Raw genomic sequence first — 72,089 nt, forward strand, 5'->3', positions numbered from 1 at the left:
CAATAAGATTCTCAAAAAAAAAAAAATTCAAAAGGATAATTAAAACTCTAAATTAACTTATTCATGTCTATCACCTGATGAGCATAATTAGCAAATAGTACATAATGACAGCAAATAATTGTTCCCTTTCCTGGGGAAATAATTCCCATTAGGGAATTATAATGACTATATTTTTACATACACAGTTTAAAGCACCATTGCATTTACCAGCTATATTTACCTAGGAAATGGTTGTCTGTCAATATCAAAGTAACAAAATGTTTAACCACAGCACCTAACAGTTCCAGTAGGAGACAAATTTTGAGCAGTAGATTCTAAAGCAATTCTTGGATATTACTAGTTTTGTGACAGAATCCAGGAAAACAAACATCCAATGTTTCATCTCCTTGCTATTTTAATTCATTGCTACAACATTCTGTATTTACAATCTGCTTCTTATATAACAATGAATCTGTCTGTGTGTATATACATGGGCAGGTGTGTATACATGTGTGTGCACAAGTCTGAAAACTCTGAAGACTAGACCTCTGGTCTCTGTGACCAACCCTGATTGGATCTTGCAACTTTATCCTGGGATACATATATTTGCCTTCATTTGTGTGTGAAAGTAAGCCCATTGAGAAACATGGGAACATGTTTCTGTATGAAACTGCAAAGAAAAACAAATAAACAGTGGCAATATTATAGTTTGTTAGTCTATAATTTAAGCCCGTGCTTGCCTAAATGAAAGGTCCAAGATGAGGCTGCTTTGTGAATTCCTTTTTTACACAACTGTAATATGAATGCATGGATCAACCTAGTTATCTTCTTTACTAGATTAATCGTCTATCAATTGTCTCTCACTATGATAGGTAGTAGACACCTTAGTTTTATACACAGAAGTATTTCCAAGTCCTGCCATTCACGGCATCAGCAAGAGAGGACGGAAGAGTCCAACAATGTCAAAATAGCAGGTGCAACCAAACAATCAAATCTCCACACATTGAAAAGGGGCAGGGCTCTAATTGCCTGGTTGCATCCATCATTTTCATGTTGCTGACTTTATCTGCAGACAAGTGAAAGAGGGAAGTGAAAGAGATGAGAAAGGGCATCCCTATGAAGGTCTAAATCAGCAGCACCAGTGGTGGTGCTCAGCCGGCTCTATTCAGTTCGCGTGAACCAGTAGCAGCGGCTGCGGGAGGCTCCACCCACCCGTCCGGATGTCATCACGTCCCATTTTTGATGCTCTGCGCATGCGCAGAAGGCCCTGTGTGCACGCGCTCACATAGAATAGAATAGAATAGAATAGAATAGAATAGAATAGAATAGAATAGAATAGAATAGAATAGAATTTTATTGGCCAAGTGTGATTGGACACACAAGGAATTTGTCTTGGTGCATATGCTCTCAATGTACATAAAAGAAAAGATACGTTCATCAAGAATCATAAGGTACAACACTTATTGATAGTCATAGGGTACAAACATTTGCGAACCGGTAGCGAAGGTAAGTGAATACCACTCCTGAGCAGTACCCAACATGTTCCTTTCTCTCCTGCAGGCAGAATCTTTTCTATGGTATTAGTTGTTCAGAGGTAGCTGGTGTGGTTTTTGTTAATTTTTAATCCTATTACTGTATTGCAGAAAAATGTTGCTCAAAGTCTGACATGATTCCAGGAATACATACGCTCGCTAAACAAACAAATACCATCCAATATTCATTTTCCATTCATTTTATGAAATTTCAAGAGGTTCTCAAGAGGATATTACCATTATTTATTGGCATTATAGCCTTCGTATATAAGCATTCAAAATGGCTAATAACATTTTGAAAGAAAATACGTTTTGAACCTAACATCTAAACATCTAACCACCTATCAGCTAAATCAGTAAATCTAAAAATTACTTAATAATTAAAAGGGTGATGAAAAAGATCAGTCTTAGTCAATTTCCTAAAAAGCTGCACCTTCAAAAAGGAAGCACCCCACAATTTGGGTGCTAGAAAGAAGGACTTCTCCAATGCTAGATAGGGCCATGATTGCTTGGCAATATTTACAAAGATTAGATGGATCATTTTAGGTGGAAAAAAAGAACCTACATGGTGAAATAGTTTTGGAAAGAATTAATTCAGGGGCAGAACAGAAGCTCACTGGTTGGAGATAATCCAGAATAGAATACAGAGTGAAAGAATGTGAAACTGAAAAAGAACAAAATAATCTTGGCCTGCAGTACAGAGTTCTTGGGAAGATCAAAAGGAAAGGGTCAATTAAGATATATCTTAAGAACTTTATTCTAGAAAGACTATCAAAATATATGTTGATATTTTGAAACATAAAATATGCTGGCACTTATTTCAGACCCATAACATTAGCATGAGCATTATTTTAATCATTTTTGCACTGAAGAAAATATGCTGCATGTATAATTAAATGATTGTATTGTATTTTACAAATAACCATGCAATGGCATCATTACAAATTCTTGGTTTTTCATGGTAATACCATACTTAATTGCCATGTAATCTGAAGAAAGCAAGCAAGGTTGTGATTATTCTGTAAGGCAATTTAATTACAGAGAAACAGACTGGCTAGTTGTTTCTTGTACAAAATACACATTCATGAAAAGGGAGTCAATAAAGGAAATATTAATTTACCTTTGGAAGAAAGTGTTGTTTTTTTTAATGATTGAATAACATACACACTTTAACAGGAGCAAACCCAGTTATAAGATTCATGAAGTGACAAATTCTCAGGATAGAAAATAAGGCACCTTTCCTCCAGGAACCAATGAAATAGCAAATATTCACCTGTGCCAGATATATTCATCCTTCCCCAATGGGGTGCCTCAAGAGACCTGTTTTATTTCCTTATTTCAAGTATGGAAATCACATAAAATTTAGATATGTGATTAGGTTTGAATTGTCTTTAAAGACGTGTTAGAGTCCCTATTCTGTGGATATGATTTCTGGAAGCTCTTGAGAAGAAGACCTTGTGATCTTGAGATCTTTTGATATGACATAATTCAGGATTTTTATCTCTCTAACCCAGGGGTGTCAAACTCATGTCATCACGTGACCTATCAGGACTTTTTCCCCTTCGCTAAACCAGATGGGGGCGGGGCACATGACGCATTAGGCCAATGGGCCGCGAGTTTGACACCCCTGGTCTAACCCTATGCAGTAATTCAGCCTACTGACAGAAAGCTTAAAAGTTAATTAAAGCATCTAATCATGTGAAGGAATCTCCACATGTTCAAGAAATATGAGCAGAAGCTCAGTTCAAAGTTCTAGGCTCCACTGAGAAAGTATGAAGGCAGCTGTAATGGATGGGTCATTGCTGTTATCAACTGATTAAATGTGTTAAATATAGTAACTTTTATTATTGCTCAGTTTACCTGGGCTGGTCCCTATGCATTATATGCACATGTTATAATTCTTGCAAACTCGTTGGAGTTATTTCCCCTTAGGTGTTCAGTGAAACAAATAGCAAAACTAGTGCCTTTTATTTGATCCATTCTCCTGCAGTCTTAGTGATATTTATCCGTAATTGTTTTATATAGTTCTTAATTGTTTGTTTTGTTATCTGCTGCCCAGTGTCATGTTTGTATAAATATTTGCTCAAATAATTTTTTAAAAAGATTCATTGGGAAGGGGAGAAAGCATTTAACAGCAACAATAGTAACATATTTCAGCAGGCAAAGAAAAAAGGTGAAAAAGAAAATAGCAAGATGGCTAATTTTATTGGGAAGAATAATGTGTTTGATACAGCCACAGATTATTGGATATTATCTACAGAGTCCCTTGAACATGGCCATATTCTTTTTTATTGTCAGGTTTATGGGGATATTCATCCCCACCTGATTACCTCTCTCAATAAAAGAAAATATATATAGGGGTGAATTGTGGACTCCTTGCTGCTGTCTGAGATTGGTTATTTGCTTGCAGATGTTTCTTTACCTGACTAGGAAACATCACCAGGTGCACTGATGATGTTACATAGTCAGGTAATGAAATGTCTGCAAGGAAACAACCAAGCTCAGACAGGGATTCCACTGAATTATCTCTTTCGTAAGTGAATTTCCAGTACACTCTTGTAATTTCTATTTACACTACAGATTCAACTCTATCTCTTTATAAGGAGCAAAATGCTACAATATATGTAAATTCTGCCCACAGATGTTCAGTAACAGTTATTAACACTGTAGGAAGTTAGCACCCACCCCTTTCCTGGAAGAATGAAATATTTTAGGAAATATTAAAAAGGCAGAATATTATGTTTCCCTGGATGAGAAATGGAGAAACATGTTTTGAAGAGAAAGCAGCTTCCTGCCTCCCCCACACACACATTTGTTAATGGGCCATAAGCTGCAACACAATAGGACCCATCTAGGACAGAAACTCACTACATGGCACCTGGAAAGATTACATCAGCCAGCAAGGCTAGCTAAGACCCCCACCCCCTGGGAGTCTGACAACCAATCAGGATACTCTTTCGGGGCCCCAGGAAGTTCAAAGCCAGAGAGAGCATAAAAACCGGGGACTCACTGTATCTCGCCCCTTTTCTGTTCAGGAGCTCAAGCCATGTGATCCTATCCACCATTAAACCATCTTTCCAAGCAGTCTCCATGTTTCCAGTGTCTTTTTCCCCACTTGGAGCAGAACCCAAAAGGATATTTCTTCCAACAACACATTTAGGTGTTCATTTTATTTTTATTTTTTAAAAAATCTTATTTTATACAGTATGTTACCACCTGTTTGCCATTCTTAGATGTTGAGCCCATCAGGATGGTGAAAACAATGTCCATTTAGTCTTTAGATTCTCCATCATCTCTTTTATACCCTACCTACATTTCCAAAGTATTACAGTCATACCATTAAAGCAAAATAAATGCACTCCTACATCTCTTTTGAACCGTTGGCTCAGATTTCCAGGTTTGGTAGCATTCCTAAGTAACACAGATGCCAGAAGACTATAATTTCTCCCTTTCAATTTCCCATAGCCGGATCCATTCAGTCTTAGAAAAACCACTGACATCCTTATGTTTATCAGCTTATTTCATACCAAACATTTTCCTTGCTCTTAGGAAGGATTGTTTTTTTTTAAAAAAAACAACAGCACCTTGTTAAAACATGTCACAAAAACAATACTAATCAAACTAAACTGTGGCAGTAGCACGAGCTGTATTTAATAGCTCTGTGATATCTCAGCTTTTGCAGCAGTACTCAATGGAAAGCATTCAGGATTTCAAAGTTTTTTTAAAAAAAAAAAAGCAGAGAGAGAGAAGAATGAAACAAAAATGCGAGATGTAAATTTCTTTTCTGATACAAATATCTGGTGGAAAGGCTATCACCTTATACACAATAAGGAGGCTCTAATGAATCAATTCAATCTGATCATCATAATCATGGTTATCTCCAAAGTAGAAAATTAATTGGCTGAAGTTAAATATCCCCTTTACATGTCAACAAAATTGGTTTTTCTAGGGATTAAAGGATTAATGTGGTGTTAAGTCCCTAAAGAGGTTAAAACACTTTATTATTCATTACAAAGCATATAGATTGGGCTGTTATTATGTCACTGCTTTTCATTATATTAAAAATGAAGGGAGGAGAGACAAAAAAAAAAACCCAACATTTTTAAAGTGATAGGTACAGCTAAAATCCTACTTTTGAATGGTTCATTTTTTAAAAATATGAGTTCATAGGCACTATAACCCTAATATGTTGTGTTTGAAGTGGTTTCAGCACAAGTGCATTACATTTTTATATATCTTACACTATGTTACAATAGCATATGCAAATCTCTTTCAGCAAATGGATGGAATTCCATAATACAATTTTTGTTTCCTTCTCCCATATTAAAAAAAAAAAAACCCAATCAATAGCTAATTGTGGGATCAAACTAATAGTCCATCTTGTCTGAGATCCTGTACTAATTCCTGCCTCTTCTTTGAAGCTCTACAGAATGGTAAACACTCTTAGAACTAAACATCTCCTTTAATAAATATATCAGTCATAAATCCTGATTGAATAATTCACTCAGAACTTGTATTTCTACTGAAATGTTTTGCGTTTGAAATGAAGTTCATTTTTTTTTAAAAAAAAAATCTATCTGTGCAATTTCATTGGTGATTGATGTTCTCAAAGAATATCTTCGGTTCATTTGAACTGGATCCAGCCATTGAACAGTAGGCTAATGCCTATGTTGGTTTTTGGGAAGTTAGGAGATATTCAAGACCCCTGCTACATGTCAGTTTGGATAGGCTGACAGTAAAATTCCAAGCTGTTAGATATCAATGAATTTCATTATTGTTAGGACATTGGAATATCTCAGCATCCAGAAGATCTATTTTAAATACATAAACACGTAACATATGCATACATACCAGTGATGAAATCCAAATTTTTATACTACTGGTTCTGTGGCGTGGCTTGGTGGGCGTGGTGTGGCTTGGTGGGTGTGGCTTGGTGGGCAGGGGAAGGATACTACAAAATCCCCATTCCCTCCCCACTCCGGGGGGAAGGATACTGCAAAATCTCCATTCCCACCCCACTCTGGGGCCAGCCAGAGGTGGTATTTTCCAGTTCTCCGAACTACTCAAAATTTCCGCTACCTGTTCTCTGAACTGCTCAAAATTTCTGCTACCAGTTCTCCAGAACCTGACAGAACCTGCTGGATTTCACCCCTGATACATACCCATTGTCATATTCTGTTTTTCTATAAGCATAGTTAGGCAAACAGGAAAGGATAAGAAATAGTAAGCAAAAAGAAAAAAAAATATTTTTGTGTAAATCCAACACAATTTCCCATTGCCTTTTGTTGTCTAAACTGCACACATCTCTTTTTGAGAATAGCAATAGCACCCAGATTTATATACCACTTTACAGTGCTTTACAGTGCTTAGAGCCCTCTGTAAGCAGTTTACAGAGTCAGCATATCGCCCCCAACAATTTGGCTCTTCATTTTACCCACCTCAGAAGGATGGAAGGCTGAGTCAACCTTGACCCTGGTGAGATTTGAACTACCAAATTGCAGGCAGCTGGCAGGCAGCAGAAGTAGCCTGCAGTACTGCACTCTAACCACTGTGCCACCGTGGCTCCTTGGATATTGCTGAATCTCATCAACAATATCTAAGCACAATCTTTCTGATCTTTCCCTTCTTTTCAACTTCTTCAGTCTTCTTTTATATAGCGGTTTCGCCTTAATGGCCCTTCCACATCAATTGATGAAACCATAAGTACTGACTCCCACTACCCAATATGTGTTCGGTAAGCAGAGGTTTTACATAACATTTTTATTAGCCCAACAAAGAGCAGACCAGGTGGGTAAACTTAAGTTGTGCCATATGCAGTAATCTCTGGAGAAGATTACAGAAATAACCCTGAATAAGATACATGTGACTTTTAGCAAAACGCAAACATAGTCCAGGAAAACAGGAAAGTATGAAGGGGGGAAAAAAAACTTCAAATTGCCCCATCTAGACTGTCAGATTTTCAAGATTCTATTACTGCAGTTTTATATCAATAAAACAGAGCACTGGTGTTTCTTAGTGAAACAAGAAGAAGGGGCAAGCAAAGAACCCACTGGTTTGATAACATCAAAACTGATACAAAGATGAACATCCAACAACTGAAAGAAGCTACGCTTGACAAGGAAGCATGGAGAGCACTTGCCTTTAAAGTTGCCAAGAGTCAAACACAACTGAATGGCCTATAGAGGTGTTTCTTTTAGTATCTGTTTCTAACCTTTGCCTTAAAGAAAGTTACCATCATTTTGGGAAGTGTGTTGAAAATGAAATCAAAGCTTATTTTTTTACACCAAGCATGTTCACATACAGCAGAATCTCTAATTTTGCAAGACAACTAACTGCCTTACAACTGCCTGCATCTCATCAAACAGAAAGTACATGTGGTGAACAGGCCCTTTCTTGATTTTTTGAAATAAATAAATATTGTTAAGAAAAGAGGAGCATAAAGGGAAAGTGTTAGAACACTTCATCAAACTGACAACAGATAAATCATGCTTTTTTAAAAAAGGGAGGGGGGTTTGCTCTGCAGAGGGGCAAACATCAGAACCTTTAATATCTTTAGGGAAGTATCACAAAATATGAAGGATTAATTCATGAACTAATATATTTGAATCAACGTCTTCAGCCACTGTCATTGCTTCTTTGAATTACTTCTGTACATATGTAAAAATAAGAACAAGAACGAGGGAGAGAAGTAGATTCTTTTCAATATGCCCTAAAATACAAGCTTGAGCAGAAAATAAAACAGAAAACAGAAAGAGTTTGTCAGTGAAATGGCAAAAGATGATTTCACTTGAATTCATGAATAAGGTTGCAGTCCTATGCACATTTATGTGAAAGTAAGTGGCATTAGCTCTTTGTAAATAACTTGACAGCTAGAATTACATTGTATATGGAATATTAAGTATATAGGTAGACAATTAAGCCAAGGAATCTCAGTCTTTTTATAGAATTTCCATGCATGTTAATAAGACAGGAACTTCTGGACAGTCATTTCCCACTGAAGCCCAAAGCAAATGTCTGTCAGGGTATATTTTTCATACTTCTGTAATTGATTTTCCATTATAAATGCACTTTGGATGTACAATTTTGAATACGCATGCATTTTATGCGCATGTCCCCTTATATATGTATTTTGTGCATCATTTTTGAAATAGGTACAGAATCAATGACAGCAGTCTTCCCAGACTGTAGCAGGGAAGAGACTATGGATTTGTTTTTCATAGCTCCTATGGGTAGGGTCAGAACCAGTGGTGAAATCCAGCAGGTTCTGACAGATTCTGGAGAACCGGTAGCAGAAATTTTCAGTAGTTCAGAGAACTGGCAAATACCACCACCTCTGTCTGGCCCCAGAGTGGGGTGGGAATGGAGATTTTGCAATATCCTTCCCCCAGGAGTGGGGAGGGAATGGAGATTTTGTTGTATCCTTCCCCTGCCACGCCCACCAAGCCACGCCCACCAAGCCACACCACACTCACCAAGCCACGCCCACAGAACCGATAGTAAAAAAATATGGATTTCACCACTGGTCAGAACCAATTGGTGGATATTTTAAACAAAGACATAGATCCAAACTCAAAATAAGGAACAATTTTCTGACCATGACAATGATTAAACAGTGGAATAACTTGCTACATGGAGTTAGGGGTGCTTCTTCCCTGGAAGTTTTCAAGCAAAGGTTGGGAAGCTATTTGCCTGGGATGGTCTGATGCTTCCTACCTGGGAGTTGGACCAGAAGACCTTCAAGATTCCAACCTGATGATTTATGACATTCTGAAAAAAGTGATTCTGGAGACACATATTTGTTTTTGGTTATCTAATACAAAAGATTTAAAACTGGTACAGTCATACAAAAATGTGACTCACTTCTCATCCCCATAAACCAGAGACATGTGTCTCCTTGAAGGTCAAATTACAGCTTTTGTTTGCAATCTGATAGCATGCTATCATAAAAATGGCTGAATAATTGCAGTCGACCCAAACATAATTAATCCAAAACACAGAGTCCTCCCTGCAAACCCAACTCCTTGAAGTGCTTCAGCTTAAACATTCAAAGCAAAAGGTTTATTGGCAAAATGGGCTTCACAAATTAAGCTTTATAAAAAGCTATAGTCAAATAGACATAATTTCTTGGTTATGCAGAACATAAACATTACTGAATTCTGTATGAAAATAAATATTCCATTCCACTCTCAGGCATGAAATCTCATTACTGGTAGGTAACCTTGGCTCAGTTTCTATTTCTTAGTCCATCCTATCTTGGAGGAGGGTTTTTTTGAAGAAAGGATGCTACATATTCTACTCTTTGCTCCTGAAAGAAAGTCAGGATATAAAAACCTAACAAATATGTGTATTCATACAGAGACACAAACACGCAAATATAAATGTTAGCTTTCATTAAAAAAAATTGGCAACATGTTTAACGGCTCGGTGGCTAAGATGCTGAGCTTGTCAATCAGAAAAGTCAGCAGTTCGGCGGTTCGAATCCCTAATATAGGTCTCCTGTGTGAGCAGGTCTAGATGACCTCCAAGGTCCCTTCCAACTCTGTTACTGTTAACTTCAGACTTGAGTATTCAGAAGCTTCTGGTACTTTCCTAAAATGATAACAGCTGCCCTTTTTGGAAGTATGTGTCATGTCCGTGTGCAAATGAGGCAAGCCATATCATCAGACGAACTGATTTGACCCTCCTGCAGATGCCACTGATTAGCCATATTATTGATTAACTGACAAATGCTAAACTAGAAATTATATTTGTTATGTAGCCATTGTGTCTTATGCGCACAATGTCTTATGTGCAGGAAGTTGGGTGAATTGTCCCATTCTGCAGGTAGTCCTTGTTTAATAACCACAGTTGGGACCAGCAACTCTGTTGCTAAGCAAAGCTATCACTAAACGGATGGTCACAACTGTGCCTTCCAGCTCAAAATTGACAAGATTACTTAGTTTCATACCTTTCGCTTTCATTTGCCTCCTAACCCACCCTTTCCCACCCTTTGGAATGCTTACTCCAGTACTGGGATAATTAGCAAGAAGGGAATTAATGTTTGCATTTACGTTCATTGGAGAGAGAGGGATTACAAGAGAATAAGCAGGCGCACAATGGTGAATACATATTAAAAGCAAGGAGGCATCAGCAGCAGCCACAAGCACACTATGTAATCAGCCGAGCATCTTCCCCATTGTGTTCCCAGTTACTATCTTGGAATCTTTTCCCCTCCAAAGGAGAAAAAGAAAGAAAAAAAGATGTGGCAATATGTGCTGACTATAATACGGAACACATAACTGAGGGACAGCACTGTCGTAATTTCAACTATTGCCAAAAGAGGCAGTTGGTAAGTGAGGACTAATTGGAAATAAAAAAATAAACTTAGTAAGAAAAAAAACTAACATTTTCCAATCCTAATATTGCTTTTGAACAGGGGTGAAATGCTACTGGTTCACACCGATTCAGGCCAACCAGTAGTGATAAAAGCTACTAGTTCAGGCGAATGGGTATTTCCGACGATCAGCTCTGCCACACGATTTATATTCCGTGGTAATCCATGGAGGATTTCACCGCTGCTTTTGAAACGTCTTCATAGATATATATTATTATTATTATTATTAAAAGTTTAAAAACAAAGGTAAAAGCTAATACAACCTATTATAGAATAAGGAAGACAAAAAGAAATAAAAGAAAAATTTAAAAAGTGCAAAAAAAGAAAAAAAGAAAAGATACAAAGAAGTGGCTTCTGGTCTTCTTTACAGAAGTTGTAAGTATAATTATAATTTTACCTCTTTCTCTAATGTTACATGATGACTCTCTTTTTTCTATAGTATCTAATCATCAAAACCATAAATCATGAATTCATTTTTTTCTTTTTTACACAAAAAGTCCATAACGGGTTTCCAGTCAGCAATACATTAGATAGTGTATTGTCGATTTGGCCATCTCAGCAAGCTCCATCAGCTTCACCAATCACTCCTCCGTTATAGATATTGCCAAATCTTTCCATCTTTGTGCATACAATAATTTTGCTGTGGTTATCATATATAAAAACAAGTTCCATTTCCATGACTCTTTTTCCAAATGTTTGTCCATCAGTCCCAAGAGAAAAACTGCTTTGGAAAAATATTGTGCCAATGAAAATATTTATCAAATTGCAAAAACCAGCTTCTGAGAAACAATTTTTGCAAGGAGTTCAGTAGAGGCTAAATGAGAATTGAATAAACCATGTTTCTAGGCTGTTCAGACTTCTTTATGGTTCCATTTTCTATAACCCTAATAATATTTTCAAGTGCATCTACTTAATTCATCTAATCAATGTCATATATACTTTTCATCAGTATACTTGCCAATATTTAAACACTTGCCTCATCTAGTTTGGTTTCAAGGTCAAATTTAAATATACTATTGTGGATTTGGCTAAAAAAAAACCAAGATTAATTTCATTCTCTCTGTCTCTACATGCACAGAGACATGCACACAATGGGAAAATAACTGATTTAAACATTTACAGCAAAGAGGATGCCTTTACAATAAATAGCTCCTTCCTAGACATTTCTGAGAAACTAAATACATCACAATTAAGAACATTCTGTCTGTGCATAAGCTATAATAGTACTGTACACAGCTTGAAAGATGATGTGAAGAAGAAGGGTGCTCAGTCTCCATCCAGGCTTATGGCCAAACAAGACAAGGCTCATTGTGTCAGGATCGACTCATGTAGAGACCAAATCTCCATACAAATTCCCATCACTCTGTGGATATTTCAGTGGCGGGATGAGATTTAATAGGTGAATGTGCTGAAGTTTCCAAAGCACTTTGGACAACTGCTATAAAATTCCTCATGATCTCTTTTAATCTACATTTTACTCCACAAGTCCAAGAGAGAAAGAAACAACCAAGCCATGTGTTAGAGAAAGAAACAAGTAAATTCCAGTGTCTATATTTTAATTTTGTTGTGTGTGAATGCCTTGAAAAATATATAGTGTGATATAAATCAAATAGGATATGCAATATGATACCCACTTCATCCTTCCCGGCTTTACAGTCTATAAATTTAGTTGTTGCCGTTTTGGAGGATTGCAAAGATGGACTAAGCTTTATCATTTAACATATGCAGAATCAGTGCCCAGCCACCTGGATGTTTGCCAATGGATAAGATTACACCCTCTGGTATGCAACAGGGTGTTTAGAGAAGAGGGAATGTGTGTGAACCTCCAAAATGAGACAGCAACTGAAAGACGGGGATTGAGTTATTGAGTGGCATGAAGTCAGGAACACTGTGGATAGGAAATTTAGGAATGAGAGAAAGATTTGCACCCGGCACCATTTTAAATGGAGTAGTTGGCACTTACCCAATAAGTAACAACATACACCATTGGTTTCCTCAGCATGCTGAGATGGGCTTTAGGAAAATATAGCTGTATACTTCTGGCCCTTCCAAGGAATAGACTGCTTGAAGTGTGGGAAATCATCCCCAAATTAGCTTCTGAAAAGAAAGGGAGTAAATGGCTTTGAAAAGAACAGGCAAACTGACTAAATTACAATTCTGTTGTGTTTTGAAACTTTCTAAATAACCTTCTGTATAATCATAGCTTTCTTAGAATGTTAAACATTTAGGTACAATGAGCATTGTGGTTGCTATTAGTTTGAATCCACCATGTTATATAAGTGTTGGACAAGCTATATACATTGTTCAGCTATTTACCTTTTATTTACAGTTTGATTCATTGCTAAGAAGCCAAGAATATTGTCATAATCTATTTAGTCATAATCTACTTATATAATTTATACAATTTCTTGGCCAGTCCAAGAGAACTTTGGAAATATGAGATGGGCAACAAACTTAAGACCCTACTGTCCACATACTGATAAGAAGATGTAAAAGGGACTTAATAAGGTATTGATATTAACAATATTTGTTTTGTACCTTTACCAAGCAGCAGTACAAAATAAAAACATTATAACAATTACAATAAATCCAATAAAATTAACTCGGAACCCTGTAAACCAATATTAGCACTAAAACCATCCCTGTAGGAGAAAGAGCAAGTAGAACTGCGGGGGGGGGGGGGGCGGCAGAGTTAAGCATGTCACCAGTTTAGAATTACTGCATTCCTTCAAATGCTCCAAGTTAAATCCCTGCTGAACTCTCATGACCATTATCTGGCTCCAATTTAGCACTGAAGTTTAATTGATTAGATTCTTGTGTATATGCTTGAATAAATCTTCTATGCTAGAACCTTTTAAGTAATCCTGATTCTTCACACCTGACAATCTCCATCATTTAAACAGTATCCTGAGATGATGATTGATTGGTAGATAGATAGATAGATAGATAGATAGATAGATAGATAGATAGATAGATAGATAGATAGTATAAGCAAGACATAGTACTGATAGTCCCTTACTTACAACCACAATTGGGATGACACTGTCTATTGCTAAGCAAGGCAGTTGTTAAATGAGCCATGCCTGATTTTAGACTTTTTTTTTGCCAGGATTGTTAAGCAAATCATTACAGTTGTTAAGTGAATCTCATGGTTGTTAAGGGAATCTGGTTTCCCCTATTGACTTTGCTTGCTGGAAGCTGACTTGGAAGGTCAGAAATGGTGGTCACATGACCTTGGGATGCTGCAACCATTATAAAAACATGCCAGTTTCCAAGCCCTTGAATTTTGAACAGGTAACTGTGAGCATGCTGTGACAGCCATACGTATGAGGATCAATCATAAGTCACGTTTTTCAGTGATGTAACTTTGAACAGTGGCTAAGCAAATGGTTATAAATTGAAGACTACCTGTACTTGCAGATAACTAATTAAAATTTTGTTTTATGTTCTTCAAAGAAAAATAATAATATATAAGTACCTTTTTATCATGATCGTGTATGGTGTTGTTTTGTGCAGAATGCTTTCTCCATTTCCCATTTATTGCCATCCTATCAGTGGTGGGTTTCAAAAATTTTTACTACCGGTTCTGTGGGTGTGGCTTGGTGGGTGTGGCATGGCTTGGTGGGCAGGGCATGGCTTGGTGGGCGTGGCTTGGTGGGCATGGCAGGGGAAGAATACTGTAAAATCTCCATTTCCTCCTGATCAGCTGGGACTTGGGAGGCAGAGAATAGATGGGGGCGAGGCCAGTCAGAATTTTTACTACTGGTTCTCCAAACTACTCAAAATTTCTGCTACCAGTTCTCCAGAACTGGTCAGAACCTGCTGAAACCCACCTCTGCATCCTATGCAAACCCCCAAGTAAGCCTGAATTGTTTCTCTCTGGTAAGTGGATCTATGGATGTCAGTCGCAAAACATGGTAAGTGAAATTTCTTAGCTGCTCATGTCCATAGAATCAAAGTTGTTTTAGCTTAAGACGCAATTATAAAGACATTAAAGCTTTATTTTTTTAAAAAAAGAAAAGAGTTAGAAGCCCCTGTCAGGGAAATGCTGACAGAATTTGGCTTCGGCAGCAAAAATGATATTAGTTATGAATTAGGAGAAAGAGTGGAAGGATGCTTGCAGTGAACCTGCTAATCAAACTGTGCTCCTACTAAACATTTCTTAGCAAACTCTTTGCAGCTGACAATAAATCTAAACCCTGCACTTTATAATTAAGTGAATTTCCCTTCAGATTTCTGCACATAAAGGCTGCTAATATGAATGTGTTTTATAAAGATGCCAATAATAGCCTCTAATCTAGTTTTAAAACCTCTGGGTCATCTGAAACCCTGATGCAATAAAGAAGTTATTCCAATTCTTGGACATCCTGATTATGCTATAAAATAAATGATGACTCAGCTTACAGTGTTCAGGAATGTTAGTACCAGGGATGAGAAGGACTCAACAAACGCTTTTATTATTGCTCTTTACGACTGCAGGTTTTTAGATTTAGCTCGAGCAGTTAATACAGATACAAATTCTTTTTTTTTTCCTTCTGATTCTTCTTCTTTTTTCACTAGCCTGGCCATGAGCAATGCAAGCTAGATTGGCCAGATCCCATTTGGTGAAATAGTGTCATTCAAGTAGGCAGTAGGAAGTGGGCCTTCTCCATCACGGCATCTGCTTTACTTATTTATTTTATTTATTAGTTTGTCAAACATGTACAAGATAGCAGGTATAAATAGGAACATGGACATGAATGAAGGAAATGAATACAAATAAATGGGGATAGTAGCAATAGTGGATTCTACTTACCTTCGCTACAGTTTTGGAACTGTGAGCGCGCACGGCGCTTCTGTGCATGCGCAGAACCTTCTGTTCATCTGCAGCGCATCCGTGATGACGTCCAAGCAGATGGGCGGAGCCTCCCGCGGTCGCCATTACTGGTTCACTTGAACCAGGGCGAACCGATAGAAACCCACCACTGGACAGTAGGACAGGGACAATAGGCACGCTGGTGCGCTTATGCACGCCCCTTTTACGGACCTCTTAGGAATGGGGTGAGGTCCATGGTAGACAGTTTAAGGTTACATTTTTGTGGGTTTGAGGATGTAACAACAGAGTCAGGTAGAGGATTCCAGGCATTGACCACTCTGTTGCTGAAGTCGTATTTTTTGCAATCAAGTTTGGAGCAATTTACCTTGAGTTTGTATTGATTGTTTGCCCGTGTATTATTGAGGTTGAAACTGAAGAAGTTGTTGACAGATAAGATGTTGTAGCAGACAATTTTGTGTACTATGCTTAGATCAGACCACAGGTGGCACAGTTCCAGATTGTCCAAGCCCAAAATTTCAAGCCTGGTGGCATAAGGGATTCTATTGTGAGTGGAGAAGTGGAGTACACTTCTCGTGAAATACCTCTAGACCAGTGATGGGATTCAAGTAATTTAACAACCGGTTCTCTGCCCTAATGATTTATTCCAATAACCAGTTTGCCAAACTGCTCAGAAAGTTAACAACTGGTTCTCCTGAAGTGGTGCGAACTGGCTGAATTCCACCACTGCTCTAGACCCTCTCAATCATATTAATGTCTGATATACAGTGTGGATTCCAGGCAGACGAGCTGTATTACAAATAACTTCTATATTACAAATAACTTCTCTCCTAGATACTACCCTCCTTGCTTTCTAAAAGGCGACACAGAGTTGTTTTTACTTCTGGGGACTGAAAAGAATTTGGTCTAGCAGTTAAGGCATCAGGCTAGAAAACAAGAGACCGCGAGTTTAAGTTCCCACTTAGCCACGAAAGCCAGTTTGGTGATTTTGAGCCAATCACTCTCTTTTAGCCCAACTCACCTCACAGAATTGCTGTTGTGGGGAAAATAGGAGGAGGAAGGTGTGTTGGATATATTTGCTGCCTTATTTATAAAAATAATAAAGGCAGAATACAAGTGAGGATTTTAATGGAGGTGGGGGCTTAGGTGTCTGCAATATGCTGGCAGTTATCTATTTTAGGGGCTTCAACTTGGATGTTCTTTGATTCGTTTATAACTTTGTTTGATGTTGTTATCTCTGTGTACCATTCCAAGCTCCTTTGGTGAATGGGCACCTATATAATTGTGTTCAACAAATAAAAATGAATAGATTCACCAGAAAAGATGTTTCACACAACCTGGTGTCCAAAAGTAATTTTTCTCATGCTCCGTCCCATTTTATTCATTTCATATGTTTTAATACAATATTTATTTTTCCTTCCTGAGGAAGGAAGAGGATACTTGAGGCAGCTAGAAGCACAAACACACACACACACACACACACAAAAGTCACCCTAAAATCAGATAATGCCGTGATGGCGAACCTATGGCATGCGTGCCACAGGTGGCATGTGAAGCCATATCGGCGGGCACACAAGCATTGCCCTAGCTCAGCTCCAGCACATGCCACCTGATTTTGGGCTTCCGGGCCCACCGGAAGTCAGAAAATGGGCTGTTTCCGGCCTCCAGAGGGCCTCCAGGAGAGTGCGGAAGGCCATTTTTGCCCTCCCCAGGCTCCAAGAAAGGCTCTGAAGCCTGGGTTGATCGAAAAACGGGCCTACTGGGCCCACCAGGCCATCATGTGCCAAAAGCGGGGGAGCGCAGGATGGAACACATGCGCATACACGGGGGGTGGGGCGCATTGAATTATGGGTGTGGGCACGTGCGTGCGTGCGTGACCCCCTCGCTTTTGGCACATGATGACAAAAAGATTAGCCATCACTGAGATAATGCATACATGTTTTAAATCTTTACAAAACAGATGACTATTAAAATTCTTTCAGACTGAAAAAAACTGACAAAAGAAAAGGCTCTTGCCTGCTGCTCCGAAAACAGAAAAAAGAAGGGCTCAAAAGCATTGATATCCCCATGAAGAATGGGCTCCCTCACTTTCTGTGTCCTCTGGGCTTTTAAATGGGGCAGGCGTGCCTGTGCTCTGCCAAGTGTCCATTTCCATCTCATCAAGCTTGAGTGCAGGAAAAAGATAACATTTGGTTTGCTGGAGGAGTTGCTTAGAAGAATTCTTGAAGGGAGTCTCAGACGTCCCTTTAGAAAGAACAGTACAATAATACCTGGGCCAGCGGATTCAGCAGATACAGAAAAATATGAGTACAGGAATGTATATTTGAGAATTTCCACTGGTTTTTGGGAGGGGGGGTGTTTGGATGGAGATACAGTTAAAAAGTGCTAAGCATGTTAAGATTGATTTATCCTTAGACTACTATATTTATATGCCACCTGAAACCAGAAAAAACATGGTGATATAAAAAGTCCATAGAGGAGGGAGAGAAAGAGAGAGGGGGGGGATGGAGGGAGAGAGAGAGAGAGGGAGGGAAGTGTATGTGTGTGTCTGAGTGTCTGTGTAAAACATTGGTTCTTAGGAGTTAATGTGTATAAAACATTGCTTCCTTGATGTGGACAAGTCCCTGCAGTTTTCTTGGGAATATTTCAGAAGTGGTTTGCCCTTCCCTCTTTCTTAGGGTTAAGAGTGGGTAACCAGCCAAACAATTCATCAACTCATGATCTCCTGATTTCTAGTCTGGTTCATTAACCACTACTCCAAAATCTCTCTCTCTCTCTCTCTCTCTCTCTCTCTCTCTCTCTCTCTCTCCCTCTCCCTCTCCCTCTCCCTCTCCCTCTCCCTCTCCCTCTCCTCTCCCCCCCCTCACACCCACACTGTCAAGGAGGTTAGGGACTTATGCTTTGGTTTTTGCAGATTGAATTCTGAGTCAAATGAAACTCAGGTATCAAGGCATTTTGTGTGGTGCTCATATAGTTGGATTTAAAGACCACTAATGAGTTAGAAGGGTGAGAAAGGGCAAATCTCATCTCCAACATATTAACTGGAAGCGGAGACCAAAAAGATTAAAACTCAGAGAGTTCAGAAAGTGTTTGTATTCCATTTCTATTTCCTTTTTTTCTCTACTGATACACACCAATATTCTGACATTTCAGAAGTATTATACAATACTGTACAATACTGTTCCCAAGACTGCTGACGTTCAACCTTGAATGCATGTTTTATTAATAGCTCCAAAACCTAATATTTTAAACAGAGTTTGGATTGTTCTAAACCAATTTTTTTTCAAAAAAAAGGGCTACTGAGTAATAAAACAAACTACCAATATAGCCTTTAACATGCACAAATGTTCAAAGAGATTTTTTTTACTTCCTCTCTACCCTGTTTTCCCCAAAATAAGTCATCCCCTGATAATAAGCCCAATCAGGCTTTTGAGCGCATGGCAATAAGGCTAAGCGCTTATTTCAGGGTTCAAAAAAATATAAAACAGGGTCTTATTTTTGGGGAAACACGGTATAAATATGCAACTTGCCACTGTGCTATGCTTACAATATGAATCCAGCTTCCCATTGCTGAAAATCATTATATCTGTCCACAGAAAAATTACTAAAAGTCCAATCAATAGAAACCATTTATGATCAGTGCCAAGTTGGTCACACTATTATAGTTCTTGGCCCTTAATGGCTCTAATTCGTACTTTCAATTCAACTTGCATACTAGACAGTATAAGAGCCTAGTTTGCTGAATTCTAAAAGATAAAATATCAAGAACAGAGTTAGGCAAGCAATGATGATGAAAAATCAAAAATACAAGTGGTATCCAGAAAGTATTATATTGGCTACACACAGAGATGGGGAAAGGACGCACCATGACTTTGCATTTTAATGTCCCAATGGTGCTTTTTCCAAAAGGCAATTGGACTTTCTTGGTTTTTTTCTTTGACAATGTTTCACTTCTCATTCAAGAATGTCTTCAGTTCCGATGCATCTTGGATGAGAAGCAAAACGTTCTCAAAGAAAAGAAAAAAAAAAAAAGAAAATCCAGTTGCCTTTTGGAACAAGCACCTTTGGGACAACCATGACCTGGATGGTTGAGAATCTCCATAGATATTTTGCATTTTAATATCTCTTTTTTTCCCTTCTTTTCTCTAAAACTTTACTGCAGGTTTAAGCCTACTCCAAGATTTTATGACATACAGTATTTTGCTGTCCCTTCTGCCAAACACAAGTGGTGGAAAACCATCCCATGCTTTTTGGTCTTTGATGCCGCCTAGTTGGAAAGGGTGTTCTGGAAAATTTGAGCCAAGAACACTGGGAGAAATAGATCTACACTAGTCTCCCTTTATTTCTTTATCAGCAAATATAAATTTGGTATAAAATGGTTTGTCGTGAATGCGACTGCTTGAGGGCTCCTGAATTGGAGCTGAAAGGTGAAAGGGAAGCAGTATGCTCCCTCCCATATTGGGGTAGACCAGGTGTTTCGACAGAAAAACATTTAACTCTCCCCTGGCTCAAGCTGATAAAGGGAGGAGAACTTGTGGCTCAGAGGGTAAAACAACTGCCTAACATGCAAGCAGCCCAAGTTCAAATCCGAGTAAGGGTATGGCTAGCTGATGAGAGCTAAAAGGCTTGAAATAGATCTATACTGGTCTCCCTTTATTTCTTTATCAGCAAATATAAATTTGGTATATATATATTGGTGGCTTCCAACTAACAGTTAATCTAATATAACTAACTAACATATATCTATTTAAATGAAAAATAGTAAATATCTGGCACCATAATAAACTTGAACAAGCTTTACAAAAACTCTCACCCTATCCCAGGGTTTATGAGGAAAAAACAGCTCTTAAGTGCTTTTGGGAAGACTGGGAGAGTAAAAGAAGAATGTTCCATGGGACAGAAAAGGCACTTTTCCTAGATTCCATAAGATGGCAATCTTTAAGGGAAGGGATCCTTAAGGAGCATGTCCACCCTATCTATTCTGGTAAGACAGGTAGATGTACTTAAAAACAGCTTGTCTCTAGCCCTGTGCCATATAGCCATGGTAGCACAGTGGTTAGACTGCAATACTGCAAGCTACTTCTGCTGACGGCTGGCTGACTGCAATTTGGCAGTTCAAATCTCACCAGGCTCAAGCTTGACTCAGCCTTCCATCCTTCTGAGGTCGATAAAATGAGGACTCAGTTTATTGCGGGCAATATGCTGAATGTGTAAGCAATTTAGAGAGCACATAGTGTGAAGCACTATGAAGTGGTGTATATAAGTCTAAGTGCTAGTGCTATTGCTATATAGGGCTTCTAAAAGTAATAACAACACCTTGATTTGCATCCAGAAAGAAACCAGGACCCAGTGCAGCTTACCCAATAGAGATGTAGCATGGATAAATCTAGGGACCCCATCACTGTGCACCACTACTTCTTGGACCAGTTGTGGCTTCCAGGTGGTCTTCAAGAGCAGGCTTACATAGAATGCACTGAAGCAGTCCAAACAGTAAATAACCAAGGAATGAGTAATTGTGAGCAACCCTCACACCATAAAAGTATAGAGGAGTATGTTTTATTTCTTTAGTTACAAATGGGAAACTTGGATGTTTACAGCTTTGAAAGATACTTCCGTAGAGCTTTGGAAGAAAACCAACTATCTGGGGCTGGCTGGGGCTAATGAGCTATATACATACCATTATTTAATTATTAAGGAGATCAGAGCATGTATTCTTCATTGTGGCTTAATTAATATAGTGATGGAAGACCATCCTGAAATACCTATGTGTTGTGTATAAAGATTCTATATAAAATTGCTTTTGGGGTAGAATATATTTGATTAATTCTGTATCTCCTCTTCTCTTAAAATTTGTATATTTCAATGTCTGGATTTTTATTAGCCAGTTATACTTGCTTAAATTACCTTCACTGCTTCTTCACTTTTGCTCCTTTCCTCTTATGGAAAAAAAATCCTTTTTGCCTCTCTTTGCTCATTTCTGTTGTATGTTTGTGCATACTGATATGGAAATAAGTCACTGGGATCTACATTCTAAAGAAACATATATAACAATACACTGCAAGGGTGATATCCAATTTTATCTTACATGTCAGAAATGGACAGTGCCCTGGACATGAAATATGATTGTCAGATGCCCATATAAGGTTTTGTTAATTCAAGTCACTAGTTTTGTTGCATATGAAAACTATTCGTTTACTCCCCAAAAGGCTATTAAGTGGTTGTTCATTTGCCAGAGAACAACAGAGACAAAAAAACACCCCAAAATTCTATTATTCAATTCTAAAAAAATCCCAAAGGTACAGGATAATTCCTTTTTGAAGTGTGAACCTGCCAACTGATCCAAACACAACTCTTTGTCTCTTCATATCATGGTTCTGCTAAGACAAAAGATGAAACAAAGCATGAGGAAGAAAACTGGAAAAAAATAAAGGAGCAGAAGGTCATAAAAATATTTTTTTTTCCCTGTCATTCCTAAAATCTGAATGCTAGAATATCTGGCAATGTAATTCAGAAGGCTCCATCATCCAAAGTGAAAAGCTTACTATTTATTGTATTCATCATGTAGTTAGATACACGCTTGGAGAATTTGATCTTTAGGATTTTATTTATTTGTATCTTATTTGTTTTTACACCATTTTTATTTATATAGGCTGAAATGTTAGGAAGATTCCAACTTTCATCTAGCTTAATTATGAGTAGCAATATAATTAATGTGCTTATTTATGACCAACAGAACACAGGATCGTTTATAAGTCCACTCTTTGTCTATCAGTTGAACCTGGCATGTCATTGTTCCATAAATTGTATAATAAAATTGTGCAACAGCAGACTGAAAGTGATCACTAAAATGGCCGCGGTCTATATATTTCCCAGCTATTATGCAATTATTATTGGAGCACAAGAGGCCTGACTTTTATCTATCATTTCAAATCTCTAGTCTGGTATAAAGCAGTTGTTTGCATGATGAAACAACTTGAGGTATGAGGGAAAAGGGAATTTACCTAATTTTAACCACAAGACATACTAGCCAGAAACTAGAAATAAAAGACAGAAAAATTGATCTGGTGGTTAGTGGTAGAACATAGGAAGGTTACAACTTAATATATGTGTTAGGATTCCATGTTGACCTTGATCTTCTGGGCACTTTTTCACATGCTGTAATGAAGTTCTAGGGTGTCCATGCTGCACCAATACAGGACAGCTGGACCATGTACAATGGAATATTATCTCACATTAAAAATTAGGGAGATTCCTTTTATAAGTCACATAAGTAGAACCGTGGCTCTATTGAGTAATCTTAGTCTTGTCTATAGCTGGTGAATTTTCTTAGCAAGGGATTTGGGAAACTTCTAATTCAGTGCATATCTATACAATGCATATCAGACAATAAAAGTAACAAGTCTCGTGTGATACTACCATTCACACTAGATGCATGTTGCTGATGTTTATGGAGATTCTCAATCATACAGGTCACAGTTGTTTCAAACATGTTTTTTTCCGAATAAGAACTAGACTTTCTTGGTTTTTTTCCTTTGGGGGTTGGGGGGGAAACAGTCCAGTTGCCTTTTGGAAAAAATACTTTTGGAACATGTTGCTGATGTCACCCCCATTGAAAAAGTTAAAAGTTAGAAAAGGAAAAGAGAAAATTAGGAATACTTTGCCCACCGTAGTTTAATGCTTAAATGAATTAAATATTCTTTTTGCAATTTCTTAGGCTACCTGAATATAATGGTATAATTCTAATGGAAAGATGTTCAGCTGAATTCAATAAAGCTTACTGCTTGCCACTAGGTATAGTATTGTAACCTTTAAATAACTGTAAAGATTAAAATCAATCTTTAAAGATTAAACTAATTAATGTATATTACAACCTTTTCATCAGATTGATTTAAAAAGTAATAGCAGAAATGCTTCTTTCCTGGACCTAAGGATATCAAATTTCTCTCTTTTTTTAATTAAACACACACATCCCACATGCATATGTTCTTGTAGATTTCTCCTACCAAGCCTTTTTTCTGAATATATGTATTTTTCTGCCTGCTCTTACCTATACAGGACATAGTTTGCACAGTTTTTAAAAAAGCTTTCAACTGCTTTGCAAAATTTAAAAAATTATATATGATTATGTCTAGCATGTTTTAATGCTTCTAAATGTGTATTGAGTTAGCTGCTAAGGATTTGATCTACACTGCTTTCCTGATGATTTTCTGATCTTATATAAAAGTTGTTGGACCTATTTCTTACTCTTTTTACCAAAACAAAACAAAAGCAAATCAAAAAGATCATTCCCAAGTCCAGCCAATTACATGCTCTGGGAAATAATACAGTCTTATGCCAGCAGGATTATAATACTAGGGCAAACTCTTGATACTTTTGCTTTAATAGTGACATTATTTTCCTTTTTTTTCTCAGACTTTCTGATTTGCCTTGGCTTTTGGTAAATAGCCTAACTCAATTGGGAAGTGGGCTGTAGTTTAAGTTGTGTGTGTATACACGTGCACACGTGTATGCATATGTATATGTGTACACATACACACACACACAATCAAGTACACGCACACATCTGTGTGCCTCTGTGTTACAGAATCCTTCTCCTTGTCCTCTAACACATAAAATAGGGGTAAACTAGAAGTGTTAATTAGCATAAATAAATAAATTTATATAGTTGGTTATAAATGAATAAGCTTACATAAGCTCAGTCTCATGTTATTAAAAAGATTGTCTTCGTGTGTGTGTAATGTATCATCCAACATTCAAGTAGCTCATAGTCATAAACAACATTCTAATCACAATCACCCAACCAGATTAGTAATAATAACAATTTTAATTAAAAATTGAACTAGCCTCAACCACCAAATGTCTTTCCAAATCAAAATATTATACAGGCACTCCGAAAGCCATGCAAGATGTATTCTGGCAAACCTCCAAGCATTAGGAGGCTCCTACCCCTCCCCCCTCCCCCCCCCCACAACAGAGAAGTTGAACATTGTGTTTTTTTAGCAACCTCATGTTATAGTGTAAAAAAGAGGGTTCAAAAGTGGCTAGCGTATACGTTTAACCAGTCATTCATTCTGAAGCTTCCTTACTTATTTTCCCATGCTCGATTCTACTTTCCTTCCTTGTTTTTAATCAGCTCTATTTTCCTCCTGTGTATCAGAAATTTACTCAGATCAGCTCATTCTTAACTTCAGTCTGGAGCAAAACATTCTCGTCCCCTTAATCCTCCCCTCCCTCCTCCGATTCATAACAACATCCAGTCGCCCCCCCCCCCCCACCCTTCCTTTATCATGGTAAAATTTTGTTTTGTGTCGAAATTATCTGGTCGTTTTGCTTGAGTCACTTGCCCAGGGTAGAGGCAGCGGATCCTGCCCCTGCTGCCAGATTTCAGAAAGACGAGCAAACTTCGGAATCTGATAGGGTCGGCAGCAGAATACCAAAGAGGGAGCTCCTTTGTTCTCCATAAACAGAGTATTGACTTTGATCTGGTCAAATGAATGAATTAATGAAAGGAAATGACACATTCAGACGTTGTGTGTGTTTGTGTGTGTGTGTGTATGTGTTGGGGGTGCAGGAGACCAAAATCAGTTTATCCTGGCCGGGTGTTTGATTGTGTTTTGTGTTGTTTTGTTTCTTTTTCTCCCCACACACACACAAACACACACACACACACACACCCCTCCTTTCCCCAAATACAGCCTTCTGTGCTACAAGGCAGGTCTTTTCTCTGGTGAGAAAGCCACCTCATAACAGCCAATATTGTCATGGCTATGCGAACGGTGCAGAGTTATTACGAATCTCCGATAGGAAACCATTCACTTGATCTTTGCCTCAATCCTATTAGGACCCCCCGGGGTTTTAAATGGATACCAAGCTGTCACCGCACTGTTGCTGTGACTACCTAGTCTTTATGGAACAAGAAAAAGAAGTGCTGGTGATTGGCAGACCTTCCTTGCCCTCGTCCACCGCACAAAGAGAAACAAAATGAAGAGGAAGTGAGGCTATTATAGGTTTGATGCTTCTTAACCTTACAGAACCCTTACACCCGGTAAATGTCACCCCTGAAACACACAGCTTCCAAGGACTAGACTAGAGTAATGTTTTGACAACAACCACAGGGTGGGGGTAGGGATCGAGCCCCAAACTGACTATTAGTAATTCATTTAGAAGTATTTGGAGTGCACAGAAGTTGACACTCATATATGGCTGAGCAAGAGTAAGTTGAGGGGGGGGGAGATCTTAGGGTTAAACATCTATTTTGTCTTCCCCTCAAGGACTCCTCCTGAAGTTAGGAATGCGAATCTCTGGGTAAGATGAGCAGGTTTGGGGTCCCTGGTGTAAACGAAAGGAGAAGGGAATTGTATGCGGCCCTATTTGCCCTGCATGAGAAAGGAAAGAATTTGATAAATCCCACCATATGGTGCCATACTGTATCTTGATGGCTATAAATAATAGCCTTTCTGTTTTAGATTTGCTTTTGTTTTGCTTGGGAGCAGTGACAGATTTCTTGCTGCAGTGGTTGGAAGGATCAAATGTAGTTGGCTGTCTTGGAGCCGTGTTTTCTCTCTCTCTCTCTCTCTCCCTCTCTCTCTCTCTCTTTCTTGGAGATCCAGTCGCTTAAGCAACTGGTGTGGTCAAAACAAAAGTAACAATTGCATTTTTCCAAATAGCAAAAAAAAATAAAAAAATGATGATGATATATCTAGGTATTATAATAATAAAAGTAATTTGGTCATTTGATCTCCTGATTTGAATTCTTAGTTTCTGCTTATCAATACTTTAACATTGAGGATATTAACATAGTGAACTAAAACTCCTAGAGCAAAGACTTACTCAAAAGTGCACAAATGTAGCTATAGAAGTGCCACAGGGATATTAATAATAATAACAACAACAGCCTTCCATACGGTATCTGCTGAATCCATATTGAGCAGGTTTCAAAGAAGATTATGTTATTTTGGTAAAATGTGAAATTCCAGATTATAGAGACAACTGTTTTCCACACTGGTTTATTAAAAAGTGAAACCTGCTTCTTTTTCACTTTATTATATATTGTATTGCATAGAAGGTAGACATTTCAGGGTCCTCGTTCAAACCACTTTTAAAAGTTAATTCCCATGTACTGTTATTTATTTTGATCAAATATTCATATGGGACCCAGAACTTTTGGATTTGGATATAAAAAGTATATTTGCATTTTAGTGTATTAAAAATAAGTAGAAAGTTACATTGACAAGCGTATAAGAAAGTATTTGAATTTGTGTCTTTAAAAGTAAAATTCAATTGGTATAAGAAACCTAGTTTTGATCAATTGATTTCAATGGAACTAGGATGATAAACCTTTAAAAACAGGAAGGAAATCAGTATTTTCTTAAAACTGTTGCTTATTTGTACCACTTCTTCCCATGGATCTCATTAAGAAACAAATAATGGAACAGATAGTGGGGCATTTGTAAAATATTATTAGTGTTAATAGATGATTCTTGTTTTTATCAAGTTAGTGCTCTGCTCATTTAAGTGTATTATCATTTCTGAAATATATTTCACCTATCCATATTGTTATTTACTAATTCTTAGGTTTTGTATATTTAACTTTTTCTTCTTTGCTCATTCTTCTCAAATAAATATTTTGCATTACCTCTTCAAGAAAGATGCAAAGTAAAATTCCATGTTCACATAGTACAGTGACTTAAATATAGTTCTTTATTATTATGTGTTCTAAGTAGTTCTGTTTTTTATCTTTTCTACATTATGTTCTAAAAAAATAACATGATATGTTTGTCCTAGAAAGCTATATGTTATATCATTTTAAAAAAAAACATTGAACTAAAATATTTGTGAAATATAATAAATGCATTGTAATGAATAAAAAAGAAATACAGAAATATATTGTTCAACATTAAATCTTTGGCAAATTATAAAAGATTTCTTGTTTCTTACTCAGAAATTAAGGATGCAGACTGTGAAATATTATTCAGACAATGTTATTAAAACCACAACCATAAATTTAAAGTACTAAATATTCCTTAATGTTCCATTCACATTTTATAACCATAATCATTTGTTGCATTATCTTTAATCACTGCCTATATTGAAGTAAATTTTCCTTATTTAAAAAGAAAAATTATGTTTTATGAACTTGTAAAAGTTTTAAAAGTAGAACAGCAGCAATCTTAGTTAACAGAATTGGTTGTAACTTCCGTTTCATTTCTGAGATTGATGAAATGTTGCAAATTTAAACCCTAATTGAACAAATATTTGATGGGCTTTTGTAAAAATGTTGTTTTTAGGATATTTCTCAGATATAAAAGAGGTTTCTCATTTTATTGCTGTAGTTGTATCTAGACTTGAGCAAGGAATAGAAGCGTATGCATTTATAAAACAGTTTCGATTTTTTTCAGACAATTCACAGGAATTATTTTATCAACGTGTTCCAATATCCGATTCTGCTAGTAAGACCATATTACTGTAGATTTTAACACTGTTTGCCATATCAGAATCTCAGAAAGTGTGGCTACATTATGATTCCATGTAGGTTTTTTTAAAGCTACCCTTTCCATTGTACATTTTTAAATAAAACAAAATTACTGAGAGAAAGCAGAAAACCGTGTTGGTTAAACCTTGTCATATACAAATAATAAACCCCTTTTTAATCCACAAAACACATTAAGATAATGTCTTCAATTGGTTAATGTCTTCAATTTGTTAATAATGGCCTTTGCACTTATTTTCTCACACTCAAGTGACATCATTCCCACAGAGACATTTCTTCTTCACTGAACACTCTAACTCTTCACTTTTTCTTCTCAGGATATTTGTTCGATTTTTTGAGTTTCCATAAAAGAAAAATGAAAGTTCAAACTTACTATGTTTAGTGTGTCCCCTCCTTCCACCTCACCTCACTTTTCAAGCCTGCCACAGTAAATTCAGAGGCCGCATCATTTCTGTCGCTGAAATGAATGGTGATTTTGCACCACCTTCTGGCACAAAAGGATAGTGCCATTTTCCAATAGAGCACAATCTTTCTACAGTCTGAAGAGTTTTAGCAAGGTACAATTTATACTTTCCATTAACCTTCCTAGAAGTCACCCCTCTTGGTAGTAGTTACAGATTCAGGCCAATGTAAGATTTATATTATTTATTCTTAAATGTGCCCCGAGAAGGGTTTCCTGATTATTATTTCTTTTTTAGCCCATCTTTTGTGATGTGCTGTGATCTAAGCTTGTGGGTGCCAATACTTGGTGTGATTCTATCAAAAGGAAGAGACCACTTCATATTACCTTATGGGGAGGTACGGTCCTTGACCAAGGATAAGTCTGGTACCCTTGGTCTAATGCAAAGGCAATATATATGGTGGTCAGGGTGATAATAAATCCTGCATATGTGCAAGATTAATTCAACATTTTGCTTGGAACATGTGAACTGGTCTTCAAGTGGAGGGGAAAGAAGACATTCCTTTTGTGAGGTTCTTCAAAGGTTGGCAGGCCTGGTGAGTAAGAATATCCTCTTCCAGCTTATAAACTACAGAAAGATATGGCAAGCACACCTAGTGCTTCTGTACCAGAGACAAATTCCTTGTGTGTCTCATCACACTTGACCAACGAAGTTTTCTATTCTGTTCTGTTCTGTTCTGTTCTGTTCTGTTCTGTTCTGTTCTATTCTATTCTATTCTATTCTATTCTATTCTATTCTATTCTATTATTCTTGTAACAAAAAGAGAAACAGCAGGTCACAAGTGTATCAAGAACTCATGCTACCTCTCAGTGATCTAGAAATCCTTCTTTTGTTTTAAGGTTCATGTGGATCAGCTGCAATTAGTGGTCTGGGAAGTAAGAGTGCAGAAGCTGGTCACAAACACAACCCAAAACTAGACATGGCTAAATATTCTAAGGACTTTTCAAGGAAGATAAGGCTCTGACCTTGGAGGGGAAATTCCCTCCCATCTTCTCCCCCCTCATCCGTCAACTTCAAAATCTGCTTCTTTTTATTATCAGAAAGACAGAAAAGGAAGTGTGATGAGGTTGTCTGGGGATTTTCTTAGAAGGGCCATGGATTCATTGCCTTTCTGGTTTCCCAATTCATCTTCAAATTAGGGAGGTAATTCAATAAGAATCAATCTTTCTCTCTCTCTCTCTCTCTCTCTCTCTCTCTCTCTCTCTCTCTCTCTCTCTCTCTCTCTCTCTCTCTCTCTCTCTCTCTTTTAACAAAAAAAATGAGAGGATAGGAGGAGATCAACAGCAAAGACCGCTTCTGACCCATTTGTAGCCTGCTGGAACTGGCTATTTTGAACAATTGACATCAGGTCCTCTGACATAACTGGTGGAATCGCCCTCGGAAAATCTTGCCTTCCTTTTAATAAACTCCATCCCCTAAAATGTTAAGATTCTGTGGCAGCATCAAAGATATAATCACAGATCAAACTCTCAGAAATAAAGTGCTCTTGAGAACAGTTGTCTCTATCTAAAATACAGTGAATCTTTTCAAAGCAATTTTTTTTTAAAAAAATGGAAATGATCCTTTCTACATATGGTGTTATCATGCTCCCAAATAGGGGAGATATTCTTCAAAATAAGAGCCTCTCTATATAAAGAAATACGAAGGGATCCACCTTCAAAAGCCATTTTGAATTTGCATAAGTAAAGGTACTGCTGGAACACTACTAGTACTACTACTGTTACTAATAGAATTTCCTCTCTGTTTATTTCCCAGACCTGATCCACATATTTATTAGTTCTGATCCAGAAATCTACTCTTTTTTCCCCCTGCAATAATCATTTAGCTATCTTTCTTTAATTGCCATTTGAATATTCAAAACCAGATGTTTCCATCTGGATTCATAGCCAAAGGGAACAGGAAAACTCATATTTCATATCAGGTTAATACGTGTTAGGTACAGTAATTTTCATAATCATGAGTATTAGTTCAGGTTTCACTAAAATGGCATCAGGGACAGATCCATAGAAAGCATTTTTAAAAAGTGCAAGAGAGTTATGATACAAATATCACTGAGAAGATCCTGATTCAAATCCTCTTCTGGTCAGTTTATTTAGGCAAATCCTTGTGTCTCAGTCCAACCTACTTCAAAAGATAGTTGTATACATAAAAGACAGCCTGTTGATTTTAAGAAAAGAAGGAGGAAAAAAAATGAATGTATATAGATTAGGGTCTTGCCTTTCCATACATTAAATGTTACAGAAACAGGATGGTGCAAAATAATGCATAAATGTAGGTAATTAAAAACATGGCTGAAGAATCATACCTAATCCCAGCTGTTTTATCTTGTGACAGAAGAGAGAATAATATTATCACACCGTAGCCTGAGATAAAGCGCAGGGAGCTATATAAAACAAGTGACTTGTGTACTTCAGCTCCCTAAATCCCCAGCCAAAGGCCATTCTAGCTGAGGGTTAAGGGTGTTAAGGCCAAAAGCCTATCACATATGGACAGACTGGCTTGGGGAAAGACTGGTAGAAATTAATATCCATAAATAAAGCCATTGCCATTTAGTATTTCTAAATTTTGCTACTGCAAAGAAAAAGAACCTATAAACTCTTCCAGTGCAATGGTGGTTTAAATTCAGCTTTCATTGCTCATGCATGTAAAGAAGCCAGCAAAGATATGCACACAATAGTAGGAAATAATCCAGCAGTCTTAATAAGGATTGTTCTCCAGTAGAAGAGAGAACAAATCTAGGGGGTGTTCATAATCTCTTTGGCTTTGTTTAGTTAAAGCTTTAAAACCAAAACAACAGTCAGTCGTTGGAAGACCCAAGAAACAAATGCTTCTCTTTCTGAGATTCATAAAACACTCATTACCCACAATTAATCATAATGATGCCTGGTATTCAGCGCTTTAGCTAAAATCTGGCTAGGAGTAGAAAGATTTGGCTCTCAAATAGGCTGCAATTCTTCATGCATTGTATTTCGAAGGATGCAAAACTGAATTGTCAGTACACCGTCCTCTGTGTTTACACACATTCTCTCTTTCTCTCTCTGAGCTTTCGATGGAGCTTTTCATATAATGCTCTGCTCCATATTGAATCAGTCACCGGTGTGAAAACTCCTTTGCACAAAACGGGATTAAATATTACAATGCTGTTATAAATGTTAATTACGTAAACTGAAAAGGCCTAAAGCATAATGTAGCCATTGTTCCTGGAATAGTTAGAAGGCCTAAAATCTGTAACAAGTCATTTTTTTTTCCTTGTGGAGCACTCCCATAACAGGCAGAGATATTCAGTTCTAGAATAATAATCAAGAGACAAATAACAGTTTCTAATTATTGCTGGAAATACATCCCATCTCCTCCCACAAGTTTTATTTTACTTCAATTTAAAGTGTATGATCCAGGGTCACCAAAGAGACACAGAGATCCTCAGAAATAACAAGAAGAATAGAAAGACCTCTGAATAACATCATGATACTAACGCTGTGAGTTATGTACTTACGTAAGTATGGAATAATATTTACATGATGACCCCAACACACATCATTAGGGTGCCCTCATGCTTTACTGAGATTACTGCTACCAATATCTTATTCTTGCGATTCAGTCATGTTCTATTCCAGATGATGTTCAATTCCTGATTTACATCTTGATTGAACAAACAGAAGAGGCTGGTTGAAGTGTAACTTAAATTTGGGTTAAATTAGTTGGTATTATGTGACGCAAACAGTTCTTCAGTGCTGCTGGATTTTTGTTTTGTTTTGTTTTTTGGAGCCATTGAGTTGGTCCCGACTCCTGGCAACTGCTTGGACAAGACCCTTGGAAAGACTTCAGAAGTGATTTGCCATTGCATGCTTCCTAAGGTTGAGAAGAGATTGGCCCAAGGTCACCTAGTTTAGGGGTCTCCAACCTTGACAATTTTAAGAGTTGTGGATTTCAACTCCCAGAATAGGAGTTTAAGAGTTTAACTACTAAGAGCCGAGGTGGCGCAGTGGTTAGAGTGCAGTACTGCAGCTACTTCAGCTGACTGCTAGTTCAGCAGATCAGCGGATCGAATTCTCACCGGCTCAAGGTTGACTCAGCCTTCCATCCTTCCGAGGTGGCTAAAATGAGGATCCAGATTGTTGGGGGCAATATGCTATTTAGTATACTGTCTTTGGTGTAAGCCACCCAGAGTCCTCGGAGAGTGGGCGGCATAGAAATATGAATAATAAAATAAAATAAAATAAAATAAAATAAAATAAAATAAAATAAAATAAAATAAAATAAAATAAAATAAAATAAAATAAAATAAAATAAAATAAAATAAAATAAAATAAATAATACTAGAGTTCGTCAGTTGAGGAACTCTGGGAGTTGAAATCCACAAGTCTTAAAGTTGCCAAGGTTGGATACCCCTGAAGCTGGTTTTGTGCCTAAAGCAGGACTAGAACTTACCATTTCCTGGTTTTCTAACCTGGTGCCTTCACCAGTACACCAAACCGGCTCCTGTTAGCACCTTTTAAATCTACATTATTTCTTTTCCTTATTACTATTTTAATAATGTAGTACTGCTATTTCTAATACCATGCCAAAATTTTTCCTCTAATTCCTTGAAAGCTTTTTTTTTTCTCTGTATAAAAGTGTCTTCTATGCTGTTTGGCTTTAGCTTTATTCTTAGGATGCTTCAGAATTGTTTAAAAATCTATTTTGCTGGTGGTTTGGATCTTTCCTTTTTTGTGTGTTACAAGGCTGAGCCTTCTGTTATTTCTATGGTTGTTTCTTCTTTTCTACCTCCCCACTGTGCCTCTCCCAGTTGCATGTGCTTCCTGGTCCCATAGGAGGAAATCCGTAACACCACCACCACCCCATTCATTTTCGCTTGGAATTTAATTGAAACCAGGAAGCTGAAAACAGGTAGAGAGGCCCTTGCAGAGCAACAGAACATTGATGGATCTCGGTTTCCCACTAAGGCAGGGGTGTCAAACTCGCAGTCCGCGGGCTGGATGCATCACACACTGGCCACACCCACCTCCGGGTTAGCGAAGGGGGGGAAATCATGATACTTCGCGTGATGCTGCGAGTTTGACACACACACACACCCCGCACTATGTTAAATTCCATTAGTCTACTTTCAACCCATGGAAATGTCACTGAATTTTTTTCCCTTTAAGCCTCATCATCAAATTCTTTACAACAGTAAATAAAGAAATAAATGAAGAGCAAATTACTCTGAAATGAAAGTGATTGGTGAAAAATTCCCAAAGATGTTTTCAGCAGAGGTGTTTTTTTTTAAATGCACTGTGAAATTCTGAAGTGTTTTTGACTTGGTAAACCATATTCACAAAACAGGCCTACAGCAAAAACCAGTTCTAGTATGACCAGTTCAGTGCTGTTTATGTGAATGGGTACTGGATCAGAGGGATTCAGAGATGTGATAGGATTACAAATTAAAAGCCAGTGAATGTGATTCCATAGCAACTTCATCCAAATTAATCCCACTGTAGTAGCTGGAGCTACTCTAGAACTAATTATTTACGCTAATCCCACGTTAAAAAGAAAATGGCTACGCTTTAGCACTTAAGAATATCCACTATGAATTCATTTTTTAAAATCAATGGCTTAATGAAAATGCATTAGTTCCTGTCTAGCCAGCTATATTCAATATAATATTGTGCCAAAACTGGTAGGCTGTATTTCTCTTTCAAACATAAAAAGGAAAGGAAAGAAAGTGCTTTGTAGCATCTTTTTAACGCAAAGTTGCATTTTTTTTTCCCCCATGAAACAACAAAACAAGATAAGGGAAGCTCTTTCTATCTGATCAATATTATCGACAAATATTAGAAAGCATTTCTGTTGGTGCACCAAAGAATAGAACAGAAATGCATAAATATGAAATCCTTTGTTCTTTTGTTGTTTTATAAATATAATCATTGTGTCTCATTGTAGATTTTGATGTTAGCACTTTACATTATTGTAACATTTCAGGTTTGAAGGATTGTCCCTCCAATAATTTATACTTCTTTGAGGGAGAGTTGTATAATGGAAGTGTCTTCCAACAACGCTGATTCCCTTGGTTAGGGGACTGGAGAATAAAACCCATGAGGAATGGTTGCAGGAATAGGGTATGTCCAGTTTAATGAAAAGAAGGGCTAGGAGTGACGTGATAGAAGTGTTCCAATATTTAAGGGGCTGCCACAAAGAAGAGGGGGGTCAACTTATTCTACAAAGCACCTGAAAGCAGGACAAGAAGCAATACCTGGTGTAGATCTCAGCACAAATGCTATCTTGCCCTGTTGCTTTTTTTGAGTTCTTGTGCTTGAGTTTTGTGGTTTTCGTCAAAACCAGTCTTGATGCACCCAGGTTTTCAGTTCATGTATAGTTATTGCAATCGGTGTGATGACATCTTTAAACTGCATCCACCTTTTTAAACAGGTTGCTACAAGCAATGAATTACCCGTGAGTTTTTCATTAGGTACATCTTGGAAGTGCTGGATTTTGCTGCGTCTGATAGTCTGCTGGTGTTGAATGACTTTCTGGTAGTCCTCTTGCTTATGATGTAAATGGTCTATATGTAGGCTCAAGACTGACCAGACCAGCTTGCGATCCGTCTAGTGCTCAGCACTTCATATGGCGCAAATGATGGTGATGTCTTTAAGTTCACATTGACATATTGTAACATAGTCAGGTAGGTGCCAGTGATGGTAAATGAGATGCATCCAGGTTGTTTTGTACTGGTTTGCAAGTCTGATCATTGTATTAGTGATGAACAGGTTGTGCTTGGCAGATTGGCAGGCTGTTGCTATTTAGTTTTCCCATCAGGAATTCCATTCCAGTTGTCACTATACCTGCCTTAGCACTGAAGTCACTCAGAATGGCAAGCTTGTTGCTGATGGAGGTTGTTCAAATGATTTGGTCCAGGTCGTCATAGAAAGCTCTGTTGTCTTCATCTCATGAGAGTTGAAGCATAGGCGTTGACTATAGTGATATACCAGGCAGTGGTGAAATCCAATTTTTTTTTACTACCGGTTCTGTGGGCGTGGCTTGGTAGGCATGATGTGGCTTGGTGGGCATGGCTTGGTGGGCGTGGCAGGGGAAGGATACTGCAAAATCTCCATTCCCACCCCAATCCAGGGGAAGGATACTGCTAAATCGCCAGTCCCACCCCACTCCTGGGGGAAGGATATTACAAAATCTCCATTCCCACCCCACCCTGGGGCCAGCTAGAGGTGGTATTTGCCGGTTCTCTGAACTGCTCAAAATTTCCGATACTGGTTCTCCAGAACCTGCTGGATTTCACCCCTGATACCAGGACTTGCTGAGATAATGCATTCATTTATTCCAGTGGGCAGAGTAGAGATATTCTACAGCAGTGCTGTTTTGATTGCAAAGCCTACTTTATGAGTTTTCTTATCAGTTTGTGGTTTCCCTTTCCAAAACTACCCATATATCCACTTACTACTTTCTGTAATGAACTATGTCAAACCATGTGAGACCCTTGCCTGGTCTCACATGGTTTCACATAGACTTGTCCAAGTAGTTACCAGAAATGAAGCTCTGCATAAAGGTATAGTTACCTTTAATTTTTGGTTTTATTAGGTAGGTTTGTGGAATGATTTGTGCATGATGCCTTATTTGTACAACCTTATTTAATGCTGGTAAATGCATCTGGAAGAATTTTACAATTGGATGCAGAAGTGCCTAAGAGGCTTATGGGTATAAAATTGTGGCCATCAGAAACCAAACCAGATCAAATGGTGGTGGGTGCTGTCACTTTACTTCCAGAAAAGTAACAGCTGGAGCCAAATAAATATATTTTGGATGGATTTGGAGTTGGACTATACTTCATTTAAAATCAGGACACTCTCCACCAAGCAGGATCTGTTGTCCCATTTCCATTAAAAGATTACTGGGGTAGCAATTCAGAAGCAGATTTGTCTGGTCACAGGTGTGGCCAAACTAAACTCTAGCATGAACTTCTCACTGAGGTCCAGATGGCATTCATACTAGCTGTATTCCGAAAGCAGTGAAGAAACGGTTTTTCCAACAATTATTTGGAACCCAAAGATCATTTGCTTTGTGGATTTTTTTAAAAATTCTACTGTCCTTTGCATGGATTTGGTTTTACTTAAAAGTTCAACAATTGGATTTGATATATGGCCTTATATTGATGATTTATTGCAAATTATCCAGAATTTGATCCATAGGTAATATTCACATGTTTAAAACCAACCAACTCTCTCAACTCTAAGGATACTTACTGCTTAAGGGTTCAGACATTGTTCAATAATTATGTCATTATTTTTAAGCAAGAAGGAAAGAGAGAAAAAATGATCTGACAATTTTTCATTGGTAAATGTATCAGCCATTTATGCCAGTAATTTTGCTCTGAATGCACAAATCTTTTGCGTCTTTGTCAGACAGTCAATCCCAATAAATCACAACAAAATACACTGTTGGATTCTAAACTAGTATTAAATCTATTTATGAGTAGTTGTCCCAGACCTTTCTAATTAAATTATAGACAGTTTTTACTTTAACAAGAACAACAAAACTAAAAAACATTGTCATCATTTTAAAAAGTTACGTAAGGCACCTGGCATGTTTATAACAAGTTGCTTACATTTCAGTTGTTTAAACTATTCTCAATCCGGCCCTTAAATCTGGTGGAGCATAAGAGAGAATTTTTTAAAAAAACCAAGCTCACAAAAATCCAAATTGAAAGACAGTAGATGGAAAGGAAATGGAGAGGGAGAGGGAGAGAGAAAGAGAAAGAGAAAAGGAGGAGGAGGAGGAGGAGGAGGAGGAGGAGGAGGAGGAGGAGGAGGAGGAGGAGGAGGAGGAGGAGGAGGAGGAGGACACAACTGATGATCATATCCAGGTTATAACTTGAGGTCTACATGCATTTATTTCCTATAGTTACACTTAGATTCATCTGCTCCACTTTAATATCCAGTCAAAGAAGCTTTAAGTGACTTTTCTTCAAAGAACATAGAACCCAGCCAAATATATTTACTAGGGGTTTAAAAAAAAAAAGGGATGGCTCTACATGGCATGAAAATCTTTCTTGCAACATTCTTCTGATCTCTCGGGAATATATATATATATATATTTCCAAACTCAGTGTTGAAACACGAGCAGCACACATTCCTGATTATGCGTGACTCCTATAATCTCCACCTTCCAAATTCTGACCAGATGACATTTTAATCAAAGCCTGCCTAGAACATATTTCACTGTCGGTTTGTTTTAATCCTGCTCTCCTTCTATGGGAAGAATATTTTTATGAGGATGAATCGGACCAACCCAACTCCTGGATTCAGATGTCCCAGAGAAACAGTTGAATTCAAGTAAGCCACATACTAAGATGAGAGAGTCTGGCAGCCTTGAAGGTGGCAGGACAGGTCCAAGGTCATTTCTGACACCTGAATTCCTGACACCTTCCAGCTCAGAGAGGATGGGTATGTAAAATGCTTGAGAGCTTCAAGCATAGCAGTTCTCTACTTCAAGGAAGGTTTACTTCGTAATATCAGGAACAAGTAGTAACCAAGCGATTGGTAAACAAACTTAACAACATGAATACTTTTAACAGTACAAGGAGAAGCAAGAACACTCAGAGAATAAGTACAACTGCCAGAGCTCAACAGACCAGCCCAAACCAACATAAAAGCATTGCATTTTTAAATGAAGCCTGAAGTTCCATATTAGAGAATTAATATGTACCAAAGCTTAATGAACAAGTCAAACCTCATTATGCTAGTAATATATGTTTATACAAATTCAGTAATGTTAGCAATGCTTGTGCATGAAACATTGCTGCACACACACATATTTCCATTACTCACTTGCAAAATAAATATAGTGCACAGCATATAGGCATCCATCTATCAAACCCTCCCCCATGTTAGAGATTGCATAATCTCTTTACACCTATAGTATAAACTTTTTTGATGCCTTAATGGCAAATGATAGAAGCTCCCAGTATTTGTTTCAAACCTGGAAATTGAATTAATTGAGTCTTTATATTTAAGTGACAAAAAGACCCTGCCTCTCTTACACCTGTATATTTCCATATTTTCAATATCAATTTAGACCAGTGGTTCTCAACTTGTGGTCCATAGACTCTGGGCGGTTGCGAAGTCATCACAGGGGTCTGTGAAGGCCTGAAGAAACATTAGGATTTAAACCTTGAGTTAAGACTTGAGAGTCTGTGGCCATGGTCCGTGGACACAAAATGTATTTAAAGGTGGTCTGTGATAAAGAAAAGGTTGAGAACCACTGGTTTAAACAGAAGGGAGGGTTTTTTTTTAATCTTAATAAGTCTATCTTTTAGTTCAAATGTTCTATAATGAATGACCACCACCATTCATTGAGAACTAAGTTAAGCCTATATTCTGCATTGAAATAATAGAAAATACTTGCAGCTCAGGTTTTAGATGTTGGTAGTGGTTTGCTCTCTAAGCTTGTTTCAATTGAGTTTCTGAACATTTCGTTACCAGACTAGGTAACATCTTCAGCAGGATTTTCTTGTCCTATTCTCCTTAGCTTATAAATGTCTATATTCTCCATCCATACTCCGCATCCAAAATAACTGTAAGCATTTTTCATGAGATGATCTGCTTCTTAATTCATCTGTGTTCATTTAGCACCCTGCTTATGTTCAAGCGAATATAAAAATATCTCATAGTTTCTCACAAAAGTTCCAGATGAATTCAAGTCTTGAAGACCATAGTAAAGATCCTTTAAATAAACAGCAATAACTTGTTGCAATTTACAGCAATAATTTATTTATAGACAGTCAGAGATGACCAATCTTAGGTGCTTACCTATGGCTTTCTTCTCAACACCGCTCTAACTTCACCGCATCCAGACCAATATCTGCTACTATACGGGCAAGCATACCAAAAAGTGTTTTAAAGGTGACACCATTGCAAACTGAATAACAGAATCAAAACAATCAGAACATCTGATATACTTCAATGCCACTTAAAACAGCAGGGATTTTTGGATGCTAAGAATAAAGCAGCAAGTTCTATTCCAAACTCAATAACATATTTTCTGAAATGTGTGTTTTGTTTTACACTTGGAATCTACAAAATGGCCTTTTCAAAGCCGGAATGTTACACATTCAAAATGTTTAGTGCATCCCTGTTTGCTCCTGCCTGCGTGAGAGGGCTAACAGACTATTTCATGCTGTGGGGCTGCTATGTTTCTGGCCTTAAAGATTCTAGAAGAGGACAAATCCTTAACGGTGTATTCCACAGGTATCTTTATAACTGTTAAGATTATAGCCTTGTCTAATGGCTATGCATGCTTCAATAGACCATAAAGCCCTTTCATAAGAGAGTTTTCGTAAAAATTGTTCAGATTGTAAGTGCTGTCAATGACTACATTTCACTCCCTTGATTTACACTGAGTGAAGAACTATAAGCTGATCTGAATGAAAGGAGAAAAAGCACAGTTCATATTCAATAGCAAATAAAGAAAGGCCGTTTTAACAGTGAATTGATGCATAATTTGTTGTCTAAGTTAATATTCCATACAAGAATGTACAAGATTCTATGGTCCTATTATGTTAACTTATCCCTTTCCCTATCACCAGGGAAAGGCATCTAAATTTAAGGTCAACTGCTTTCCTTTCCACTTTAAAAATTCAATTTAGGAACAGTGCTTCCTAAACTACTGATTGATCGGAGAGTCTTTCTTTCTGGATTAAAATGTGGACTGCTTCTTTACTTCTTACACGCAAAAAGACACTCTCACACAATCTAGATCTGATTAAAGGTGTAGGTTAGTCTTCTCAGTACAACATCAAAAGAGACAGCCTTGTTAATATTACTTTCTGATATCCACCTTATCTTTGCCCAAACACCTGCAGCTTAGGGATGGACATTGCTTCTAAGCTATGCTTAGATGGTTTGGGGATTTCCCTGCTCCATTCAGCTACTATAGAGACTGCAGCAACCCTTGTGAATTCTGCCCATCATCGGTTCAGTGATGTCACTGCTTGTTTCATGAAGGCGTATGTGCCTGTACATCACAAATGGGAAACCTCTGACCCATAATATCATATGGCACATCAAACTGGTCTATCAACATCACTGTTCATATTTCAGTGCGTATAAAGTTGCCTTCTTAACTCATGATAAATAGGCAAGCAGCAGTATTTTAGTCCCAAAAGAGCTGCAATTATATTTCCAAATTCATTCTAATAGGTCAATTAGTAGAAAGTGTGGCAACTGGTTGACTGTCAACTCCGTTAGTCATGTAGAATAGGCAACTCTGAAATGGAGCCATCAAGCCACCGGAAAAGTAAAAGGGACTCCGTTTTTGAAAAATACTGTAAAAATAAGATGTCTTTTCATTTCTCCATTCCCCAGATTTTCTTGTCCATATATGTGTTCTTTTCACATATCAACGGTTGGTGGGTCCAAAAATATAAATGGGTGAAGGCATCTCTTCTGTTTGCACTTTCCTTTAAACTTTTGTGACTCTCTACCCTTTACAAGGAAAGAACAGATATTTCTTACCTGATCTTTGAACGAATCTCTTGCATGGAGGGCAAGTAATTCACCATGAAATTAGGTTAACAGCTACTACAATTCTAGGATTGCAAATTGTTCACTCCTTCCTTACGTGGAGGTAATTTCTACACTAGTGATTATATCATCCCCAAGCCATTGTTGAAGTATACTATCTTCACTACTATTATTTGGGCATGGTTGGGTGATTCTAAGAGATAGTATATATTGATAGTGTAGAATTAGCAGAGTCAGACAGTAGGCCTGTTTAGCCAATAGTCTTGACATCAAATGTATACATAAGCAGGGTTGTTAAGTGCCAGGGTCCATTACTGAGTGTACACGGTCCACCACATTATCTCCTTTAGAAGTGACAAGAAGCCAAGGTTACAATTGTAGGTTTTTGACATTCAAGATGGCATCTGCTCCAGGGCCATATGACACAATAAATCACAAATGTCAGTTTAAATGTTATTTATCATGGGAAGTGACATGATGATGTATACGTGCTTGTTGAATGAGCTTTACAATTATCGTGTAATTCAAAAACAACTATTGGCTGGCAGCAAATCTCCAGGATCTCAGACAGTTTTTCCCGTAACTCCTGCAAGCAATTGGAATCAATCCTGCAGTCTTCCTGCAAAGCAAGTGAAAAAGTCACCATGAATATCATTCCATAAATACCTCCAAATTCCGCCTGTCATGTATGATTAATTTTTATTAAATTGGAGCAGCTAGGTCACTCAGTGAAACTACCAACAAGTTTTTGCAAGAAGCGGGCTCCCAGATGCTGGAGATCTTAAATCAATTGTCAGCAAATTGGAACAGAACACCATTTGCCATCTGAAGTTTAAATTTAAATGTTGCCAATAACAAGAATGTTAAACTCTCTTTTTACATTGTGCATCCGTTCAGGTGTATTCATTTACCTAAAAGTTTATTTTTCTCAGCTACATGAGTTACCCAATTACAATATGGGAAATAAGATGAAAAATCTCCATAAATCACATTTACTGTAGTAAAGGAGATTAAGATGTAGAAATTTGATAACTATAATCAAAAGATTACAACATAACCACAGTGCATAATAGATTTTTTTTCTTTCTTTCTTTCAAATATGTCCACTTTTCAGAGGCTGAGAATGAGTGACTGGCCCATGTTTAACCTAGCTGGATTCATGACTAAGGTAGGTCTAGAGTTCATGGCCTCCTGGTTTCTGGTGCCCTGATGCCTTAACCAATGCACCAAACTAGTTCTCAACTAGAATATATCTTCTTGTAAAAATAATTTGCTTTCTTGCCTTGTACTTTTGTTACAGGTAAAAAGGATAGTGACTTCAGAACAGTGGTGGGTTGCTCCCGGTTTACACCGATTCGCAAGAACTGGTAGTAAAAATTTGTAGTAGTTCAGAGAACTGTTACTAACATTGGCTGGCCACACCTCTGAACCATCCCCAGCCTGGTCGCTGCTCACTTACCCCGCCCACCTCATCAGAAGCTTTTTTTTTTTACTTTTAAAAGCATTTTTTCTACAACCTCTTCGGCCAAAAAATTCTTTTAAAAGTAAAAAAAAAAAAAGCCTCTGATGATCATGCGGCTCAGCTGGGATCATCAGAGGCTTTTTAAAGCATTTTTTTCTACAACCTCTTTGGCTGAAGAGGTTGTAGGAAAAAAAAATGCCTTTAAAAGCCTCTGGCGATCCCAGCTGTGTTACCTGATCGTCAGAGGCTTTTAAAAGCATTTTTTTCGGCAACCTCTTAAGGTTGTAGAAAAAAATGCTTTTAAAAGTTTAAAAAGAAAGTTGGCCATGCCCACCCAGTCACATTACCCCACCACCGCCAAGCCACACCCACAAAATAAGCCATGCCCGCAGAACCGGTAGTAAAAAATTTTTAGAACCCACCCCTGCTTCAGAACTGTGCTCAACTGACACAAATAATACTTTCAGTGTTAAAAATGGCTTGGTTTGAAATAGAAATTGCAGTTGCAATCCACAAACGATCATAAATTACTCATTATTTGTGAAGGGGGTTTTTTTGGCTCAGAAATGTAGAATAAAAAGCTGGGATTTTCCCCAAGTGCTTTGCCAGACTGTAAAGGCATATAAAGAGCTACACTTCAAAAGCAAGAAGCATCAAGATTTCTTTCAGGTTTAAGCCTCTGTAAGATTTAACACCACCACCACCCCCTGTTCTGACACTTAGGTTTCAGCAAAACAAATAAGAACAAAAACAAGGGTCAACATTTTTGCCCCACTCATTCTTAGATTTTGAGTGAGCAAACAGGTAGAGATGTGCACAGCGTTATTATTTCTGAGTTCAGAAGATTTCCAGAAAGCTCAAAAGAGCACTGGAATATTCCCAATGCACCTGCAAAAGAGAGTTTGGAACTGGAAATATTGCAATTGAAAATGCTTTGCACGCTTCTATAAAAGGAATGCTAGCAGGCAGCTCATGGGCCACAATTTTGCAGCCAAGCTTAAAATATATTAAGTAGATAAAGATATTTGAATGTTTTGTGACATCACAGCAATTTAGCACGTACCTTAGGTAAGATCTTTTCAATACACCCGCAGAGTAAGTTCTGGAAATTTTATTGCCAAGTTTCTATAATCCTGTTTACAATGTAAACTTTACATGTTATGATACCCAGAGCACTCCACGTTTCCTTTAAATCTGGACTCTGTCCATTGTACAGACTTCTCAGCATCTTCTGTTCACCCTTAGATATTGTGGTGATAATGTTGAACTAGCAATTTACAGACTCACTTTCCATATCTGATGAATGAATGTTACATGTGCTATTAAAATAATGGAGGTAAAACTACTCAGGAGGACAGTAAAAAAAAACAGGCAACTAACAATATGTCTATGGAGATTCTCAATCATCAAGGTCATGGTCCCTAAGATGCTTTTTCAAGAGGCAACTGGACTTTCTGGTTTTTCTTTGAAGTCATTTCGTTTCTCATCCAAGAAACTTCTTCAGCTCTGAAGATATGCTGTTTTAAAATTAAGCAAATTTGTCTAAACCAGAAAGTCAAAGATTGGAAACACTGGAAAATACCTTCTTTGAATGGTAAATAGTAGATGACTGTGGTGGAACAAGCACCATTCACTATCTTTATGTAAGAAGGAAGTATGAAGTGAAAATCTTGCATCTTCTCCCCAAATAGAAAGATTAGAGAGAGGGGAAAAAGGTCTCCATATTCCAAGTTGTATTTTAAAAGTAAAATACCTGGGGACAAACTACACACACCTCTATACAAGAATTTTTAACCAGTTTGAAAGCAAATCTAACTTTGTGTTTCTATTTTGTTAGTGGTGTTGAACAGCTTAAGTAATTTATTTCCAGCTCATCTGTGGCACAATTAAAATCACTTAATAGCTAGGACTTTGCTTGCTTGCAGATAGTCTAACTCCATTTCTCCATATCCTTCTCCTCAGCTTCAGTTTCTTGAAGGAAACACTAGATTGGCACTTTTGCCTGCTCCTAAACTGACATGACAAATCAACCAGGGCTGAAACTGATAAGAATTTTGTCAACTGTCCTCCTTGGTATGGAATAGGCTATCTTGGTCCATCCCATAGTGTGCAATGAGGTTGAGAGTATTTTTTTTATGCTCTAGCACATTTAGCAGATTGGTGGTGTTAATGTTGAAAAATGAATGTGGTAATTTCCAGACTAGTTTTCCCTCAACACATTCCTAGTTACCATAATCCTTACATCTAGAGCAGAGCCAATCACACTTGGCATTTATTTCAGTCAGCAATAATGTAGCTTGATGTTTATTGATTAAACATGAGCAAACACAAACAATTAACTGGCAAAAATGGGATAAAAGGCAGTCAAAAGCAGGAGAGAGAGAAATAACAAACAATTCTCAAAAATTTACATATATCTCTAATAAAAAAGAACATAACTTTTTAGAGCCACTGGAAGCAATGCTGGAAGTAATTAACATAGTCAGCCCCAAAGGGGATGGTCTTTGATTATTCTAGCTTTAACTCCTTTATATATCAGAGATGAAAAGTAGGACATCAGGTGATTCCTACCTCTATTATGAAGAAAGTAGAAAACAATATGGGAAATGGGGAAGATAATAGCTTTTCAGACCTGCAAAATAAGACAGTAATAAATAATCTTCAACCTCTTACCCCCAACTGCAAGACTATGATAAGTTACTACTAATTATGTTGAAACTCCTAAATTCTCTGATCTATTCAGCTTTCGAGGCCTATTTCACTCTGCCAAAACATTTTTACTTAGCCCAAATCTCTGTGAATAAATGAATGAACAAATAAATAAATGTAAAAAGGACAATATCAAAGTGCCCAAACTCTATTTTTGGATGATAGAAAAACATGTTAAAGGAAATCACAGAACACACATTAAAAATCACACGTCACAATCACATGTAAAACGTCTCAATGAAATAAAATTGTGGTAGTCTAACTTCACTATACATTACTTTGCTAAGGTGGAATTTGGATTTCAGATATATCTTCTGATATATTGTTACCTTCATCTCATCTGTAACCCATGCAAACTGCAGCAGTTTTGCAGTTGGTACAGTCTGCCAAACTTCACCGGCTATTTGGCTGTGTGGCAATCAGGTAAATCCTAAGTGATGGGATAAAATTGATGCCTGTTGGCTAGTTTAGGCAAGTGTGAGCTGTGTCCCGCACAGCCATTCTGCTTTGACCAGTAGGAGGTTCTGGGTCTTTCAAATTGGGTTTCCTTCTTACACCTATCAAATCTCTAAACTGATCCCTGGCTTGGAGATCTGAATCAGATCTCCAAGCCAGATCAAACAGAAATTGACCAGCAGTGGATGCCTAGTTAAGTGGGATAAACAGAGCAAGTTTTCATTCTGCTTCATAGCCAAACTCTTCCCACACCTGTTATCTGATTTTGCTGGCTATTTTTGTGCACAGGTTTACTAGTGTTATGGAATAATGCTATTCTTATGTCCAGTAGGAAAATAAGGATAAGTTTGACATAAGAGTTTTTGCATTACTGCACTGAAGAACTGATAGCAACTGATCTTCAGGCTTCTATTAGACATGGATGTAATGCTATTTCCAGAATAATACTATCCATAAAAACTTGTTCCATAGCAGAGTGAGATTTAAAAGATTGCTAAACCTGTCAGGGTCAAAACTTACCTTGTCCCCAATTTTCCAGCTTCATTCCATATTAATGACACTGTTTAAAGGTAATTTTTTCACCAACTAGTGATGTTTGGTGGGAGAGTTGGGAAACAACGCGAATCCCTGTCCTTAATCATACCTCATATATTGCAAATTTGCCAGCATCATGCTCTGGCAAAAATGTTTTTGCCAGTTGGTGCAACAAATGTCATGTTAATTTAGTCTTCTGTTAACTCAAGGGCTGATGGCAGTCACTTTCACTTGTCAATATACTTAATAGCTGGAGCAGTGCAGGGTTGGACATTGAGTAAGAATACACAGTTATTGCTAATTGGTTGAAGAGATGGCCACTGCATGAGGCAATCTAAGCTGTGATTGGTTGCTGTGAGTGTAAAGAAGGAGTTTCCTTTTTTCCCCACCTTTTTCCTCTGTATGCGTTGTGTGCTCTGTAATTTACTTCATGATGTTCCTGCTGTGTTGATTTACCTGATGATGCTCCTGTTTGCTTGACTATCTAGTTTTCTCTATATATAGGTGTAAAATATATTTATTTATATAAAACTATATGTTCGTGTCAGTGTCACTGACTCCATTTTGACATCAGCTGCACAATTCCCTGAACATTGCTGTGTTTAATCTCCCTGACAATGAACACTCTTTAGTGGGAAGGAAGGGAGGGAGGGAGGGAGGAAGGAAGGAAGGCAGGCCTAGGAAAAAATACCATGAGTATTTCTGCCAGTTAAGCTATGTTTTGTGGATAACAGCTAATAACTATAGTTAAATTACTTTCCAAAATGGAAATGCTGAGCAACTAACTGAATGTTATAGTTGCCAAGAAAACTGTCATGGAAAAGAACAAGATTGGCAGCTGAGGTCAAAATGGAATGTTAAGTAGTAAATTTTCATTAAAAGGGAACAGTTATGAGTCAGATTGAGATGTTACATAAAGACTGGAACTACTTACTACTACTTCATTGTTTGTTCCAACCGAAAGATCCCTTAAATTTGTACTTAATATTTTTAGGTGCATTCAGAGGTCACATCTCAATTGAGGGATATCTGCAAGGTTTGAAAGAAGACAAACCTACAGCCCAGCAAATAGTGGCATCTATTCAAAAAAATTCTGGGGACAATCTGAATCCAGTGCCACCTTGATGCCAAAACCCTATACATGCATCAGAAAAAATGTCTAATATCCAGCTATACAATAGTCTAGCTATACTGTAGCTCATCTTCTTGTGCCCAGTGTGGCAACAGAACAATTTTAATTCTGCAATTTGTCTCTCCAGAATAGTGAATGTTTCCTTCTTCAACTTATTTAATTTGTTTAAAATGGACCTGGGCATTTTACAGCCTCAAATCCACATCCAGCCCTTTGGCTGTTCCTGTCCAGCCTCTATAGATTGCTTTTATTTTGAAGGCAACTGCTATTTTTTTTTTCCAATTTACACATGTTTGTGCATGCATGCCTATGTACCTTAACAACCCTATTTGTTCCACCCTCCGCAATAGTCCCAGTTTCTCATGTGGTCCTTTTGGGAAAATTAATTGCCCACTCCTGATTTAAAACATCCTTATTCTGCCAGAGAAAATCCATCAAGTTATATTATAAATATCAGAAATAAATTAAGTAGTCTTCTGTACTCAATGTAAAAAGAGTGAGAAGGTTTGACTGGATTTTGGCAGAAGTTTTATCAAAGATAATTATCATGTGTTCTTGATAATGCAAAATAAAATTAGGATGTTTGAGGAATGATCCTCTGATTTTCTGCCACCATAAACTAACATGGTTCACCTCCTACCATGTGCAAGCATAACATAAAGTTGAATGTAGGTTGGGTTAGATCAATAAATTACCTGGGAATGATTAGTGTCACATTAGTCTAGTGATTAATGATAGTGTAAAGGACAGAAGGATGAAGCAATGAAACACCTCCAGAAAAATGAAAAAGACTAAAAAAACTGCAGTGAAAGGTAGTTGAGACTGCCAAAATTGTCCCGATATATAGCCAAATTGAGTGACTTTATAAATGGATATATGATTTCAATCTGCAGAATATCTGATTTTGGAATTGTAGTACAAGGTCTGTCATAATTGTTGAAATCTTACTGTAGACAACACTTCTAATTCTTCCTTACATATGCAAAAATTGATGTATTTTTAAAAATGTAAGTAAATGCTTCTACGAGGTAGAAGCATTGATTCACGCTATCCTTTCCCTGAGAAACAATTAGGATTTTTAATCTCTGAAAATATTAAGTCTCTGAACTAGTACCTCTTTAAAGAAATTTCTGCTGTTATAGGATATATCTATGGTGTATAAGACTGAAGTGATACTAAAGGATTATGAACAGTTAATTAGGAAAGGAAAATGGATGCCTAAAAATATAAGCAGCATATTATTAATCTTTTTTGTGTTTAACTGTTGCTATTCCTTATTCTGTTCCTTTATTTTGATCCTATTATTTTAAAGGATTGTGTCCTATGGAAAACTCCTATATTCCTCCCAATCATTTCAGTTGACGGAAACACTATATTTTGGGTATTTGAACTTCTCCTGCAGAAGATTTGAAGTCAAGTCAATGCAGGGTGGCTGGACATCCAACCTGCAGTATTTGTCCTGAACTCCTGAAGTATTAGATTCCAGATTAAAAAAGAGGACAGCCAGACTTCAATTCATGCAACATGGCTGGCTGGGAATTCTGGGAGTTGAAGTTCACAAGTTTTAAAATTGCCTGAGTCTATCCAGAAGGCAGAGGGACAAAAGAAAGACTGATAGACAGAGATAGACAGAGAAGTAAGAGGTAGTGAAAATGATAAATATATTATACTAGTAATAACATCCCAGCAAGTCAATGATCCTTGATGCTGATGTAGTTATGCAACATACAAAACTCTCTCTGCCACAAATAAAATTCACTTCTACCCCTCCCCACTGCCACTAGCAAAGCCATCTATTTCAAACAAAAGTGAGGAATGAGGGGAAGCCTGTGCCTTCTGAGAAAGAAGCAAAAATATTTGCCAAATGATTTAAGCAAAATAGAACAAGAGAAGTAAATCCAGGGAGCTGCCAGCCTTGACGCACCCCTCTCCTTCCCCAGCGAAGTAGCCGGTGGTTTATGAGGAGAGAGAAAAGAAAAAGATCGATTCCTAGCAATATCTGACGTACCGCTGTGTAATAAACTGCCCAGCAATTATATGAACAAGGTGGTGGAGAGAAGTGAGGGGTTTCCCTCCCCTCGATCCCCGTCTCCAAATAAACTGAATTTGTATCATCCTGTCAGGCCTGGTTCAATATTATGATACCAGAGCATCTCCGGCTTTTATTCCTCCAGGATTGGGAACTTATTTTCTTATCAAACCCTAAGGCAGGCCTTGACAGGCCCAAGGCATTTCCCCTGTTTCCCCCACCAATTCCTTGCCCTGCTGGATGATGCATCCTTGCGTGCTGTCTCCCTCCTGCCTGGCTTGCGATGATGGTGGAGCCCCAAAAAGAGAAAGAGCTGTAGCTTCTCGTCACTTCCCTCCTCTGACCTGATGGAAAGGTAGGTACAATGGCTTCCATTTGCCATCACAGGGAGACAAGGCTGAAGCCCCCTCCCCCAAAAGGAGGACATCTCCTATCTTTTTCTCCACCCATTCTGCAGTAAGCACGACCCCCCCCCTTTTATGCAACCTGCACAAGCTAGGATGATTGGAAAGGCCTCTCGCCTTGATACCAACAATTCAGTGCGCCTTGACATTTTAATAGCCTGCCGACATAGTGAACACAATCGAGCTGGGCAGTGAAGCAAAAATCATTAGATAAGCAAGATAATCTAAACGGAAAAAAGCATCCTTGGCCGCAAGCGCCTCTTCTGGGGCACCTTGCTGACCGCATTGCATTAGGGCCATTCATCTTGCACTTTTTGCTAGGCACAGTGCTCTGCAGGCTCCCAACTTTAGGCATCTGGACAGGAAGGGCAGGCTGCTAGAATTGTCCCTCTCCTTTTGAACAGAGGGTAAAGATAGAAGCTCAGGGGCAGGGGTGAAATCCAGCAGGTTCTGACAGGTTCTGAAGAACCAGTAGCGGAAATTTTGAGTAGTTCGGAGAACCGGCAAATACCACTCTGGCTGGCCCCAGAGTGGGGTGGGAATGGAAATTTTGCAGTATCCTTCCCTGCCACGCTCACCAAGCCACACCACGCCCACCAAGCCACACCCATAGAACCGGTAGTAAAAAAAATTTGGATTTCACCACTACTCAGGGGTGATCCTTGCTTAATCACAGGCTTTCTTTGAGCTGAGGGTGAGGGCCTCCAGGCCTCCAGGCCCAGATGAAAAGCTAGTAAGAAAGCCAAAAGAACGAAATAGGACAACTGATGATAGTAAAATGATACACACTATTTGTGAACTACATCTTTCTCTCATAATGGCTGTATGTGTCACCTTTCAGTTTTCATGTTGAGATCAGGGGGAAAAAAAGAATTCCAAAGTAGCAGGAATGATAGACAAGAAGGGCAGATACCCTAATCAGGTGGCAACATTGCCAAAAGGCCTCCTTTGCAAATTAATGTCCTGGGTTCATTTCTACCATATTTTATTTTATTATTTTATTTTATTTATTTTATTTTGATTTTATTTTGATTATTTTAACATCACTCAGGAAAGAGTGGAAAAATAAGGCCCCTAATGTGCCTTCTCTTTAACTATAGATGCCTTAAAGCTTAGTGAGGCCTTTGGTTCAGATAGCTTTGAAAGCACAGTGAATAATAATGTTAAATTAAATGAGCTAGTCAACAAAAGGACTGGAGCCATATCCCATTGCATCATTTTACCTCTTGAATGAAACATTGATTGGCCAGTCACTCTCTCTCTCTCTCTCTCTCTCTCTCTCTCTCTCTCTCTCTCTCTCTCTCTCTCTCTCTCTCTCTCTCTCTCTCTCTGCCCACCCCACCTCAAAGAGTTGCTGTTGTGGGAAAAATAGGAGAAGGAAGAATATTAAGTATGTTTGCCCCTTTGAGGTACTTATAAAGGTAATAAAGGCAAGATAAAAATCTAACAAATACATTTGTCGACTGAATCCCAGAGTTTTCTGCTCACTTTATCTTGAAACTAATAGACAGTGTATGCTTTCTTAGGAATGCTTGCAAAAGTCAACAGAGCATTTTATTCTAAGGGGGAAAATGGAGTTAGCAGGTATTACTGGCAGAAAAGAGGTTGATGTCCATGCTTTATGACAGAGCGCACACACACACACACACACACACACACACACAGTGTCTGTACCCATCCTCATGACACACCAGTGTCAACTTTTTGCCCTGCTCCATTTCCCCTGGCTCCTCTCCGGGCACCAGGAGTAAGATGCTGACTTTGCAGGCTATTCACTTTATGAATACGACTCGACTCTCTCTCTCTCTCTCTCTCTCTCTCTGAGGGGAGAAAAGCTTCTCAGCAGCTCCCGAACTATGTTATCATCGTTATTAAGGAACTTTAAAAGGAGTGAGGAACAGAAGACATCGCTGGAATTGCAGGCTGATTGTGATTGATGTGTTCCTATTAGCTCCTCAGTGTTATCTCTCTGGATGGCAAGAACAGCCAGTGGCTTGTAACACAACAGATTACCTGCGTTCTCAGCCCCAGACGGATGTTTAAATAAAATATAGTCCCTTTTAGCGAGAAGCTCATTTTCTCATTGAGCCTCCCAGCCTATTTCATGTCAGCTCTGATTCGCCGTGGCTCTCCTCAGTAAACATGTCTTATCATTAATAATGCTTTACAAGCCCACTTTCAGAAAGAGACTCTCTCTCTCTCTCTTTGAGTGTTTATGTGTGTGCATACGTATGCATGGGCTGTGTGCCTGCGGGTCTCCTGGCTGCATTTTGATACCACTTTGGGAATCCAAGGTGCTTCTGTTCAGAATTTCACCTGCCGTGCCAAAAATGATTGATTGCTCCGTGCAGGCTGGGTGTCCAGCTCTACCCAACAAATGACTTTGGCCCCTAACAGCAGGCCTTGGCCAGATAGAAATCAATATTTCACCATTAAAATCTATCAGAGAAGAGTTAAGGCACCATCTGTCCCTGCCGCCTTTCCATGGTCTGTGAACATTAAATCCGACACTTGTAGTACATGAGTAATCAATATATAGTAGTTCACAGATCATTTGTGGTCCCCTTTTAGCAGTGATGGATGCTTGGAATAGTAGTGATTCATTTTGTCACACCATTAAACAAGATTCTGTCTAGTTCCTTCCTGATTTCATTTAGAGGATCATTCTTCACAGTTCATATGAGAGGAACGGTTTTACCAATCTGCCTCTATTTCAATAAGTCACTTTATAGAGATTTTGTGTCCCGCAGACTGTAAAAATTCTGGAGAGATAGTACAAACATACCTCTAAAACTATTCACTGCATGACATATGCATAAAGTGTGAAACATCGAATGTAAATATGTTTACCTCTTTATCTACAAATATTGGTTTTAACTCTCTTGGCTCTGAGAGAGGCTGAAGAAATATGTGGAAAAGAACGAGGGGGATATTTCAAAGTTGGAAATAGCAAGGTGATTAAAATAATGATTAAAGTAATTGTCAGCTCAATTACATGGATTTATGGATGGCCTTTTCTAAATCACTGGAAGCACTTCAGATTCGTTTGTGTGTGTGTTGTTTTGTGCTTTTCAGAAATAAATATTAATGGGTTTTCATGGAGTATTTGGTCTGGGCAATCACACATACATAAAACCACATTTATTTATATATGAAACTGTATTTCAGCTCTCCCAGCCATAGGGCTGGAGACAAATTGTATTACAAAAAGTACACTTCACACGAGCAAAAGATTAGATGAAACAAAATGGATATTACAGCTTTACCTGGCTAGTCTTTAAATCCAGAGATCCAGAGAAATCTTCTTTTCAATGCTTAAGAAAAAGGAAAGCAGAGATAAATGGTAACATGCAAATCCATTCTCTAGATTTGATCAAACATAAATAATTAGCATGGAAGAGTCCTAGTGCAACTACTACATCAACTCTTGTGCATATGGAATGACTTTTTTTTTTAAACTGCCCAACATTTTGATCATCAAAAGTACTTATGATTATGGAACTGGTGGATTACTGGATGGATAGAAAGATACAATTATTATCCTAACCCTAACTCTATCTCTGTGGATATACTTGGGCATATAATTCTTTCTCCTTGTCCAGTAATAGAACAAGTTACAGTAAACTAGGATCTCATAATTGTAATAAAGAAAGACATAAACAAATGACATAATTATCTTCTGGATAGTTATTTCCAAGCTAAGATCACATATAAAAGATTCTGTGATGTCCACTTTGTCACATTGCATTAAACCATAATGTTTACTTTTAACATAGTACATTATGTGAACTTTGTCTGGTTTATTTAATAAACTGTATGGTTTAGCATGTATGAACTCCTCATACCTGTTCTGCATATGACATGGCAATCTTTTTTCCATGTATTCCGAAGAAATGAGTCATATGTAGCCTTGATTCCATGCTAAGATCATTTTAAGCATTCTTTCCTGCTTACAGTAGAGATAGACTGCATGTCCTTATAGTGTTGATGAGTGTTCTTTTAAATTGCAGCTATATTTTGAAATGTTTCCATTTCTTATCTACTGTACATGTGCCTTTTTAAAAGTGATTCACACAATACCTATGAGAAATTTGCCACATTTATGTAGGGCAGGGAGCTGAAGGCTGCATTAGGCCTTGGAGTGGCTTGGGACACGCATTGTGAAAAATAAGCAGAGACATAGTAAAGAAGTAGCCAGTGATTTCTTTTATTTAAATTTCTATTAACATGCATTTGAATATAATTGCTACAATTGTTTTCTTCTTTTTGCAAGGCCTCCGTATGGTGCATGAAACCTTGAAGTCTCAGTTACGCATACTTGATTTACGACACATGGTGCCTGCTAGGGGCCATGTCTTATTCGTTCAGGAAGGTGTGTATTTCCAATACTGTTCCTCTTGCAGAAAATATACAGTAGTTTTAATCAGGCAGCACCCAGAGGTGGGATTCACTTACCTTCCCTACCGGTTCGCAAATGTGAGCGCGAGCGTGCATGTGCAGTAATCGTGCATTACGCCTGGCCGTGTGGGCGGAGCCTCCCGCAGTCGCCGCTACTAGTTTGCACAATCCGGACAGAACCGGCTGATTCCCACCACTGGCAGCACCTGAGTAGAACTGACAATTGTTCTCCTAAATACTACTTATGTTCGTGGAGACCATATTATTCCTAGCCTATGAAGTTACAGCCAAAAAAGCACATTCAACAAGGTGTCTATGGAGCTTCTCAATCATCCAAGTCATGGTTGTCCCAAAGGTGCTTTTCCAAAAGGCAACTGGATTTTCTTGGGGTTTTTTTCCCCCTTTGAAAATGTTTTGCTTCTTGTACAAGAAGCTTTTTCAGTTCTGAAGAAGTTTCTTGGATGAGGCTGAAAACGTTTTCAAAGGAAAAAAGAAGAAGAAAGTCCAGTTACTTTTTGGAAAAGCAACTTTGGGACTTTCCACAAGGTGAAGGGTCCCTGGAGGAATGAGCATATAAATTAAATCATTACCTCCAAACATCCATAGAGCTCTTAGATGAGAGCTCTGACTTTGACCTAATTGACCTCTGACCACCTGACTTTGGCCTAATAATTTTCTATAGATATTTATTCTCATTCTTATTTCCCGAGAAAGATGATGTATCTATATATGGTTTCTCTTGGGTAGCTTTTTTTTAAAAAAAAAGTCTTCTGCATTCTATTATATCAGCCCCCAGTTTCCTGATTTCTGCACTCCTTGTCAGTTTTTCAACTCGATCTGTCAACACACTCAAGTGCTTCTTGTTGCATTATCCACTTGCTTTATACTCATCCGCTGCCTTTCTTCAAATCATCCAGTACTGTTTCTCCTTGATGGGATCATATAGGTCATATTTCATACATTCAGCTGAAGTCCTTCTTTCCCAGCCTTTCATGCATTTGGTAAAACATACGTTTTATATCTCTTTTTTATTTGCCAAGAAGAGAAAAAGCCTGACATGAGTTTTTAACAAATATATCGCTGGGAAATGGGATTTCTGGGAAATGCTTTAGATGTACCACAAAGCTTACTGGAGTTATTACTAGATAGAGTTAATATATTTATGTTAACAACACAGTTGATCTCTTGTTTAATCCATACTTCTCTCCACCTGGTTCTGTCCAACTGAGATAGACCACAAATTTCATCACATGGGTAATCTAATATCACCAGGAGGATGTGAATTGCATCTTCCAACTTAAGAAAGGTTAGAAAAGTATTTTGGACTACTTGAACAAGAAACAGGCTGTTTCTTAAGCCACTCTTTTATTGTGCCAACTATTTTTCTTATTGCAAAGGAAAGGAACAAAACACCACACTGTTTTAGGCCAAACATCCCTTTAACTCCCAGAGTTTTTAAAAAAAACAATTAGTTTATTCTTTATTATCATTCAAATTGTTATACCCTGCTTTACTACACAAAAGCATTCAAAGCAGCTTTCCAGGATTTTGTTTTAATACAAGATTGATTTGAAATTATCAAATTATCATGATTAAAATGTGTGTCTAAAATATAATACATTATATTATATTATATTATATTATATTATATTATATTATATTATATTATATTATATTATATTATATTATATTATATTAATGCGGTGGCTCAGTGGCCAAGACGCTGAGCTTGTCGATCGAAAGGTCGGCAGTTCAGTGGTTCGAATCCCTAGTGCCGCGTAATGGGGTGAGCTCCCATTACTTGTTCCAGCTTCTGCCAATCTAGCAGTTCGAAAGCATGTAAAAAAATGCAAGTAGAAAAATAGGGGCCACCTTTGGTGGGAAGGTAACAGCGTTCCGTGCGCCTTTGGTGTTTAGTCATGCTGGCCACATGACCACGGAGACGTCTTCGGACAGTGCTGGCTCTTCAGCTTTGAAACGGAAATGAGCACCGCCCCCTAGAGTCGGGAACGACTAGCACATATGTGTGAAGGAAACCTTTACCTTTACCTTTATACATATATATTTGAACCTAGTAAACTGAAAACTGAGAGTGGAAGGAGGTAATAGATAGATGGGGCAACAAAAATGAAAAGAAAGCAAGAATATTTTGAGGTACTTTTTCTAATAATATTTTCTGGACATCTTATGAATAGAATAGAATAGAATAGAATAGAATAGAATAGAATAGAATAGAATAGAATAGAATAGAAGGTAAAGGTTCCCCTTACACATATGTGCTAGTTGTTCCCGACTCTAGGGGGCGGTGCTCATCTCCGTTTCAAAGCCGAAGAGCCAGTGCTGTCCGAAGATGTCTCTGTGGTCATGTGGCTGGCATGACTAAATGTCAAAGGAGCATGGAACACTGTTACCTCCCCACCAAAGATGGTCCCTATTTTTCTACTTGCATTTTTTATGCGATTTCAAACTGCTAGGTTGGCAGAAGCTGGGACAAGTAACAGGAGCTCACCCCGTTATGGGGCACTAGGGATTCAAACTGCTGAACTGCCGACCTTTTGATCAACAAGCTCAGCATCTTAGCCACTGAACCACCACATCCCTTCAGAATAGAATAGAATAGAATAATACTTTATTGTCACTTTGAATGTACACTAATCAGCATATATTAAAATGAAATTACGTTGCATACAGCTCTCAAAGGGTTTTCACCTCTACTATAAACATAAACATGACAAGATAAAGAAATACAAATACATACACACTGTAAATAAATACATAAAACATAAATACAAATGATAATGAAGATACTCAAGAATGTTTGACCTAGTTTTCAAATGCAAGGGAAATTGTGACCTGGCCTGCTGGCATTAACCTCTTGGTTACCAAGAGTGATGTGTGAATCTATTAGTATATACATTTGTCAAAAACACAAACCAGCTAGCTGAGAATTGCCATGCTACCTAAGAGATTGCAAAATATGTCATTTTCCATTTCCTGCTAAATGAGGATATTACATGTAACTTTACTATGCATCATTGAAATTTGATTTCGAATTGTCTCAGCAGGATATCATTTTTGGGTATCTTCTGGAGTGCATGCATCCCCAATTTAACATAAGTTTCAAAATATTTAGCTCCTCACTGCATTCAGGAAGCCTGATTACATTTTCTTTCCCTCGCTTCCAGCAAGATTATTCTTTGCTTGTGTCCTTCTCCTTCTTCTCCCTCCCTCTATCCCCCCCTTCCTCCTCCTCTTCCTTGAAAGAGTGCCCATTATGGCCTTATTTCCCAGTTTCTACCTAGCATTTTAGTCCACTCATCTTGGGGAAGAGACCTCAAATGCAATCTGTTCCTTTACTTTTTTCTGGTATCTAGTTAACTCCAAGGAAACCATTATGCCATTATCTTATCATACCATTATCACTCTCCTACAGTTAATTTCCAGCTCAGTTGTAGCTCAGAAGAAATCAATAAAAAAAAAAGTTTCACACTGTTTTCACAGGCAAAGTGGGCTGCCATTGGCAGGAATTTTTGCCTCGTCGTATCTCTCAGCTCCTTGGATTCCCTCCCCCCCTCCCCCCCCCACAATCAAGAGGAGGTCCTTCACCTCCTTTCCACCATTTATTTAAAATATGCAGAAAAGTAGTTCTGCAGCTCCCCTACCAAGTGGAAAGTCACATTGTCCAAATTAGGGGGAAATACCTTCTAGACAATCAAAAGGAAAAGGATAAAAAAGTGAGGTAGGGCACTAACTGATTGGCAGATGTTGTGTACCATTATTAGCAATGGCAGCAATTGGGACAATGGAAACTGGATTCGGAGAGTTTGGGGATGAAAACAGTGGCCATATAGAAGTAAACTTCAGGACCTTAAGCAATTATTGAGGTACAAAAGGCTATCTCCAATGCAGTCGAGCTTGCAGAGAATACAAAATAACAGTTGGAAAGGACCTTGGAGGTCTTCTAGTCCAATCTCCTGCCCAAACAGGAGACCCTATACCAATGCAGATAACTGGTTTTTCCAATCTCTTCTTAAAAACCTCCAGTGATGGACCACACACATCTTCTGGAAGCAAGCTGTTCCACTCGTTAATTGTTCTCACTGTCAGGAAATTTCTCCTTAGTTCTAGGTTGGATCTCTCTTTCATAAGTTTCCATCTGTTACTTCTTGTCTTGCCCCTCGGGTGCTTTGGAGAATTGGTTGTCCTCCTCTTCTTTGTGACAGCCTCTCAAATATAGAAAGACTGCTATCACGTCAGCCCTAGTCCTTCTCTTCATAAGACTAGACATACTTGATTCCTGCAACCATTCATCGTATGTTTTAGCCTACGAGACTCTCTTATAACTGGGAAGTTTGTCTTTAGCATGCAAAGTTCCCAATTATATGAGAAACCATGCATCTTGACTTGTCCATGTATAAGATTCCCTAGTCCAGTTATCACTGTGAACATGTGGATATTTAATAAGAGGAGTGGATCTATTTTCAATAGATGATACAAATGTAGGGGATGACCAGGCTGAGCCCACGGGAGGAGTCAAAATGCATCATAAGTCACAAGTTCCTGTGCGCTTACAAGAGATCTAAGTCCAGCCCACCTTGAATGCCTTTCTTATCTCCCACTCATTTCCCTTGACTGTTAGTTGGTCAGATTCTTGTAGAGAGCTTAAGCTTGCAATAAATCTTTATACTGTACTCATTTGAACTGCTTGACTCTCCTGATTTCCCCAGTGCTTGACAACAAATTTCTGAGTTTTACTTTCTTCAGAAGTCTAATGTTTAATCTGTGAAGAGAGTTATCTGCTCCTTTATATCTGAGAAGATTGTCAGAGGGAGATGAGCATATTTCAATTGCTTGGTTTATTAACATTTATAGCTCTTAAAACATAGTCCCCAAATGCATTGGGAATGACATAATATATTCTTTCTCTACATAACCATCCTCCAGATTCCGGTTTGAAAATGTGTGAGTACTAGAAAGGCCTTCTGAATCAGGCCAAGACCCAATTAAACTAGTTTTCTTTTTCCAGTGATGACTATCGTGATATTTCCAAAAATCAGAGCGGCATTAAAAGTGAGCCACATAACTCTTCAAAAGTGTCTCCAGGTGTGAATATTTAGAGATGGAGGCTCCATCCATCATCCCTAATAACCATCTTCAGGGCTTTTAGAATATTAGAGGGTCTTTTCTCCACTTTAAAAGTTGCAGGTAAAACTCCAGAGAAAGTGGAAAGTGAGGAGACAAGTGATACAGTCAAGGGTTCTTCTAGTAAAAGGAAAATCCATAGATGGGGGGGGGACCTCAGAAAAGATGTTGGAGAAGATATGCAGAGACCATCAGCAAAATATGAGCTCAGTCTGAGAAAACAAAAATGTGTGAGAAAGAAACACGAAATTTCTTGATTGTCTTTCATATAAGAGGGAGGGAAGAAAAAACTTATCAGAACATAAAGATACCATTATAATAGAGCCTGAATCAATAAAATTTTAATTTTAATTATTTTATCCTTGTATTTAATTGTTTTTTATAAGGATTTATATTTTTATGTGTTTTTGTACACCCCTCACCATCTCTCTATGAGGGAGATTGGGAATTCCGAAATGAAATGGAATGGAATGGAAATGAAATGAAATGAAATAAAGTAAAATAAAATAAACAATAAATCTAAATAGATTTCTAATATTTCTTGTAGTTCTTTTGCCTGACCTGGATTACCTCAAAGGGTTGTGACTGGTCTACTCTACAGGTAGTCCTCGACTTACAATAGTTCATTTAAATGACCATTCAAAATTACTGAGGGGCACTGAGAAAAATGACTTATGACCATTTTTCACACTTATGTTCGTTGCATCATCCCCGTGGCCACATAATCAAAATTCAGATGCTTGGCAACTGACTCATATTTATGACGGTTGCAGTGTCCTGGGGTCATGTGATCATCTTTTGAGACCTTCTGACAGTGGTGGGTTGCTGCCAGTTCGGGAGTACCAGTAATTCTGACCAGCAGCTGGTCCCACCCACCCTCCATGGTGCTATCCTGTCCTATATAATCACTGGTTTTTTGATGCCGCGCGCATGCTCATATTTTCAATTATTACAACTGGCAGCAGCCCACCACTGCCTTCTGACAAGCAAAGTCAATGGGGAAACCAAATTCACTTAACAACCGTATTACTAGCATAACAACTGCAGGGATTCCGTTAACAACTGTGGAAAGAAAGACAATAAAATGGGGCAAACCTCACATAACAGCTGTCTCACTTAGCAACAGAAATGTTGGGCTCAATTGTGGTCATAAGTCAAGGACTATCTGTACTTAGAAACCATGCTCAATATAGGAAAAAGATGAAACTCTGACTTTGGGATTTGCTGATGTGAGTTTCTTGTTATAGAAATGACTAGTATGTACTAAGTATGCAAAAGTGAAAAGCTGAGGTTGTAATTTTAATACTTTTATTCTACTGTGCTGAAAAGAGTTGGAAGTTAACATTTTTTCTTTTTCTTTCCATGCATTTCTCTTTTCTCCATTTTCTTCTTCCCCATTTTCCTATTACCTTTTTATAACCTGACGATATTAATAAAAATATGTATATGCATATATTTATGAAAAGAGCTGAGGGTAGGATTGGGTTTTTAATAATAAAATATAGTATGGTATCAATCCCATACCTTCTTTCTTTTTAATACTTTGATGAGAGAGAGAGGGAGGGAGGGAGAGAGGGAGAGAAAGAGAGAGAGAGAATGAAATGGCACCAAATAGTCCACAAAACTGTAATTCTTGACTGCCATCTAGTGGTCATTCAGATTTTTGCAGCCCAAGTATGATCCTCCAATCATTTAGCTTTGGGCACTTTTCAATGTATTTTTCGGGTATCCCTAGCAGCTGTGTTTGGCTCCCAAACGGTATCGCCTGCCAGCAACTCCCTTGTTGTAAATCTTTTTCTAAACACAAAGCCCTGTGGATGATGTTGGCGGGGGAAGTTGTAAGGGAACAAGACTAATCAGGATTTCACCATGAATGCAAATACATCCAATTAACAGCTATTAAAGAAGAGTTTTATGGCACCATGCACAATGAAGGCCATTATATCTGGTGGAAATTAATCTTAATTATTTGTACCTGTGTACATACATGCAGAGGGAAGCAACTCACATTAATCTATATTAAACGTAATACATTGTTGGTGTATTATCTATTCAGAGGCTGAATTGACTGCTGGGCCTTGCATATGTATTGACAACGCTAAGCCAAGTAATTGAAGTGCAGCATGTTCCAAAGACACAATTTGTTCTGGGCGTAATAAATCAAGAGTTAGAATCTTTTACATAATTAAAAACAAAAGCAAAAAGGAAAGAGAGAGCAAGCAACAATCTCTTTTCAGAAAGCTAAGAGGAGAAACAGATGTTATAGAAGTTCATGTTACAGTTTTTAAGGAGGCTCGCTGCGTGCATAATTCTGTGCTTCTCAACAGTTTTTAATTGCAGTAATTAGGACGCGTAAAACATTGCACCATGTGTACCATGTGGTTAATATTGGCTGTTTGGGATAGCCTGGATTATAGGATTATCACTCAACAGTTGCAGAGATTTAGTTATGTTGTCTGCAGGCTAAAAAGCTGTGGTGTGCACACACAGACACAAAGACACACACTTACTTTAGGGGCTCAGGCAAGGATCAAACACATGTGCTAGTAAATGCTCAGGATTTAAAAATTATTCCATACTTCTGTTGTACCAGTCAGGGATATTCATACCAAGAAGCAGCTCTAGGTTGCAAAAATCCAGGTGACCACTAGGATGATTTCTCTACTGCCATCTAGTGTTAATCTCAATTTTTGCAACCTGATCTGATCAATCTTATGAATGCCATCCCTCCCTTCTCCTGCCCCCATATTTTATTCATTTATTTATTTTAAGCCCTTATTATTTTTATAAATAACTCACAGTGGCAAAGTAATGTTACTTTCACCACCTATTTTTCTACAACCCTGTGAGGAAGTTTGTGCTGAGAGAGAGAGACTGCCTCAAAAATCATCCAGCCAGTTTGCTTGCCTTTACAAGAGTATACAAGTCTAATTTTAAATGTTTGTTGTTGTTGTTAGTTGCAAAGTTGTGTCTGACCCATCACGACCCCATGAACAACATTCCTCCAGGCCTTCCTGTCCTCTACCATCCTCTGGAGTCCATTTAAGTTCATGCCTACTGCTTCAGTGACTCCATCCAGCCATCTCATTCTGTTGTCCCCTTCTTCTTTTGCCCTCAATCTTTCCCAGCATTAGGTTTTTCTCCAGTGAATCCTTCCTTCTCATTAGGTGGCCAAAGTATTTGAGTTTCATCTTCAGGATCTGGCCTTCTAAAGCAGGGGTCTCCAACCTTGGCAACTTTAAGACTTGTGGAGTAGAAGTCCACAAGTCTTAAAGTTGCCAAGGTTGGAGACCCCTGTTCTAAAGAGCAGTCAGGGTTGATTTCCTCTAGGACTGACCGGTTTGATTGCCTTGCAGTCCAAGGGACTCGCAGGAGTCTTCTCCAGCACCATACTTCAAAGGCCTCAATTCTTTGGCGCTCAACCTTTCTTATGGCCCAACTTAAATGTAGCTATTATAGCTAATAGTCATTAATAGATCCATTCCTCAGTTGTTTCACTGCTTACGAAAAGTGATCTAAACTATTGCAGGCCATGTTGTGCAGTGAAGAATTACATTCATTAGTGAATGGCTTGAACACTGATGGCAGAGCACTGGACTGCCACAGGATTATAGTGCCGTCCACTGGAATGGGTCATCTCCAGTGTCATCCTTTTGACTAAGCCTCATTTCTGTGCGCTTTTCCATCATAGGCGCTTTTCCATCATAGGAGACATTAAAAAAAATAGCAGCACAATTATTTGTATTTCTTTATTACTAGAGGATGGCAAATATGTCCGTTCATGCAAAAATAAGCAATTGAGCAAGCTGCTTTACTCTGCTGAAGAAACAGTTATGGTTGTGTGAGCAAGGAAGAACAACCCTCAGCTGGATTCAGCTGAAAATATCTCAATCGGGTTAGATTAGTTTCGACAGAAATATCACTGCAAGCAGCTTTGTGTATTTCAACCACTTTGGCTCTTCTGTTTGTGCTCTCTTGGTTTTTGTCCTATAATGCCTGCAGTAAGAACTTATAAAATAATATTTTAATTAATCTGCAAGAGCAGTGATACCTAGTACAGTATTTCAAAGAGAGCAGGGATTTTGTGGTGGTTGTTGTCCTTTGCTTGCAATATTTAAAATGCTTTATGGTAATGGACCTAATTATTAGGATTGTCTATCACGGCAACAGCACTTAGACTTACATACTACTTCATAGTGCTTTACAGCCCTCTCTAAGCGGTTTACAGAGTCAGCTTATTGCCTCCAACAATCTGGGCCCTCATTTTACTGACTTCGGAAGGATGGAAGGTTGAATCAACCTTGAACCGGTCAGAATCGAACTGCTGGCAGTCGGCAGAATTAGCCTGCAATACTACATTCTAACCACTGCGCCACCATGACTCTCATGCAGAATATTTAGTTTAGGTTATCTGGGATAGGCAGATGTGGATGTTCGATGGTGTTAAAGATATAGTAGCAGGATGTAAGATGTTCCGAGTAAAGCTGCCTTTTGCAATTGACTGATAATAGTTTTGTCAATGCCAATGCTGTTCAACTGATGCTCCAGTTGTTGGGATTGCACCCAAGGCACCTATGAGTATTAGTACTTCCTTTGCTTTCTTTTGCCACAATTGTTTTATTTTCATTTGCAGGTCTTTATATTTTGTGATTTTCTCCAGTTCTTTTTTGTCTCTTCTTCTGCCTCCAGGTCTCGTCTCTTCTGCTGATTCCAGGCACATATTGCTGTAATAATAGCAATAATGCTATAATACCTGTATTTTAGACAGAATTAGATGATGTAGGTCATGGGTGTCAAACTCACTGTGTCACATTGATGTCAAGTGACGTATCATGATGATTTTCCCCTTCATAGAACTGGGGTGGGTGTGGCCTACGCGTGACGCATCCTGCCACTGAGCCGCCAGTTTGACATCCCTGATCTAGGTGATTAATTCATTGAGGTCAAGATTCAGATCCTAACTAAATGACTTTTTTTTTAATTGAATGAAATTGGAACAATGAGAATCCATCAAATAATTCTTTCTGCCTCATTCTTTGCATGCCGTTAGCCATACAGACCAAGGAAGGTTACCATCCTAAGCAAATATTATTTGAGGAATGAGTCTCATTGAATCAATAGAAACACTAAGGACACATTTGTCTAAAAGTCCCATAATTTTTCACAGGGTATGGGATGCCCTGGCCCTTCATTCCCAACCTTCAAGAACTTTCTAAACTCAATATCTGGGATTTCTTCTGAAAAATGTAAGAAATGGTAAAAGTTTTCACAGGAGCTAGGAAGCTGAAGGATGAGCAATGAGCCAGCACTAGTCCTGCTTTGACTTGTCGTAATCCCCACCCTAATCCTCACCCAGCTCATCATGATTTAAACAACGTCTATCCAGGTTTTTTATTAGCAGGTCCTCCAAGTGGGCTTCAGATTAGATATCCTTTGAGCCTAGTGACAGCGAGAGATCTGAGGTGTTCAAAACAGGCTTTTGTGAAGACAGCATGTAGTGGACAAGAAGAAGAAGTTGATCTGTACAGAGCAGGATGAGAAGTGGATTGTTATGGCCTGTCGGCCACTGGCCTTTCAACAGCTGAATTAGAGGAGGAGGCGTGGGAGTCAGCATCAAGGCAACCTGATAGCTCTGAGGGGGAAGAGGGAATGGAGCTGGCAGAGAGAGAGAGACAGAGGTTGAGCCTGGGCTATCTGTCAGCCCTCAGGTGGAGAGTCAACAGCCCCCAGGTCTGGAGGTGGCTGATGAGAAAGAAGGGGAATAATTGAATCAGAGGTGGTATTCAGCAGGTTCTGACCAGTTCTGGAGAACTGGTAGCGGAAATTTTGAGTAGTTCAGAGAACCGGTAAATACCATCTGTCAGCACTTCAAACTACATTCGTTCCAGTGCTGACATAAGGAGGAGAAGAGGGGGCAGCTGGCAAGAGGACGCTTGACTTTTCACCTACTTATTTTCCCTGAAGATAATATCCCCTAGGAGATGGGTTGGGAGGGGGGACATTCCTGGGAGCTGAAGTAGTAGATATGGGGAGAGTGATTTAGAAGATGGCCAATGAGATGCAGAGAATTGGGGAACGGAAAGGGAAGGTTTGGGGGCAGGAAGTCAGTGTTGGCTTCGGCATAATCGGGGACAGATTGTCGTGCTTAATAAATGAAAGATTTCATCAAAGACTGTCTGTTTGGAAAATGCAATTTATTTGAGACGACATCGAAACCTGACACCACCTCTGACTGGCCCCACCCCCATGTATTGTCTGCCTCTCAAGTCCCAGTTGATCGGGAGGAAATGGGGATTTTGCAGTATCCTTCCCCTGGAGTGCGGAGGGAATGGAGATTTTACAGTATCCTTCCACTGCCAGGCCCACCAAGCCACACTCACCAAGCCACACCCACAGAACCAGTAGTAAAAAATTATGAATCCCACCACTGAACTGAGTCCAATGCCTGACATGTGGATGCACAGAAGGCAGAGGACAGAAGAGCAGTGGAAATCTGTGGGCCAATCCTTGGGAAGGAAGAGCCACCACTACTAGCGAAGCCCCACCCCCCCACCCCTCTGGCAGGGGGCGGAGATGAATAGATGTAACAGACAACTATCATTTTCCAGCCAGCCAAACTTGTTAGCCTGGGGAGAGAGAGAAATTTTGTCCAGGACTGCTCCTAGTTAGAGGAATCTTTGAATTCAATTCAGAGGATTTGTTGTGTTTGGGGACCTGGGTCAGAACATGCATTTTGCTGTTGGAAACAATGCAGATCATGGGAAGGCAGTGATTCTTGCTTTTTATTCTCGAATCAGCAGAAGGAAATACAATCATGTACAATTCAAGCTGCGTCTGAAGATCTGGGGAGGAAAAGAAAAGATTACAGTGGAAAGGAACCCTAAGGAAATCATGTATACAGTCCAAGCTTAGCCTAATCATCGGGCTAAGTGAAAACCCTGAAATTTTGCTGCCTAAGTTTTCTCTGTCCTACTCAGGCTGGGCAAAGCATCTGGAAGGCTATTTTTTTTCAAAGGTAAATCCTCGACTTGCAACTCTTCGTTTAGTGATCGTTCAAACTTTGACGGCACTGAAAAAAGTGACCTATGACCATTTTTCACACTTATGACCATTGTTGCATCCCTTTCTCCATGGTCACATGATCAAAGTTCAGATGCTGGCAAGTGATGGTTTCTGGCAGTGGTGAAATCTAAAATTTGTTACTACCAGTTCTGTGGGCATGGCTTGGGGGGGTAATGTGATTGGGTGGGCGTGGCCAATTTTTTTTAAAATTTAATTTAATTTAATTTAATTTAATTTAATTTAATTTAATTTAATTTAATTTAATTTAATTTAATTTAATTTAATTTAATTTAATTTAATTATTTAATTTAATTTAATATTTAAATTTATATACCACCCTTCTCCCGAAGGACTTTTAACTTTTAAAACCATTTTTTCTACAACCTCTTCGGTGAAGAGGTTGTAAAAAAATGCTTTCAAAAGGCTCTGACGATCCCAGCTGAGTTGTCTGATCGGCAGACGCTTTTTTTCTTTTAAATGCCTCTGACGATCAGGCAACTCAGCTTGGATCGTCAGAGGCTTTTAAAAGAAAAAAAGCCTCTGATGATCAGGCAACTCAGTTTGGATCATCAGGCATCGTCTTGGATCGTCAGCTTGGATCGTCAAACTCAGCTTGACGATCAGGCAACTCAGCTTGGATCGTCAGAGGCATTTAAAAGAAAAAAAGCCTCTGATGATCATGCGGCTCAACTGGGCATGGGGGGGGCAGGGATTTTTGCTACCGGTTCTCCGAACCACCTGCCTCCATCGCTACCGGATCGGGCGATCCAGTCCGAACCGGGAGCATTTCACCCCTGGTTTCTGGTGGTTTCTGATGGTTGCACTGTCCCAGGGTCATGCAAACACCTTTTGCAAACTTCCTGACAAGCAAAGTCAATGGGGAAGCCAGATTCAATTATTAACTTAACACCTGCAGTGATTCGCCCAGCAATTCCGACAAGACTGTAAAATGGAGTGAAACTCACTTAGCAACTGTCTCACTAAACAACAGAAATTTTGGGCTCAGTTGTGGTTGTAAGTTGAGGACGACTTGTCCAAAAACTTCAGAATGACTGCTTCAAGGATCTTCCTAGATCTCTGCATTGGTGTGCATGCACAAAAAACACATTGACAAAGGAAAACAGCTCTTTGTTCACATCTGTGTCTGAGGAAGGATGCTCAAGTTTTGTGCTTTGTAATTGCATTCTGTTTAGTAACAAAACAAAAAAAAGTGAGCCACCTCTATCCATATCTTGAATTGGTTGGTGTCCAATCCTTTTTCAAAGCCAAACTGGCGAAAAAAAACTTCATGTAAAATGTGATATATTTAAACATTAGGATAATGCACTTAGTGTTTTCAAGTCATTTGCCATCTTGCCTAAAAGGCGCATGTAGATTAGGTATCCTGACAACAAATGCAGTCAATTTCGCTTGATGTTTAGGCCACGGGAGCTTCACTTTTGCAAACTGCAGAAACTTGTCACTACAAACCAATCACTAGACCTCGAAAGTTACTGACACTTTCGAGTGTCAAAAGTCTTTGTAATTCATTGCATGCCGGAGTTGCTGAAATTTGGCTGGAAAACTCTAAAGTGCTGATAGCCAGAGTTAAAGTCCTTCATAATTCATTTTATTATCCAGAGTGTATTATGAAGGCCATTTTTCATTTTAAAGTCATGTAATACCTTGAGAACTTCCACAAATACAAAAAGAAAAAATTTCCAACAAAGGAAGTTTATGTAGAGAGGCAGGGCTGAATTGTGCAGGGTGGCATATACTAATGTAGACGTGCATTAACCCAAGTGCCTGGAGGCTTTCTGGATCTGGAGGAGAGGAGCAGACTTGGCGTGTATGGGGGGAAGGAAGGATATGCCTATTTGGCCCCCTGGATCAAGGACTTTTTCACTGCTGTTCTTTGGTGAATTGCATTTCCCTATTTGAGACTTGTGTACAACATGGGGGTTAGCTATGCGCAAGTGGCAGCTGTGGCCAGAAGGGCCATTGTACACGTTCATCTTGTACCATTTGAATCTTTCCTCAACTAGGAGACCCTTTAGATGATTGCTCATGAACTACCTTGCAGCTGGACTACCGCAATGCGCTCCATGTAGCACTGCCAACATGTTTGTAAAAATTATTTGACACTAATTCATATCTGAATGGACCTCCTAGATCCGTGATGGCGAACCTATGGCACGGGTGCCACAGGTGGCACACGGAGCTGCATCAGTTGGCACGCGAGCGTTGCCATAGCTCAGCTCCAGCGCACATGTGTGCACCGGCCAGCTGATTTTTGGGCCGTTTGGTCCTACCAAAAGGTGGGGAAGGCTGTTTTTGCCCTCCCCAGGCTCCTAGAAAGCCTCTGGAGCCTGGGGAGGGTAAAAAATGGGTCTACCGGGCCCACTGTACCATCATGTGCTAAAAGGGGGGGGCACATTCGCAGGGTGGGGCACATTGAGTTATGGGTGTGGGCACACACGTGGGCGACCTCGCCGCGCTCCCCCCGCTTTTGGCACACGACGGCAAAAAGGTTAGCCATCACTGTCCTAGATGTTTCTGCTGCTTCTTCCTACTTACAAAAAAAAAAAAGCATTCAGTTATGACATACTTTTGGAAGGATGGCAGAGGAGAGCACCCATGGAGATGAACATGGGGCATGTTCCAAACAAGAAGTAAATACACAGATCTACACCTACCCAATCTAATTTGACCATCTCAGTTCCTGCAAGCACTTTATCAGTGTCTTTCTACTCCCACTCTCCAGTTACACAGATTCAAGAAGGGTTAGAATAAAACAGAATAACAGAGTTGGAAGGGATCTTGGAGGTCTTCTAATCCAACCCCCTACCTAAGCATAGAGACCCTATTATACCATGTCAGGCAAATGGCTGTCCATCGGTCGCTACAATGTAAAAAAGATGTGGAGACTCTAGAAAGAGTGCAGAGAAGAGCAACAAAGATGATTAGGGGACTGGAAGCTAAAACGTCTGAAGAACGATTGCAGGAACTGGGTATGTCTACTTTAATGAAAAGAAGGACTAGGAGATACATGATAGCAATGTTCCAATATCTCAGGGGCTGCCACAAAGAAGAGAGAGTCAAGCTATTTTCCAAAGCACCTAAAGGCAGGACAAGAAGCAATGGGTGGAAACTAATCAAGGAGAGAAGCAACTTAGAGCTAAGGAGAAATTTCCTGACAGTTAGAACAATTAATCAATGGAACAACTTGCCTCCAGAAGTTGTGAATACTCCAACACTGGAAGTTTTTAAGAAGATGATGGACAACCATTTGTCTGAATTGGTGTAGGGTTTCCTGCCTGGGCAGGGGGTTGGACTAGAAGACCTCCAAGGTCCCTTCCAACTCTGTTATTCTATTCTAAATTCTAAAAATCCCTCTTTAAAAATCCTCAATGATGGAGCGCCCACAACTTCTGAAGGCAAACTGAAAACTGGTTCTTTGAAGCTTTGTAAGTATTGTGCCAATATTGCAACTCTTTTTATTATTACTTTTTAATTCAAAACAAAAGGGAAATAAAGCTATTGCAATACTGGGCATATTGGAGAAGAGAGCAAGGAGAACATGCTTCAGACTGGGCAGAGAGTGAAAAAATCATCCACCAGTTGTAAGGGTTGAGTACAGTAAAAAGCTCGTAGAGAAGAGGAACTCAGAGCAAGGAAGTTTCATTGACTTAATGGGCTATCAATGGATCAACAAGATAATTTTTAAAAATTGCAGCTGCATCCATCTGAAAACACCAGAACCCAGATCTATATGGTTCCATTGGGCAGCAAATAGCTGCTAGAGCAGGGGTGTCAAACTGGCAGCCTGCAGGCCGGATGTGTCACGCACAGGCCATGTCCACCCCAGCTCCGTGAATGGGAAAAACATCACAAAATGTCACGTGACAGCAATGTGACGCCACAGGTTTGACACCCGTATGTTAGCGGAACAGAGACAGACCAAGTGCTATAGACAGTTGGAGCTTAGGAGTCCCTATGATCAAAACAAAATGAATGAGAGCATGCACTTTGAAGGACTTCCGTGTCCTCAGGTTGAAAGAAAAATCTCATGTTTGGAAAACACCTGAAATGCAGGTGGAAAATATAGTCACATGATACATTTGTGATGGGCTGGGAACAGGTAGGAGATAACATCCGTTCCACCACACAGGGAGTAGTGATGAGGCAAACTGGATGGTATTGAGTGACATGCTTCTGGCACCTGGCAGTAGTCAAGGCTGAGAAGCTAAGCAGGGTTGAGTCTGATCAAAACTTGAATGGGAGATCTCCAGAGAGCACTAGGACATTAGAACAGGAAATGGAAGAAAAGCTCCAGAAGAACCTGTCCATAAGTCACCATCACCAAGAGTCAATCCTGACTTGGAGGAGACATTTTTTTTATGACAGTCCTTGGAGAAGCAAATCACTCTTAAAACTCATTCCACTGATAACTTTACCCTGGCATGAATATATCTTTTATCTCCTTTTAAAACTGTCTAAATTTATGACTGTCCCTTTCTTATGGCAGCAAATTCCACTGTGCAAAGACTTCCTTTTCTCTGTTCCACAGCTCTTGCCAATCTGTTTTATTGGTTGATTCCAAATTCTACATTATTAAAGACAGATAAAAGGTTTATCACCTCCTGCCTTCTCTCCTTCCCTCACTTTTTCATTCCTCCCTAGCTATTGATAGAATTGCACTGTGAAGTTGCTAAAAAGAAAACGGATCACACCGATTTGCAGAAGAATTGGCAAACTAAAACTCAGGTAAAGAATGCCAGTTACAAAGTCAACGGGACAAAGGCATACAAAAGGAAAAATAATATTCTCTAAAGATACCATATGTGGAACTTAGGAGATAAGAGATGACACCTAACTAACAGCAGTCAGATGACAGAAATACTATACACATACTATCTACCAATTTTGTTAGCCAATAATAGATCTTTCAAATCTAACAAATCTCCTGAATGATACCATCTATCTATCTATCTATCTATCTATCTATCTATCTATCTATCTATCTATCTATCTATCTCGTCTGTCTGTCTGTCTGTCTGTCTGTCTATTTAATTCATTTATATGCCCCTCCTCTCACTATCAGGCGATTCTGGGCAGCTTCCAATACCATAAATAACTAAATAAAACAATCACAGGATTACATTAAAACACAGGGCAGCGAAAATTAAAACATTTAAATTAATATTAAAATTGATAAAAAGAGCCAGTGTGGACAGGGAAAGGAAGTTGTGGATCTTCTACTAATATACGACAGGTAGTCCTCCACTGACAATAATTCATTTAGTGACCATTTGAAGTTACAATGGCAATAAAAAAAACGTGACTTATAACTGTTTTTCACACATGTGACCATTGCAGCATGATCACAGGATCATAATTTAGGCGCTTGGCCTCATATTTATGACGGTTGACATCTCCAAGGGTCATGTGATCACCTTTTATGACTTTCTGACAAAGTCAAGGGAAAAACCAAATTCACTTAACAACCGTGTTACTACCTTAACAACTGCAGTGTTTATGCAGTGTAAAATGGGGTTAAATTCACTTAACAACTGTCTTGCTTAGCAACAGAAATTCTGGGCTCAATTGTGGTCGTAAGTCAAG

This window comes from Pantherophis guttatus, chromosome 1 (genome assembly GCF_059756535.1).
Source record: "Pantherophis guttatus breed Tessera chromosome 1, ASM5975653v1, whole genome shotgun sequence".
Lineage (NCBI taxonomy): Eukaryota > Metazoa > Chordata > Lepidosauria > Squamata > Colubridae > Pantherophis > Pantherophis guttatus.